This window comes from Orycteropus afer, unplaced genomic scaffold (genome assembly GCF_000298275.1).
Source record: "Orycteropus afer afer isolate SDZICR_OR568_19922 unplaced genomic scaffold, OryAfe1.0 scaffold00015, whole genome shotgun sequence".
Taxonomy (NCBI): domain Eukaryota; kingdom Metazoa; phylum Chordata; class Mammalia; order Tubulidentata; family Orycteropodidae; genus Orycteropus; species Orycteropus afer.
In genome coordinates this window covers 17,147,788-17,219,876 of record NW_006921602.1, presented here as the reverse complement: position 1 = coordinate 17,219,876, position 72,089 = coordinate 17,147,788, and the positions used below count along the sequence as shown (strand labels likewise).

Genomic DNA, 72,089 nt, shown 5'->3' with positions numbered 1-72,089 from the left:
GTCAAGTACTATTTTAATGATCTTTGTAACCTCTTGTGACTTTTGCATCTCTATAGGCTGGCTCAATAAATGTGCCACAAATTGATTAAAGCAGCATATGTATTAGCTACATCTCTGCAAGACCAACATATTACTTAACTGGGTGCTCCATCTGCAAAGTTCTCATACGCTCCTAAAATAAGGTCTATGCATTTGCATTAACACTTGGTACATATGCCAATATAACAAAAGGGGCTTGTTTTTCTAAAAGGGTTGTTGTTGTTGTTATTTGCCGTCGAGTCGGCCCCGACTCATAGCGACCCCTCCTTGGGTTTCCGAGGCAGTTATCACTAGAAAGTAGGATTGCCCAACCTTCCTTCTGAGGAGTGGCTGGTGGGTTTGAACCGCCAGCCTCCTGGTTAGCAGTCAAGTGCCTTAGGCACTATGCTACCAGAGCTCCCTAAAAGGGTACTTTCATTATTTATATGGAAATGGGCAAGTTTCTCGGATACAAGAAAATTCCAACATCTCTCCTTCACTAAAAGACTAACAATATATGCATGATGGAATAAGATCAAATAATGTGAGTCCTGAGTTGTTACTTTAGGAGTGGAAGTGCAGTCAGCTATGTTTCAAAGGTGCTCAATACGTGAAGATAAGAATAGGGTAAATTCTGGGGTCCTGAACTGCTTTGTTTCCTCCAAATCTCTCCAGGCCAAAATCCCTGCTTTGTTACTCTATTTGACCCACTTCAATCCTCTTTAGGGAGTTAACAAACATGCAACTCACCAGTTCAGCCTCGGTTCACCCATGGCCACCTTAGAGCTCAAAGTCCCAGGTTTCTGCTGCACTCTTTATGACAACTCTGCTGCCTGGCAGCGCAGGCTCCAATGGAGGCAGAGTCTCTCCACAATCTATACTCAACTGTGGAAAAATAAAAGGTCAAGATCAAAAGCAGGTGATTGGCATGGGCAGGTGATGTTAATTCAAATGCAGAACCACCTCTACTCAACCTGTACCCTCCACTGACTTGGGCACCTAACACAAAATACAGAACGTTCCCAGGGTTCTTTGTAGAAGAGCAAAAGCGATGATGTAGGATGAGTCCTTTTCCATAGCCAGGAACGTTACTCTTAGGACACTCACAGAGGAAGAGCTGAAACCCAACTGTGTTCTCATTCCTTATACTTTACGGCATGAAACTGTGTCTGAATTCGGCTGTATCTTAGCGAAAATAAATCGCACCGCCGTTTTCTTAATTTTTAAGTTAGGGGGTCAATTCTGGCAGACAACGCAGGTCAAAATCTCCCTGGATATCAAGAATTTTTGACCTAGAAAGGTCTCACGAAGAGAACTTCACAGTTCAAGACACTTAAGTCCTTGCAACTTAATCTGCATTTTACAGGATCATTTTAAGGAATAAGGCGTTCTCCCTGTTCGGTGCTTCGGTCACCCAGTGCAGACTGATAAAGTGGTATGTGAAAAACTAACAGTTAAATTTAGGAGTGGATCTCCCACTTAATTACACTTCGATCTAGTGTGGGGCAGGAGAGGTTAATGAAGGCAAAAACAAAAAACAGCTGAGGGTAAGGTGACGAAAAGATAAGAGAAACAAGGTTCTAGGAAGGGAGGTTAAAACGGGCGAGCAAAGCGAGGCAGGAGGTCGTGCCAGCGCGGGGAGTGGAGGGTCCTGGCCGGTCAAAACAGCCGCCATGTTCTTTCTTCCCGCCCCTCGCGAGCAAGCCCGCCTGAAGGGCAGCGCCCTTCCTTCCCGGTCTCTGCAGCAAGGCAGCTTTTCAGCCCACCTCGTGGTCCGCAGCGGCTCGGGCCTGAGCCGAGGCCCCGAATACTCCAACCCACTTCTCACATTGAAACGCGTGCGTGCGCGCGCCGAGAAAAACCTTATATAAAGGACGTGACTGTGCCGCCTCGACCCTGCGTGATGACATCACCAGCAACGAAGTGGGCGGTGCCTGTGCGACTGGAAAGTATAAGCGTCGCCCTGAGTTTTCTGCACCTGGTTCAGTCAGTTAAGGGCTACGTGCGGCTTGTTGTGTGGAAAGGGTTGAGGGCTGCGTGTTGTTATCATAGAAAGTTCTTGACCTTGGAGGAAAGTGCTATCAATTTCCAGTGATAGATTAGAAAGAGGACAAGCAATAAGAAAAGTACTGAAAAGACGCTAAGCCTGAATCCTCATTTGTAAAATAGAGATGATATTATTAGCACACACTTTGTGGGGATTTTTTTGGAAAGGACTGAATGAAATAAGGGATGAAGCTGTGCTCAGCACAATACCTGCATTTAGTACCCAATGCAGTCAAGTAGATTTCAATTCCTAGCACTTTCCCTCCACTCTCCCCATCCCATTTTACATGCCAGTTTCCAGAAGTAACCACTCTGGTTCTCACACTAGTTTTATTCACTCATTAAGGAAAGATTTATTGAGCAGCTATCATAAATTGTGCTTGGTAATGGATACACATAAAACTAAGACTGAGCACTGGTTTTCTAAAACTTATGATCTGTGGGAATCTAAGACGTTTACATTAAACAATCATAAAAGAAAATAGAAGATGCTAAGCTGCTCAAGAGAGGTATCTAAAAAGGGTTATGTGGGTTCAGAGAGTGCCATAGAGCATCTTTGAATAGCTAGAGATTTATTGAGTACTTATTTATTGAGTCCCCGTGTGAGGCAACTGGGAAGAAAGGCCTGATGATTTACTTCCAATGATCAGCCATTGTAAACCTTATGGGGCACAATTCTATTCTGAAATACTAGGAGTAGCCATGAGTTGGAATAGACTCTATGGCAACTGGTTTTTAGTAAAGGTCAGTTACCACAGTGGGCACTTGGCATTGTTAGCTCATTCTGGTTTGTGTGCTATCAGGAAAGCATGTTCTAAATTTTAGAATGATTTATGATTTTGTTAAAATTACATTAACATTAAAAACTATGTTTATGTTTTTAGAAAAACCTTCCTTGAATATACCAAAAAACAAACCAAACTCACTGCTGGCAAGTCAGTTCTGACTCATAGTTGGAACTCCTTGGGTTTCTGAGGTGGTATCTCTAGAAGTAGATTGCCCAGTCTTCTTTCCAAGGAGGGGCTGTGTTTGAACCACCACCCTTCTGGTTAGCAATCAAACACCTTAGGTACTACACCACCAGAGCTAAAGTAGTTCATTTTGGCTGGAATGCAAGGTGTGTCAAAGGTGCTGTTGTTAGGTGCCATCAAGTCAATTTCAACTCATAATGACCCCATATGACAGAACGGTAACATAGGGTTTTCTAGGCTGTAATCCTTGTGGGAGCAGATGGCCAGGTCTTTGTCCTGAGGAGGCACTGTGTGGGTTCAAACCATCAACCTTTTGGTTTGTAGCTGAATGCTTTACTGTTATGCCACCAGGGCTCCTATATGAAAGGTAGTAGAAAAAAAAGGTCTGGAAAAATAGGATGACTGGGGTAAGATCACAGAGAACTTTATAAGCCAAACTAAGGAATGTTTACTTTATTTTACGGGAAGTGAAATGCTGCTTAACCAACTGTGGTAGTTAAGGTTATGTGTTAACTTGGTCTGGTTGAGTGGCTGGAAGCTGGTGGTAGTTACTCCCCATGATAAGACTGGCAATCAACTCCATGGTAGAATCTGCTGCAAGCAACTGAATGGTTGCTTTAGCCATGTAGTTAGCTTCTAGTATATAATGAGAAGCTTTGGGCGTGGTCTGCAGCTTTTGGCATACTTAAATCCTGCATGTAGCTGGGTCATCATTCAGCAGCCCGCTGTGTTGTCTGCCAATCTTGGGATTTTTAGTGGATTTGAATCAGTAGCCTGCTGTGTGGTTTGGTAATATTGGGACTATGTCTTTTTACTTGTTGACCTTGGGTTTGCCAGCCTCAGCAGCCAGCAGTTGCCTGAGTGGGAAAAAAAAAAAAAGCCTCCAGCTTCAGTGGGACAGGAGCAAGAGGCAGAGCTGAAGCCCAAGGTTGAGGGACTCTCACCCATCCCCTGGAGCCTGGCACTTTGAACTCGGACTTCTCGCTTCCAGAACTGTAAGAGAATGAATTCCCTGTTGTTAAAGCCACCCCTTTGTGGTATTTTCTGTTACAGTGGCACAGATAACCAAAACAATGTGGTACTGAGAGAGTGGGGTGGTGCTCTGACATATCTAAAACGTGGAAATAGGAGTGGAATGTGTCTTTGACAAGAGACACTGGCAGAGAGATGGAAGCAGCAGAGCCGAGAGAACAGCATCAGACAGCAACAGGCTTACCAGCGTGGAGGAGAAAGCTGGATTCCATCTGCTAGGTGGCTTCCTGGCAGAGTGGGTTGCCTTCAGGCATTAATTGGTAGAACATACTGACATGTAGGGAGCTCTGTGACACAGTGCCTAAGGCATTTGACTGCTAACCGGAAGGCTGGCGGTTCAAACCCACCAGCCACTCCTCAGAAGGAAGACTGGGCAATCTACTTCCATAGAGTTACTACCGCGGAAACCCAAGGAGGGGTCACTATGAGTCGGATCCGACTGGAAGGCAGTGAGTGAGAGTGACTGACCCGTATGTAATGGAGTGGCAGGTTGGTTGGCCCACGGAGCAAGAAAGCTGAATGCTTTTTGAGCAGGAAGAATTTCCAGCCGAGTGGGTTGCCTTCGGGTATTGATTGGTAGAAACTGAGAGACCAAAGAGATGGGAAGCAGAGCTGCCTAAGCCTCAAAGTGTCAGACCTTCACCAACTTGGTTCTGGAGTATGGGGCTGCTCGTTTATGTGGGCCAATGGGATGGGGCTATAGGTGCTGTCCAAGAGTGAGGGGACAGGGCTGCCGTGCCCAGGAGGTAGAGGAATATGGCCTGCCAGGCTAAGAGGGTGAGGTTGCCACTCAGATGGTCTAGGACATTTGGGCCACCCAATGAAGGAGATCTGTAGAGATGCCAAGTTGACAAGGGTTGGAATTGTGGTTGTTCAGGTTGTGTGTCAACTTGGCTGGGCCTGGTTTTGAGTGGTTGGGCAGCTGGTGGTAGTTATTCCCCATGATGAGACTGGCAATCACCTCCATGGTGGAATCTGCTGGGAGCAGCTGAGTAGCTGGTTTAGGGATGTGGTCTGCTTTAAATATATAAGAAGCAGCTTTGGGAGTGGTCAGCTGTTTTTGGTAAGCTTGAATCCTGCATGGAGCCGATGCTCTTAGGTAGACATCTAGGAGTGGAATTGCTGGGTTATATGGTAAATTTATGTTTACCTTTTTAAGAAACTTCCAAACTATTTTTCTAAGTGACTATACTATTTTATACTGTGAACTTTTAAGGAGAAGAGGGATTTAGTTCTCCATTTCTAGTAAACTGAAAAACAAACGCAGCTGGAAGTTGCATAAAGAGGCAGTTGATTTTGAAAAAATTAACTTGTTCTGACCTTATGAAATGTATCATCAAATGAAACTTTCGAAAAGAATTCTTAAAACAGCAAGCTTCTAAGTAAAGATAGTTGACAGTTGCTACTAGATGTGTATTTTTTCTTGTGGGCCAAATTAAGACAGAGAAATGTACAATAATAAGGAAGGTTGGGCAGTCTACTTCCATAGTGATAACCTGGGAAACCCAAGGAGGGGTTGCTATGAGTTGGATCGGACTCGATGGCAGTGCCTTGCGTTGTTGCGTTATTTACCTTTTATCAGTACTAAATCATTTCCCATCCCTCAGCTAACAAGTTTCTTTTGCTTGATTTGTGGTGAACGTGGCATTTGTGTATTTATAGTGTGGTAACTACTTCACTCTGGCAATTTCTTCATGAATTCACTATCATCCATACAGTGCTTTCAAAAATGAGAATCCAGAGATAGGCCTCTAGCAAAGAGGTTTCAATCTAGTAATTGATCAGAAACTATTGGGAAATATTGTTGCTAATAACAGTTTGCTCAAATCAGGCTTTTCAGCAATAAATAGTATTTCAAGGGGGAGGGAATCATCATCAATCCTGAAGACCAGCAAGATATTCTGGCCCAGAATATGCTCTGTCAGAACAGAATGGCTAAAATGTTCAAATTTCTTTCCTCAGAAGATAACATTTTCTAAATTAGATTTTGTTGTGTCCTATATTACATTGCCCTTAAGCTGAAAAAAAGTCTGAAATAACAGTTCATTTGCATGCTGGTCTTTTATAGGCAGTACCTAAGGAGTCCATAGGAACTCTAGTGGCATAATGCCTAAGGTACTTGACTGTTAACCAGAAGGCTGGTGGTTCAAACCCACCAGCCACTCCTCGGAAGGAAGGTTGGGCAATCTACTTCTGTAGTGATACCACCTCAGAAACCCAAGGAGGGGTTGCTATGAGTGGGATCCGACTCGATGGCAGTGAGTTTGTTTTTTTTTGGTTCAAGGATTCCATAGGTGGTGCGAAGGGCTAACACTCAGCTGCTAACCAGAAGGTTGGCAATTTGAGTCCACCCAGAGGGGCTGCAGAAGAAGAAAGGCCGAGCTGTCTGCTTCCTAAAAACCAACCACAGACAACTGTGTTTGGCTCAGTTTTACCCTGGCACATGAGGTTGCTACAAATTGGAATTGACGGCAATTTCTTTTGTTTGTTTAAGTATATTACAGGGAGAGGTTAGATAATTCCAAGTAAAATAATTTAGAAAATATTTGTATTCATTTTTAAAATGTATTATGTATATCATTATAGGGGTAGAGTGAGAATGGTAGAAGGCGAGAACGTGGGGCTTGGTAAGGGAGCATTATCATGATTAATTTTGTGTGAAGCTAATATTAAAATGATTTTTTATCCTCTAAGTACAGAATTAAAGGAGCTCTGGTAGCACAGTGCCTAAGGCATCTGACTGCTAGGTTCAAACCCACCAGCCACTCTGCGGAAGCAAGACTGAGCAATCTACTTCCATAAGATTTATCATCTTGGGAACTCAGTGTGGGTAGCTATGAGTTGGAATTGACTTGATAGCAGTGGGCTTGGCTTTTTTTTTAAGTACAGAATTAATGAGCTCTGGAGGCGCAGTGACTGCTAACCAGAAGGTTGGTGGTTCAAGCTTACCAGCCACTCTGCAGAAGGAAGATGGGGTAATCTGGAATTGACTCAATGGCAGTGTTTTTTATAAAGTACAGAACTAAGGAGCTCTGGTGGTGGAGTGGTTAAGGCATTTGGCTACTAACCAAAAGGTCAGTGGTTTGAAACCACCAGCTGCTCTGCCAAAGAGAGATGGAGCAGTCTGCTTTGGTAAAGATTTACAGCCTTGAGAACCCAAAGGGGGTGGCTATGAACTTTGAGTTTAAGCACAAAACTATTGATAGATGAAGCAGCCTCCTTCTGCCCAAAGGGGAAGTCATCCTGGAATTAAAAATATTGTTTGAGAAGTTCATCAAGTGAAGCCAATAATTCTCCTCCAAAGAAAAAAATCCAGAACCAAATCCAATACACACAGACTAGTTTGCTATCTTTCTGCTCCAACATCAGAGCCAAATGACATGAGGAGAAAAGCAGGCTTTTTCTTCAGCTCACAACTGGTGGCACACTGAAAGGATAGTTTTTGTTGTTGTTATATGCCTTCGAGTCGGACCCGACTCATAGCAACCCCTCCTTGGGTTTCCGAGGCAGTAGCGCTATGAAAGTAGATTGCCCAACCTTCCTTCTGAGGAGTGGCTGGTGGGTTTGAACCACAGTCTTCTGGTTAGCAGTCAAGTGCCTTAGGCACTATGCTACCAGAGCTCCCCTGGAAGGATTGAGGGACTGCTAATCTCCTAGAGAGGCTTCTGCCACAGCTGGAAGTAGATTGCCAGGCCTTTCTTCCATGGCACTTCTTGGTGGATTCAAACTGCCAGTCTTTAGGTTTGCAGCCAATTGCAAACTACTTGTGCTACCCTGGGACCTTACTGTGAGTCTAAACAAGTCTTAAAAAAAAAAAAGCTGGAGGGGGGAGTGAGAGAGGGGGCAGTGGAATGTGGGGGTAACTATTCAATGTTATTCTGAGATTGAGAGGGTTCTCCTGACAAAAATTCCCTATCTTGCCCCATGTTCCTAAAGTCCCTTGAGGGTGGAGATGTCTTTTTATTTTTCCTGTCTCTGGTGAGTAATGTAACATCAGTGGCCTCCTTTGGACCATGGCTTTGAACACTACCAGGCCCCATCTTCAGTTTCTTACTCCAAATGGGAAGCCTAGGTGTAGGCTGCACCTCAGCAGCTCTCCTCCTCTTTCCAGCCCCCTGAACTCAGCTCAATCTTTTCACAGACCTGCCATGAGAAGCAGAGGCCTGCTCCACACTGCTTCATTTATTCCAAATGCTAATTAGAAGTGGAAGTCTAATCTTGAGGGGCTGCACTGCTTGATCTTGCCTCATAAAACAAAGTTCAGTAGTAATAGCAACTAAGACATTCTTGTGGTTGGATCTCACTATCCAGTCTGTGGTTATTACTGTTGCTGCCTTCCCTAGTATTTCTAGTTCATTAATAACCCAGTGCTTGTTTTCCTTTCCCATGAGATCATTATAACCAGAACTCCAACAAAAACCTCTTCAACTCACCACATCTTTGATGAAAGATATGAAACTCATATGAAACTGTTCACTTCAGATTAGTTAGTAAGCACAAGTAAGCCCGTGATTCCGTTGCTTACAGGTACTCTGACCCTTTCAGGGATTGTAAATTTGAAAAGAGGCTGTGATTCTGTAGGAAGGTGCTCTGGAGTTGACAGAGAGACAAGTACCAGCCATACCTAGAAGCAGAATCTTTAATGTAGTGAAAAAGTATGAAATTGTCCACTACAGATTAGAAAGTAAGCACAAGTAAGCCTGTGCTTAACTTTCTTATTAGGTAACCTGACACTAATTATTTCCATTGACTCTCAATTTCCAGAGACACTGAAAAGTAGTGAATATTTATAATTATATGGACTTTGATAGTCTACCAAAATTTTACAGGCATAATCTCATCCTTCTTCTCTGGGGTAGTTGGAAATAAAAGCAGGATTAGGACTGTTTGCTACATGAAGCAACTTTTAGAATCAACTCAAATAATTAATGAATGCTTACTGCATGCAAGAGACACTTAGTGTAGTATGTGTGTAGAGGAAAATGTCAATCAGTGGTCTTGAGATTATCTTAAAATAATTTAACATGAGATTTTTGCATCATTAAAATAGTGTGATACTTGGTCTTGTTGTTAGTTGCTTTGGAGTCAGTTCCTACTCACGGTGACCCCATGTGTGTAGAATAGGACTGTACTGTAGAGTTTTCAAAGAAGCTGTGGTGGCATAGTAGATAAGGCATCTGGCTGCTAACCAGAAGGTCAGCAGTTCAAACCCACCAGCCGTGGGAAGCAGGAAGACGGAACAACGTACTTCCATAAAAACCCAATGGGGGTCACTATGAGTCAGAATCAACTCAATGGCAGTGTTTTTTTTTTTTTTTTTGATATAGAGTTTTCAAGGCTGTGATCTTTTAGATATAGATCGCCAGGCCTATCTTGTGAGGTGCCTCTGGTTGGGTTCAGAATGCCAACCTTATGGTTAGTAGTTGAGCACTTAATAGTTTGTCCTATCCAGGGACTCTGTGTGATACTTAGCTGATAGGAAATTTTTGATTCACTCATACATATTCTACTCAAAAAAAGGAGTGGGGTAGAGATGGGGCGCTGACAGCCCTGCAAAGTCATGTTTGTTTGTTTATTTTTCGCTGGTATCATTTCTGACATTCCATTTTAATGGGAATTTGACTCCTAACCAGAAGGCTGGTGGTTCAAACCCATCAGCCACTTCTTGGAAGGAAGACATGGCAATCTACTTCCATAGAGGTACTGCCTCGAAAACCCAAGGAGGGGTCACAATGAGTTGGAACCGACTCACCAGCATTTTTTTTTTTTTTTTCCAAATTAAAAGGCAGGAGCTCTGGTGGTACAATGGTTAAAGCATATGGATACTAACCAAAAGGTCGGCAGTTCAAACCCACCAGCTGCTCCACCACAAAAAGATGAAGCCGTTTGCTTCTGTAAAGATTTACACCCTTGGAAATCCTAGGGTGAGTTCTACACTGTGCTATTATGTCACTATGAGTCGGCGTTGACTTGCTGGCAGTGGGTTTGGCATTTTTGGTTTACAGCAAAGACAGATGTACAGTGTGTACTCAGGATTTCTCCCTTCCCACACCCAGAGCAGAGCCCTGGGGGCACAACAGTTAACTGCTAACTGAAAGGTTAGGGTTCAAACCCACCAAGTGGCTCTGCAGGAAAAAGACCTGGTGATCTGCTTCTGTAAAGATGACATCCAAGAAAACCCAATGCAGCAGTTCTACTCTGTCAGATGGGGCCATTATGAGCTGAAAATTGACTCCACGGTACCCAACAACAACAACGAGTGCAGACATCACTAATTTGTAGTGGAACCATTTTCCTTTGAGACAGGAAACTGTATCAGAATTCTCAATTCTGCATTTCAGGCAGATACTGCCAATAAATGGACTTTATTTCACAAGGTAAAACTTATTTTCTTGCCATCTCTGATCTAAAAGGTAGCTTGACCCACGTACCCACCTTCCCTCTCCTGCAAAGTGGAGGTTGCTTCTCAAACATTAACATGCACACCAATCACCTAGGGGCGTTACAAACATGCAGATTTTGAGTCAGCAGGTCTGAGGTAGGGCTTGGGATTCTGCATTTCTAACAAGGTTCCAGGTGATGCTGATGCTGCTGGACCATGGAACACACTAAGTAGCAAGGGTCCACTGGGCTTTTCACTGGAGATAAGGTGTAAAATTGAAAAAGTGCTGGAAAACGATATACAATGCAATCCAATAACCAAGAAAAAAGAAGGGAAACAAGTCAAGTCTTCCATTAGAAGCTGAAGGTTTATTATAGGATAATAGTACATAAAGCACATCTAAAATTGATGTGTTCAATGCACTTTTAATAAAGGTAATGTAATATTAAAGGTACAGTTTCTAAGTACAATATAACAACATTCATATTAGAATGAAAATTGGAGTATTTAAAAGACAACATTAAATCTCTCTTTTTTTACAGCTTGTATTTACAAAATGAATCAAAATATTTTTTTTTTTTAAATTCAAGACTCAATAAAATAACAAACAGCTGGAAATAAGCAAACTACTGTAAGAGTGAATTGAAAAGAAAACCCAATGTAAGTGAAAAGTTGGATGATCCTCTAATAAATAAAGATCATTAGCAAAGTTTTAGTACAATACTATTTTTAGGAATCCCATAAATGGCTTGCATTTTCAGTGTGGCAGAAAAGGTTTTTACATACTGTACACAAAACAGACAGCATATATTTATAGGTACAGTATTACTGTTTCCAAACTTGCATGTATATTTACAGAAGGCTGAGTTTGTTACTCACAGAGTTTTGTGAAATTTGTGTGCTTAATCCTTAAGACCTGCACACAATTAAAATCAGCATTTCATGTGGTCTTTTTATATGTGGCTTGACTACTTGGTTGCAGAAGAAATTGTTTACCATAAGGCTTGGCATACTTGATAAATTTACCAAAACAACCCAGGAAGAAGGTTTTAATGGGGGCACACTTATTGTCAATAAACACTTCTGCAAATGCTGACTGTGCTGGCCATTGTGCAGACTCAAAGAGATAACAATATCTACCCTCAGGAGCCTTAGGAGATATGTGATGTCTTCTTAAAAAAAAAAAAAAGATTTCAACCTCATTCTAGCAAAGCCACACAGAATGACGGATTTGTATTTGGAGATTTCTCCCTAAGCTTAGCCAATTCACTTAAAAAGGGTTAACTGTTAGCATTAGCTCTTATGAACCACACATGATTGCATTTATCATTAAGGTAATAGCAAATCTTCCATAAAAATGGAAAATGTCTAGAATCATGGGTAAATACGAAGGGCATGGAAGCCAACAATCATGGCTTGAGAATTTATCACCTTCAATTATAAAAAGTGCAGTAAACAGAAACATTTGCTCTAAATTTATAAATTGCTCAAAAATCTTTGCTAAAGATCTTACAAATTCAGTAATATTACAGAACAATTCTAATCAATATTTAATAAGGTTAACTACATCCTTAGTTAGATATTTGATATACCTTGATTTTTAAGAATGCCAATAGGTCTTGGGAGAATAGATGAAAGAGTTAAATTAAGGTCATTATTAAAGGACTTTAAAAATGAAAGTTCTTCGCTCAGTTCATGGAACTGGTTGAAGTTATATTAAAACAGGACATCCCTTGTTGAATTTGTTTGATAGTCATGTTCTGCCAATGGATATCTCCATAATTATAATGAGTCAGGTGGGAAGCTAAAGGTTTACTCTGCCATCAAGCCACCAAAGATATTTTATACAAACGTCTTTTATCCATAATAGGAGCTAATCCCACAACTCAGTCAGGTGCCAATAACATAATTCCTCAGTAAGAAAAAAAAAAAAATGTATTATTCTACTCAACTAGAGTGTTTCTTTAGGATCTTGAAGGCCTGGCCAATATTTTTCAGCTCAGGAGATACAAAGCCAAGCTGCGAACATAAAGCAACTGATAATAAGTTTTCATATACCCATATTTATAAACAAATTCACCCTATATATGTCAAATATCAATACTAAGGAAGTAATTTTATCCTAATTAAATACACTCTAGAATAATTTATATAATGATATTATGTATTTAAAGAGAAAAGCATGTCCCAAATCTAGCACTCTGATACAGCTGCCAGTTGGGCACAGGTAGGTATATATATATATATATATATATTTATATATATATATTTATATGTATATATATATACAAATATATAGTTATACTCAGTGAAATTAACAAGACCCAAAGGTGGTATTGTCTAGGAATAAAAGGGGTTTTTGTTGTTGTTGTTCACAAAAGTAACTTATCTAGCACCACACATCAGAAAAACACAAAAATAGCACACTCTAGTTCTAAACAGCTATGTCTAAAATAGATTATATAGTAAAACCGGTATTATACAGCATATCGTGGTATTTGATAAACAGATAAATATTTGCACTGAGTAGGCTGTTTATAATATAACATTTTCTTATCTATACAGAATGAAAGCCAAAAAGTTAACTGTATAGAGATGTGCAGAACATTAAATATTATGACTCAAAAGCAGGGACAAAGGTAAATTTGAAAGAAGAGTAAGAGAGAAAATGTTTACAGGCCATTACAAGTTCTTAAGTTAATAGTAAATAAGGAATCAATTGCTCAAGTTGAAGAAAGCAGTAAACAAGAGGTTGCATTTACATGCAGATGTCTAAAATTTGTATTTTTTTTTAAATCTATGCACAAAAGTCATTTGTTTTATTGCTTGACATTCAGTTATGGCTAGATTATTTAACCTATTTTTTTTTTTTTTTTGTACTTTGGAAACAAGAATATTGTTAAAGGTGCCATAAAAATGGACAACATTGAAAACAGTTTGCAAATAAACCACCTAACACTGCAGTTCTTTATACATATTAAAAGCCTTGTCTGGGGTTTGTCATATGTTAAATATATTTAAACTGGGAAAATATGTTGTAGCTTGAAGCCTCCCATTGGCCCAAACATCCAATACAAAAACACGTCTCCACAAAAGGAGCAGGCAGACAATACAGGTACATTTAAAGAAGCAGCCAGCTAATGTCCTAATGTTTAAAAATGTACCACTGTTTTATGAGATTTGAAACCATTTGGACAAGAAGAGAATTTTGGATTCAGGAAGATGTGTACAGTACATACGAATTTTTTGTGAACTCATATTCACTATATTGCTCAAGAACTATCTGCATTTACATTTGCAATCTGTTCAATGATAATCAAGTTCCAGGAATAGTTTTCATCCACATTGGAGTAATAATGAGTGAGAAAGGAATCACACACACTGAAGAGAATTTAGTTGTTCTTCAAGAACAACGTAATGGCATGTGCAGTATGTCAAAGTGAATGGCAAGCTATCTTCCATTAGTTCTTAGAAGGACAAGAGGAAAGGAAATGGGTACTGCTAATGTGGCAAAGCACACTAAATGTAAACAGCAAATACAGACTCTCTAGGCATCTATTTAAAATATTCATTCATTTTCTCAATACAAGACTCCATGTTATGTTGCATCACTGAAGAAAGGTTGTTTCTATTTGAACTGAATATTCGGTCACTCGTTTATGAATAAATGACTGAATGTATTTATTGCTCTAAGTTCTAAGGGTCTCGTTGAATATGGAGATCCCTCCATCTGTGATGGTCATTTGGGATGAAGCCAGGCTTCTGGGTTACTTTCCAAATTATTCTGAGAGCCTGACAAAACCGATCTCATCTAAACAAATGACCAACTAACAAAAGAACATACAGACCCAGAAGTAAGACCAGTTGCTTTGGAGAGACACTGCTAGTCAGTCAGCCTTTTCACCTCTTGAAACAAGACAACGATAGGAAAGTGTCTTTCTTCAAATCTAGTGGAACCTCTTTATAAGTACTCATGTTTGGGGTTAGAATGAAAACCGCTATCAGGGACTATTAGGAGCTGATTTACTGTTGCAGGTACATTTCTGGGCACATTTGATCTATAATATAAAGTTGTTTTATGGGTTTCTGTTATATTTAAAAGTAAGAAGTAACACTCAAATGTTGTAAAATGTAAAAATCACAACATATATATATACAGATATATAGATATCTATATAATATATATATCTCCCATTTTCCATGTTTTTTTATTATAAAAAAATAAGGTGAAGGTATCTTTTTGATCTGTAAGACATGGAAAGTTTTCCCAAACTATGCTCCTCTTACAGTAAGCAGTAAGAAAATATGTCACACTTCTTCTGAACATGTATTTCAGATGTGGAAGAATCAAAGCCAACAATTACATTGAGGTTGACTGACATTATGGAAAATACTGTATGTGAAGATGAGACCAGACATCTCAAGATGTAAATTGTGACCCTAAAAGCTGGTTCAAGCTGTTGTTACACAGGCAGGTTTTGTTTTATTTTTCAACACTAGATCTTGTATTAGTTTAACAGATAAAAGTTACAAATGTGAAAGTAGAAGTGTCATACAAACTCTGGCTTATTTCTAGAAGAGGACACAGTGAAAACATCAGTATTTGCTGGTATTTAAAAAAATGTGTTTCTATCTCATTGCACTAATAGGCAGGTCTCTCATCTGATCATTGGTTTTTAAAGAACTTTTTATCGACCATCGGTAGAATGTGAAAGAGTTTTTGATATATAATACTACAAATATACTCAAGATGAATATTTTAATTATTAGAGGTGGTAAATGGAGTGTGCAGGGTTGCACTATGAATAATGTTCTTGGTTGGTATATTATATATTAATTGATCTTTTGAACATACTGGCATAACTTTATACTGCTTTGGAAGTTATTCAGTGTTTTTAAAGCACATGAGACCAAACGATACATTAAATTTTGAACTCACACAAAAAAAGAGAGACAACAGTGAAGAGTTTACACACACAAACACACACACATACACACAGGCACACATGCAGTTCTATACAGTTCACTTGTGCCTTGGAGGGATAGTATTACTATCATTATTATGAAGAAGAAAAAAACACAATTTGTCCCAGTAGTACTGGCCACCCTGTTTTAAGAGTTTTAGAAGATCCCTGAGCACATTGTTTCTGACTCTTAACCCCAACTCCAAAATGATAGGGCTTCTATTGTTGATATATCAAGATGGATTGTCATTCACAGTAAGTCAATCATAAGGTGCTTATTTACCCTTTTTTTTAATTTTCCCACCAATCAGCACAAAGAACTGTCAGAAAATAACTTTTTATTATTATTATTATCTGAAAATAATAGCACTGGAAGGACACATGATTGAAACAATCAATGTTGGAAACAGTGGCTTTAGGATTATTATCTGGCTGCCCCTCAACAATAACAAATGATTTCAGTCGACATTCCTTAGCCAAAAACAAAAAAGGCAAAAAACAAAACAAAAACAAAAACTGTACAAATATGTATTTTTTTTTCCCTGAGGGATCAAGGTACACCCGCAAGTGCTCTATGTACATATTGCACTAGAGAGGAATGAAAGAACATGTGCAAAAAAGCAACAATGAGAGAAGCTTACGTACTACTTCAACCTTTTCATTAAAGATTCTACTAAGTTGTTTTGCATTTTGGAATGTCGGAACACAAACATCTATTCCTTAGTCTAAAACTAAAAACACATATTTCTACTATGGCACATTCAATGAAATAAAAAGTTTTCCAAAGACAGATAGACAAATTCCATCAAGAAAATAATACAAAGTTTGTTTGTTTCTATTTTTTTTTTTAGAAAATTACATTACTTTCTTTCATTGTTTCACATTACAAAATCTTTTTTTTTTTTCTTTACACAAATCACATTTTATTGCAGGAATATTTCAAGTGCCATCAAATATTTATAGAAGGGTTAAAAAAATAGAAGTCTCTCTAAAGTGGTCCAGACAAGGCTTTGTATAGAATAAATCTTTTTTTTTTCCATCTTCTAGTTTTGATTTAAGTATTTTGAATACATTTTCTTTTCCATTGACACTTAGTAGCCTAGAAGCAGTCTGACACACGCACATCATATGTACGCACACGTGTGTGCGCACACACACACATACACACACATGCTCACTCCTTACCTGACCCCACCACCCCACCCCATACGCTCACAGAGTTCTGGGTATCCACACTATAAAGAACAACCAAACTTAGAAGCAGTGTCATAAGTCACGTTTCCCTTAAATTAGGAAGGGTGAACTAGAACGCCGAAGACTAAAAAATCCATAGCTTGAACATAAATTAGGATGCTGAACACTTAAAAAAAAATCCATAGCTTTAATGCAATTTACAAACTGTCCAAAAAGCACTTTCATCTGCACTTTTGTTTTCATTGTGACCAAGACTAGTTTTTTCACAATGTAGGATAACCATTTGGACACCACTGTAACAGAAGGTATTCAGGCATTCTACTCAAGCCTTATTTACCCTATGTAAAAAAAAAAAAAAAAAAATTGTACAAAATGCATTATAGCAGCCAAGATGACAATTCCATGGTTCCAATCCTTAAAAAAACTGTTAGACATTTAAGTTTAGGAAACTTCAGTTGTAAGAACAACTACGAATAACTGTCCTGGTACCACCAAGTAGTTTGTGTCATCAAGCAGGTGTTTCTTTGATAAGGAAGAAAAAATGTGGTTTTTCACATCCTTTTTTGGACTCCATATTTTTTGTCAACTGAATTATTGTTTCACTTCAGATCTCAACTTAGATCCACATAATAGTTGTTCCCTCATTTTACCAAGCATGTCTCTATTTCTGTTCCTACACAGTGATGTACCTTGCTCTTAGATTCTATCTCCTGCTCTTCTCTCAGAAAGACCTAATTGGAGTTTCATGTTACTGGATCTTAGTTAACCATAAAAACAATGTCATAGGAGGTGACTGCTACTGAGATTAGAGCACTACTATCATCATTTTGCATTAGGTACATGCAATCTGGAAAAGGGATTTCTTTTAAGTTCAACATAAAGTTCTCTCTCACCCTTAGAGAAATTCAATTAGCTCTTACTGTCTCACAATGAACACTGAAATTAGGTTTAGTTGCTCTTTAATGCGCTAGCACCTGAGGCTGGTCATATTCAGAAAGCTTTGGTTAAAAAGAAGTTAACGTACTTTAATAGAACCATCCACAAATTTAGTGAATTGGAATGACAAAAAAAAAACAAACAAAAACTTCCCCTAAACCAAATACTGTTTTCCCCCAAGGATTAAAAAAAAAAGGACAAATAAATAACTGAACTAAACTTGGTACTCTTTTTAGAGTATAAATACTATTAATCTTTACAGGAACTATGTTTATGTAAATTTAAAAAATGTAACCGAATCTTCTTGCCCAAATATAAATATATGCTTAACCTTTCTATATAAACACATGAAGTTTTATATGACTGTAGAAATGTAAGTAAATATTACTCTCATCTATTTATGGTTAAACTCTGTCTATATATATATATATATATATATATATATATATATATATATATTTATATTTAAGTCTTTTAGATGTTATTTAGGCTTCATACATACTTCTGTGTAAATAATCCTTCCCCCTTTTCCAACACAGTAAAGGGCTTTGGGAAACCCAGGCTGGTGACTCAGCATGACATCAGAAGCGGACTTCCTGGGGAAGGATCAGAGTGGCAGAGGAGACGCTTTCGGGGCTGTAAAGGGCTGTTCAGAAACTCCCACCTTTACGCCATGGGGTGATGTTTCCTTTCTGTACAAACATGTTCAGATGTGGCCATGGATGTCAGACCAGAAGTTGGATTCCCAACCTGGTATGACTAACATCATATTCTAAATGCCTAGCTTCCCAAAAGGTAACCCTGTTTCTAAAAACATGCACACTTGTTCCCCACCCTCCCTCCCAACTTGGAATTATTCAAAACTAAACAAAACTAAAGTAAAACAAATCAGTATGTCTCACCTGAACACCAAAGCCAAACAATCTTCTAAATATTTAATAAAATAAATTACAGTCCACAGTTTTCTAGTGATGATAAATACAAGAGTAAATGTTTGCAGCTAGCATCAACTTCACTTTAAAGGCTTAACACATTTACTATTTAAATAGGAGAAAATGGTTCAATATTGTATGCCTCCTTCACCCTCCTTGCCATTGTCTAGATAATATGGAGAGCAATATTCGAGCACTGTAACATCGAGAGGCAGCTAGTCGAGAATCAGTTCACTCTGGGATAAACTCTTAAGGTTCCCTAAGAACATAAACACTCACCAAGTATGTGCTTCATGTCCTCGTAAGTGGAGTGTGTGTTTGTTCCAGATAGAATCTTTGAGTCCTTCTTAAAATAAAAGCTGGATTTTAATAATATTCTTGTTATTGAGTCTCAAATCGTAAGGATTCCAAATTGAGACTGAATCCATTTAAGTACTAATTGTGTAAAATGAGCCTTTCCTCCTCTGCCACCATGAGGTGGCATGACAGAATAAATTCACAGCACCCATTGAACATTCAACTTTGTATGAAGCATAAACACATCTACCCAGAAACTTACCAAAAAGCAAAGTATCATTTAGGGAGAGTTCCATTTCTAATCCCAAATTCACATATTTAAAAAAAACAAAAAAACAAAACACTCAACATCATGATTTCTAGATATGACCAGCCAGTCTTTTAAAAGTAATTTTGTAAACAGCAGCATAAATACCTCCTGATGTACCTTCCAAGCCTTCTCAGTTAAACTTGGGCACATGCTACATGACAGTGAACACGCTAGTATTTAATTTAAAGAAAAAGGTGCAAAATGAAAGTGCCTTATCAATTCAACAGGAAAAGCTACACCAGTAACTACATTTTATATTAATTAAAACAATATATAAACAATATCTCTTTTAGCTATATATAGTCTTCATGCCCATTTACCCTGTAATATATTATAATGCTATTGTTGCTAGTGCTATGGACCCTTTTCATGCCGTCCTGCCGACTGGCAATAATCGGTGGAAAAAAAAAAACAAAAAACAAAAAAACTTCCTTCATGAAACAAAGAGCAAGTTGTGCAAAGTAATGCCGCAACCTCCGCTATGCACACCAGCCACCGATTATTGCCGGACTCTCTGTTGTTACTGACAGATTGGTGATGCTGTAGAAAGTCTGTGGGCAGTGAGCTACAAGAAAAGGAAATCCTCCGACTTTAGTACCCTCCTTCTGTGTAAACAGAGGTCAACGATCAAGAAGTCGAAACAGAAAAAGGGTCCATATCTGTAGGCATAATGGAAATCATATGCATGAGAAAAACAAGTTCAACTTTTATTTGTTTTCATTGTTTCCCCTCCTTTGCCTGACCCCGATCACCAAAAGATGTGCAGTGTGTTGGCGCTCCAGGTCTGTGCAGGGCCATATAAAGTGTCTTGATTAAATTTTTTTTTTTTCATGTTTGTACTTCAGACATTCTAGAAGTGCTTAGGTGATACATTTACCCATCAATTTGCATCGCTGGCTCAAATTCTGAAGTGAACAACTCCTTGTATAATGGAGGAAAGTGAAGTCGTACAATGTCTGGGTATATTGCTTTAAATGCCATCAGCTTTTCTGTATGTCGTCCACATAAGGCTCTTAATGTAGAAACCTTGCATATTAACTGTAAGTGGAAGAGAAGACAGGTTGTCAGGAGAGAACAGGTATGAAAATCAAGAACCAGGGCATCTGGAGGGTCTTCACAGCATGTTTATCATGGTGAAACACTTGGAGCCAACTTAAATGTCTAATAATAGAGGATTAGTAAACATAAATGATGATGTAGTCTTATCATAGAGCACCAGATATATATCAATATGATTTGAAGAAGAAGAATTTCATAACATAGAAGGATGTTCATAAGCAAAAGCTGACATAGCCTGTTAGTGGCAGAATGGAAAAGAGAACCCAAGTTTCCTGGCCTCTCTTCCTTTTCCAGCATGCTTCCTGCTCTACCATTCTTTCCTTCCTGCCTTCTACCACTTTGGGAAAAGAAGAGATTTGGTAAGAGAGAAGAGGGAGAGGCAATAGTCATATAGGTGAGGGCATGAGACTACATAAGGATGAATGCACCATTAAACATTTCATACAGAACAAATACTAGTCAACTCCAGTGCAATGTGATTCTTCTCAATGAAGAGTTTTGCCCATAACAAAGCAATTCTGGGTTTGACCAAAAGGCTCTGAGTGAAAAAAAAAAAGAATGAATAGTCAGAAGGCCTGGACTGACTCCCAGCACTGACCACTTAACAGCTGAGATAATAATAGGACTTGCAAAAATGTTTTGTAAATTTTAAAACACAATACAAGTGCAAAACACTTATTATCTCAACCCAAAACAATCCTCTTCAGTGATTATTTTCATCAAATCTTGTCCATGGTTAAGGACTCTCTTAAAAAAAAAAAAAAGAAGAAGAAGAACCACCACTTAATGGTACACTTAAGGAGCTCTGAGTGCTTAAGGCATTTGGCTGCTAACCAAAAGGTCAGTGGTCAAAACCACCAGCCACTCTGTGGAAGAAAGATGAGGCAATTTGCTTCTATAAAGATTTACAGCCTTGGACACAGGGGTGGTTATAAATCAGAATAGACTCAATGGCAGTGAGTTTGGTTTTTTTTTTTTTTTTTTTTAATGTTATACTCAAGGAGCCCTGGAGGTACAGTGGTTAAGCACTCAGCTATAAAACTTAAGGTTGGTGGCTTTAACCCACCAGCCTACCTTGCAAGCAGGAAGAAAGATCTGTTCCTGTAAGGATTATAGGCTCAAAAGCCCTATGGGGCAGTTCTGCTCTGTCCTCTAGGGTCTCTGAGCCACAGACACGAATGCACAAGACAATAGTACACTTGCACTGGGGCAAGGAGCAGAGGAGAGTGAAGCTCTAAACAGTTCCTTTCCTTTTCATTGCTCATTTTTCCCCCAATTTCTCATTTAACAAAATAAGAAACAAAACAGTAATTAACAGCTAATTTCTCCTTTCTGTTCTTCAATATCCTAATCTAGCTATCAGAAGAAAACAAAATAAACCAAAACTGAAAACCCTTCAAATCATTCTCTTGAGCAATCAAACACATAAAATAACCTGAGAAAGAATAGAGCTGGTTTTTCTAAGACCAACACGTATTATTAGCACTACCCCTGAAAAGATACAAGCATATTTTAAATTGACATCCTAATTATATTTTTATTGTGAAAGACGGTAATAGCAAAAGTGAAACCTTAGGCTTTGAATATAGAATAATGAGGAGAAGTTGAAGAAGAAAGTACAAAAGCCATTTACTGTTGATTACTAACACCTTTAATTTTTTTTCTTTCAACTTTTCCTGTCTTGTTATATAAGTGAGGTCAATACAATAATTTTTCCTTTTGTGATTGGCTTATTTCACTCAGCATAATGTCTTCCAGCTCCCTCCAAATTGCAGCACGTATCAAGACTTCATTTCTCTTACTGACTGAGTAGTACTCTGTTATATGTATGTACTGCATTCTATTTATCTGTTCATCTGTTGATGTGCATTAGTTGGTTTCCACCTTTTGGCTTTTGTGAATAGCGCTGCAGTGAACATTGATAGACAAGTCTCTTTTTGAGTCTCTGCTTTCAAGTCTTTTGTGTATGTATTTAGGAGTGGTGTTGCTAGGTCATGTGGTAGTTCTATTTTCAGTTTTTTGACGAACTGCCACATTGTTTTCCACAATGGCTGTACCATTTTGCATTCTTGCCAGCAATGGTTAAGTGTTCCAGTTTCCTCACGTCCTTGCTAACATTTGTTATTTTCTGTTTTCTTTATGTTAGCTATCCTAGTGAGGGTGAAGTAGTATCTCATAGTGGTTTTGAGGTTTTGATTTGTATCTCTCTGATGGTTAATGACACTAAACGTATTTTCATGTTTTCGGTGGCCATTTAAATATCCTCTTTGGTGAAATGCCATTCAAGTCCTTTGCCTATTTTATAATGGAATTATTTGTTTTTTTGTTATTAAGTTGTCAACATTTAATATGTATTTTGGTTATTAGATCCTTGCCAGATATATGTTTCTGAAGCTATTCTCCCAGTTAATAGCTTATCCTTTCACTTTTTTGGTTCTTTTGATGAACAAAAGTTTTTAGTTTTTATGAGGTCCCATTTATTTTGTCCTTTGTTGTTTGTGCTTTTGTTATTACATTAGAGAAACCATTGTTAAAAGCTAGGCCTGACAGCATCACCTCTACTTGTTCTTCTAAGAATTTTATGGTTTTGACGTGCACATTGGTAGTATAGTGCCTAAGGCACTTGACTGCCAACCAGAAGGCTGATGGTTCAAACCCACCAGCCACTCTTTGGAAGAAAGGTTGGGCAATCTACTTCTGTAGTGATACTGCCTCGGAAACCCAAGGAGGAGTTGCTATGAATCAGGTCCGACTTGACGGCACATAACAACAATAACAACGTGTACTTTTAGGTCCCTAATCTATTTTGAGTTTGGTTTTGTATATGATGTAAGGCCTGGATCCTGTTTCATTTTTCTGCATGTGGAAATCCATTTCCCCAACACCATTTATTGAAGAGACTCTTCTTTCACAACTGAATGGATTTAGCACCCTTGTCAAAAATCAGTTGACCATAGATAGTCAGTTTATCATCTGGACTCTCAATTCCATTCCATTGGTCTATGCATCCATTGTTATTCCAGTACCAGGCTGTTTTGATTCTACTGTAGCCGTTCTAAAATCAGGAAGTGTTAGTCCTCCTATTTTGTTCTTCTCTTTCAACATTGTTTTAGCTATTTGGGGCCTCTTGCCATTGCATATACAGTTGAGAATTGGTTTATGTATTTCTGTAAAGTTGTTGTTGTTGTTATGTCCCGTCGACTCAGCCCCAACTCATAGCGACCCCTCCTTGGGTTTCCGAGGCAGTATCACTACGGAAGTAGGATTGCCCAACAAGTAGGTGGTTGGAATTTTGATCAGAATTGCATTGAATCTATAGATCCGTTGGGTAGTGTTGACATTTTAACAATATTAAGTCTTCCAATTCATGAACATGGAACGTTTTTCCATGTGTTTAAGTCTTTTTTAATCTCTTTCAGCAGTGTTTTATAGTTTTCATTGTATAAGTCTTTCATGTCCCTGGTTAGATTTATTCTTAAGTATTTTATTCTCTTAGATGCTATTTGGGAGCTGTGGTGGCATAGTGCCTAAGGCATTTGACTGCTAACCAGAAGGCTGGAGGTTCAAACCCATCAGCCACTCCTCGGAAGGAAGGTTGGGCAATCTACTTCTGTAGTGATACTGCCTCGGAAACCCAAGGAGGGGTCTCTATGAGTCAGATCTGACTCGACGTCAGTGAGTAGATGCTATTTGGAATTGTTTCTGTAAATTCACTTTCATATTTCTCATTGTTGGTGTATAGAAACCCAACTGAGTTTTGTTTGTTGACCTTGTACCCTGTAACTTTGCTAAATTCCTCTATTAGCTCTAGAAGTTTACTTGTGGACTCTGAGATTTTCTATAAATAGGATCATATCTTCTGCAAACAGAGATAATTTTACTTTTTTTTCCCAACCTTGATAGCTTAAATTTCTTTTTCTTGTCTTACTCCTCTAGATATGACTTCTAGTGCAATATTGAATAGAAGTGTTGAGAGCAGGCACCCTTGTCTTGTTCCCAATTCAAGGTGAAAGCTCTCAATCATTCTCCATTAAGTACAGTGTTAGCTTTTGGCTTTTCATAAATGCCCTGAATCATATTGAAGAATTTCCCTTCTATTCTAATCTTGTTTATGGTTTTCATCAAGAAAAGAGGTTGGATTTTATGAAATACTTTTTTGCATCCCTAGAGATGATCATGTGGTTCTTTCTTTTGTTTTATTGATGTGGTGTATTACATTGATTGATTTTCTAATGTTGAACCACCCTTGCAATTCCTGGAATAAATCCCACTTGGTCATGGTGTATGAGTCTTTTAATATGCTGTTGGCTTCTGTTCACTAGTATTTTGTTGAGGATTTTTGTATCTCTATTCATAAGAGATATTGGCCTGTAGTTTTCTTTTCTTATGGTATCTTTGGTTTTGGCACCAGGCTTATATTTGCTTCCTAGAATGAATTAGGGAGTATTACTTCCTTCCATATCTTTTAGAAGAGTTTAAATAGTATTGGTGTCAATTCTTCTCTAAATACTTGGTGGAATTACCCAGTGAAGCCATCAGGTCCAGGGTTTGTTGTTGTTGGGAGGTTTAGGATCACTGATTTGATCTCTTCGCTTGCTATAAGTCTGTTGAGACTTTCTGTTTCCTCTTTTTGGATAGGTTATGCTTCTAAGAATTTGTCCATTTCATGTAGCTTTTCCAGTTTGTTGCCATACAGTTGTTCATACCATCCTGTCATAATCCTCTTTATTTCTATCAGGTTGTTGTCATCTCCCTTTCATTCTTAATTTAGGTTATTTATATCTTTTCTCTTCTTTGTCTGTTTAGTCAATGATCTTTTTATTGATCTTTTCAAAGAATCAGCATCTGATTTTATTGATTCTCTGTCATTTTTCTGTTTTTGATTTTTTTAATTTCTGCTTTGATCTTTGTTACCTTTTTCTTGTAGGTCTAGTTAGTTTGGTCTTCTTTTTCTAGATCCTGGAGTTATTGTTGAGTTAGGCTATTAATTTAAGACCTTTCTTCATTTTTTTATGTAGGTATTTATTGCCATATATTTATTTCCTTCACTACATCCCACAAGTTTTAGTAGGGAGTGTTTTCATTTTCATTTGACTATAAGAAATTTGTGATTTCTCTCTTGGCCCATTGGTAGTTTAATAGTGTGTTGTTTAATTTGATTACTAATGACTTTAATGGAAATAGAACTAATTAATATTAAAGTTTATCCAACCCAACCCACAGCCATCAAGTTGATTCTGACTCACAGAGACCCTACAGAATGGAGTAGAACCACCCCATAGGGTTTCCAAGGCTGTAAATCTTTACAGAAGCAGATGGTCTCATCTTTCTCCCATGATTAACCTACTGGTTAGCAGCTGAATGCCTTAATCACTGCACCACCAGAACTCTTTATATTAAAGTATATAGTTGGTTAAATTTTTAGCCCTTTATATCTTCTTCCTTCTAAATTCAAAGATTCCTTCTCTATCAATACAGAATATCAACTCTACTTTATCCCCAAGTTTGATGGACTAGGAGGAGGATTTCCAGAATGTAATAATAATTAATTGTTATTATTATTTTTTTAACTATTGCCCTGTTATTGCAGTATACTTTGTAAGACCTGATAATGAATAGAATTTAACCTGAACAACGAGTTTAATCTGAACAACAGAAGTTTTCTAAATGGAGGTACTTCTTTCTTTTTCAGTAGCCTGTTTCTTAGTGATACTTTTGAAGGCTAGTCAGGGAAACCACCTCTTCATCTCACAAGGGCAGGTGGGCAGCAGCATCTGTGCTGTGGAATAATTCAGGCCGTGCCATTGGAAACCCTTTGTCTCTTACCTTTGTTAATATTCCATCCTCTCGGTGATTCTTCTGTAGGACGTGTTGAAGAGCCAGCTGAATTTTCTGTTGCAGCTTTTCAATTTTTACCTTTTCCTGCAGCCATGAGCGATCTAGACATGAAAAATGATATTTCTTAGCACTCTTCCAATGTGGTATTGGAACACTTCATTCTTTTTGACTCTTAGACATAGATTATGATACTATAATGCCTATTTAGAGACTATCGGGCCAGTTCCATTCTTTCAAAATTTGTTCCTACAGGAGTTGAAAACTGATCTATGACAGTTATAAAACAGGATGTTAAACCTTTCCATTTTACTGATGCTTAAAGGAAGGAAGGCTCTTCCTCTTTCAAAAGGATAACCAATTAAATTTAAGGTCATACCTATATGTGTGCAAAGAAACCACCATGGCCCCTCAAGTCTTCCTAATAATTACATTTCTGAATGAAATACTCATATTAATACTGCTAACTTTTCTGGTAAATATGAAAATTGCTTTATAATCCAAGGCAATTAAAAATGCTATAGGATTTCAAATGACTTAAGGATAAAAACTTTAGGATAAATTTTTTATTTGTAAGAATCCCAAATAGAAGATAGTAAATTTGCGAAACTGATTATCCTCAAGAGACACTGCTGGTTGAAAACAGATTAAATTCAGATAACATTCAAATGGATTTTAAGAAAAAAGCAAGATATCTTAAAATCACATCTTATCACGGCAACTGGTGTTATGAAAGGTAAGCTTACCCTGCCACAAACAGCAGAAGGTTTATTCCAGACTAAAAAACAAAAACAAAAATCCAAAAAAACAGGAGCTCTGGTGGCACAGTGCCTAAGGCATTTGACTGCAAACAGCAGAAGGTTAATTCTAGACTAGGTTTTATTCAATTCTAATTTCTTAAAATTTCATCCAAAAGAAATGAGATTTTTTCAAAGGGTGTATGTGTATATGCACATGTGTGCTGGATAGATGTTACTTGAAAACTTAAAATTAGATTTAATAAGGGAGCAGTCCTTCTCATAGCCTCCCAAATATCCTATAGTCATTAGAAGTCATGCACCTTGTAAGAAAAATTCTTTACCTGGACAATTTTGAAACCATTTTATTATTTTTATTTGGTTATCTCACCTGCTGACATCAGTACAAATGCAGAAAATAATGCAATTTCATCTTCAGTCAGGTGCATAGAACATAAACTCTTCCCAAATTCAAACACAAAGCTAATAAAGTCTTCACAACCTGCCAAAATGAAAGTAGAGGCAATTTAGGATTTTGGTTATTATCCTGGGAAAAACTGTAAAAGAAACTAAAGAGGGTTGTAGTAAAAGTGTTTGCAGATCTGATGGGATGATAACAGCACCTGTATGGTTTAATAACTTTGAAATCTTAAAAGAAAATTCTGTTTAGCCAATAGCACCACCATCATCATCATTCATAATAATGAGAATGAATATTTATTACATGATATACTATGTGAGGTATTGCTGTTACTTCTTTGGGTTGCCTCCTATTTCACCCTATGAGGGAGGTATTATTATTATATTATCCCCGCTGTAGAGATGAAAAAGCTGAGTTTCAGAAATAATTCATCCAACACCACCCAAATAGGAAGCAACAGGCTGAGATTCAAACCTAGACTGCCTGACTTCAGAGCACACACTTTTAACCAGTAGAGTTTAACAGCTACCATTTAACTAAAATGATAAATTCACTCAATTTTCTTTTCTACTGTGTTGTATGTAATACACCCTTTAAAACATTAACAAGTGACACAGTCTGGTGATAAAACTATTAGGACCATTACAGAAGTGAAAGCATAGAATGTGAAAGTTCTCTACAATAATAACCCCATCCCCCGAAAACTAGTTAGGTTTCACGTCTATTCTTTCAAATTTGCATGAAATACATACTGATGTGAGGTACTGGAGAGTCAGTTCTGACTCACAGCAACTCTATAACAGAATGAAACACTGCTTGGTCCCATCTCATCCTCACAATCACTGCAATGTTTGAGTCCATTGTTATAACCACTGTGTCAGTCCATCTCATTGAGGGTCTTTTTCATTTTCATTGACACTCTATGTTACCAAGCATGATGTCCTTCTCTAAGGACTGGTCCTTCCTGATAATGTATCCAAAATACATAAGATGAAGTCTTGCCATCCTCACTTCTAAGGAGCATTCTGGTGTACTTCCTCCAGGACACGTTTGTTTGTTCTGGCAGTCCATGGTGTATTCAATATTCTTCACCAACACTAATTCAGGTGCATCAATTCTTCCTTGGTCTTCCTCATTCATTGTCCAGCTTTCACATACACTGAGGTGATTGAAAAGACCATGCATCTTAGTCCTCAAAGTGACATCTTTTCTTTCTTTCTTTTTAAAAACACTTTAAAGAGGTCTTTTGTACCAGATTTTGCTAATCATCATTTCATGTCCTGACTGTTGCTTCCATGGGTGTTGATTGTGGATCCAAGTAATGAAATCCTTGACAATTTCAAAGTTTTCTCTCTTTATCACAGTATTGCTTATTGGTCCAGTTTAAGGATTTTTGTTTTCTTTATTTTGAGGTTTAATTCATACTGGAGGGTGTAGTCTTTGATCTTTATCGTAAGTACTTCAAGTCTTCTTCACTTTCAGCAAGCAAGGTGTGTTATCTGTAATCACGGGTTGTTAATGAGTCTTCTTTCAACCCAAATGCTGTGTTCTTCTTCATATAGTCCATCTTGTCGATTATTTGCTCAGGATACACAATGAATAAGTATGTTGAAAAAATATAACCCTGATGTACACCTTTACTGATTTCAAACCATGTACTATCCCCTTATTCTATTTGAATGACTGCTTCTTGGTCTATGTATAAGTTCTGCATGAGCACAAGGAAGTGTTCTGAAATTCCCATTCTTCACAATATTATCCATAATTGTTATGATCCACACAGTCAAATGCCTTGCCATAGTTAATAAAACAGGTAAACATCTTTCTGGTATTCTCTGCTTTCAGCCAAGATCCATCTGAAATCAGCAATGATATCCTTCATTCCACATCCTCTTCTGAATCCTGCTTGAATTTCTGGCAGTACCCTATGTATTGCTGCAACCACTTTTGGATTACTTTTTTAGCAAAACTTTACTTGCGTGTAGTATTATTTATAACTGTTTGATAATTTCTGCATTCTGTTGGATCACCTTCCTTTAGAATGGGGACAAATATGGATCTCCTACAGTCAGTTGGCTAGGTAACCATCTTCCAAATTTCCTGGCATTGATTAATGCTCCCAGCATTTAATCTGTTTGTTGAAACATCTTAATTATTACTCTGTCATACCAACTGTATATACATTATGGCTCCAGTTCTGAAGTGTACAACTCCTTGTATAATGGAGGAAAATGAAGTCACACAATGTCTGAGTATATTGCTTTAAATGCCTTTAGCTTTTCTGCATGTCATCCACATAAGGCTCTTAATGTAGACACATTGCCCATTAACATCTATTTAAATGGCAATGGGCAACTCTATACTTATTTATACATGCCTTCTGTCACGTAATTTTTAAAAAATATCAATGTATCTTGGGTATCTTCCATTCTTCTTCTTCTCTTTCTTGCTTTCTTTGGCTTTAATAAATAAAAACTTATTCTCTCACAGTTTGTTGTTATGTGCCTTCGAGTCAAACAGAGCACTGGCTACAGGGTAAGCTTTCTCTGTCAGCTCTGCAGGAAAGTGTCGTCAATCTTTCCCTGGGTCTTGAAGTTTCTCAGCACAGGGACCCCAGGTCCAAAGGATGCACTCCACTCCTGGCTCTATTTTCTTGGCAGTAGAAGACGCTTCTTCCTTCCATTCTTCTTAATGACCACATTCCACTTTATTTAAATTAGAAAAATCTATAAATACTTTATTCATGAATGTATATGTCACAGTTTCACTTAGCTATATTTTCTTTCTCTGATATCTGTATCTAATTTTCATTAATGACTGTTTAGGAGGGTAGGTTTTTGGCTCTTTGCTTGATTTTATTTGTCAAATCATGTCTTGTAAGTTATTTGAGTTAAATAACCCCTGTAAATCTGGTTTCTAAAAATCTAGAAGAAAATTGGAAGGACACATAAATCTCTTTGATTACCAACTAGATAAAAGGAAACTCTAGAGCCTTTACATGTAATATTCTGAAAAAGCTTTTAAGCAGTATAAATCTTTTACAGGGATTAAATATAAAGTAAAATAATATTTTATACTTACGACACACACACAATATATACAGTAAAATCCTTTATTTTTTGTTTCCCCATAACTAGCTTCCAATTTTGTTCAGTGAGAGCGCTCACCCCATCCACATCTTTGCCTACAGTCTTGATTTAAAGATCAAGCACCTTGCAAGTTCCTCACCTAAGGATTTGAAGACATCTGGGCTAGCATACTTTCCATCAAAGTACACGGTGTTGTTCTGAGAGTCAAAGGCACGGCACATTCTGATGAACACCACCTCTAGAGAACCTGAGCGAGGACAGACACGATTTGGATTAGTACATTTCAAGGAGTTATTTCCATGGTGCTAAATGCAGAGCCCTTGTTTGGACACAGGATGGTGGGAGTTGTGTGTGGTTTAGCTAGTGGGCTCTCGGTCACATTAACCATCTATTCCAGAAGGGGTAAGGTTCACTACTGTACTTAAAAATGATTGTGCTGAAGTTAAGCACTGTTTTGCAAAAGGATTGATTTACGCAAATTACTTCTTTGGCACCAGTCTGCCTTCTGATGTAGAATCTCAAAGTCGCTAGGAAAACATTTATTCGTAATTAAATTTACAAAAATCCACCAAACAACAAGAAACAGGGATGTGTCTCTGAGTTCTACTAACAGCCTTCTTCTTAACAACTGATTGTAACTTCCAGTGCATGTGCAGTGTAGAAGCAAAACTCAGGTAATGGTAAAATTTGGGATTGCAGGTGTTGTTCAAATGAATTTCTTCACCCAGAGGAGAAGCAAAATGGAGGGGATGTTTCCTGAAAATAGCTCAAGAACCTTTAAAAAATACTGTTTCTTCTAAGAGAAACGTGAGCAATTATCATCAGAATAAAACTATTCCCGACACCTTCCTTACCAAGCATTTCTTTAATAAGTTGGTGAAGCAGGTTAGGCAGAGATTGCAAAATTTACCTGCAAAGCACATACCTGCTTTTAGAAGCACAATTTGATCGTTTTGACATAGTTCCATAAATCCATCGATGCGTTTGGCGAACTCCACCACGTACTGGATAGCTTCTGTAATTTTGATGGCACACAGCTGCCACATCACCTCCCGCTGCTGTTAAAGGGGGCGACATCAACATCACGTTCATCCTCAGTCTTGGCACAACTGGTTTAACTTTCTATTTTGTAAAATCCTTCTTTAGAAATGGATTTAGAAAAGCTAGAGGATTAGGAAAAAAAAAAAAAAAACCAAAACACAAGAGCCAGGAAAAGTAACGTGAGCCATCATGTTAGCCCTGGTCCACGGAGAGTGCCCAAGTAGAATCTTCTTCTGAGATGTTGCTTTGCTTTGGGGACGTATAATACTATTGTATTGGGGGAAGGGAAGGAATAGAGAGTTGATTAAATATATTGTGCATCTACTATGAGCTGAATGCTTTACGACCTTCTTGTCTTATTTCATTTTTACAAGATTACTTTTCTATTTTATAGGAGTGGGGACTGATGCCCAGAGAATTTCACAGCTAGGAGGCAGAGGTGCTAGGACTGAGATCCAAGTATGTCTTCCTCTGAAATGCCCTTTCAGATGTCCTGCTGCTGCATAGTGTTTATTTGTTTCCCTCTGTATCTCTGCCTGCTGGTGTCATCTGTTCTCTCGTAGGCAAATAAAGTGATGTGTGCTATTCCCTAACCTATCTTGTTTAATTCCTTTTACATACTCATTCTCCAATTTAGTTACAGGGTGATCTGTGTCTGTTGCATTTCTCTTAGTGGTTTCTCTGATCCTAATTGAAGGCTGTTTCCACCAATATGATTTGGTGAATTAAGAGCCAGCAGTCATAGCCCTGGTAGCAAAAGCATTAAGCACGCGACTGCTAGCTGAAAGGTCGGTGGCTTGAACCCACCCAGTGGCTCCATGGAAGAAAGACCTCATATGATCTGCTTCTGCAAAGATTACAGCTTAGGAAACCTTATGGGGCAGTTCTACTCTGTCACACAGGGTCGTTATGAGTTGAGATTGACTCGATGGCATCCAACAACAGCCATGGATTCTAGTTTTTGATGTTTTCACTCTCCAGCCATATGCCAAGGGACATATGTGTTCTCATATATAAAATGAGGAAACTCATTTAGCCCTCCTGGGACTGTACTTGCCACATATGTAAAACGAAGGAGAAGGTTAGTCTACATAATCTCTACAAGCCTTTCCAACCTTGACTTTCTATGATTATCAGGAAAAACAGCAGCATTTTCTTTTCACCAAAGACAGAATGGACTTAGTTCCTCATCTCCAGTCTTGCCCTCTCCTTAGCTCTGCCATTTTAGTAGCTTATTGATCTAGAAGGTGGCAGGTAGCAGCATTTTTTTCAGCCTCCATTGCTAGGGTCAGATTGGAGTTATAGGCATAGCTGTCAAAGCTTTTTTTTTTTTTTTTTTTAAATGCACTCTATTTAAACTCCCTCTTCTTAACTTCCGGAAACATGAAGCTGAAATTATTTTACTCTAGTTTCCTAACCTTAAAATCTGCCACCGTGATATTGAGACAAATCCCAGTTCATTCAGCCTTTTGGAAGCTGCTCAATCTAGTCCCCTGTTGACAGGCTGAAGGAGATACGTGCATACTTAGACACACAATAGAATTTATTCATGAGTACTGCAGTTTCGCAAGCTGGCATGTCACTAAGATGGCAAGGCTCGAAGTACATCACTGGCTCTGGAGAAAGATTTTTACACTGAAAACTGATATCTGATGAAAGACATTCTTTCTTCAGTTTATAGTGTTCTCTCAGCCAACTCTCCTGCACCAGCACACCCTTCCTGATGGTGCCTCAATCCTAGGTAAAAGCCCTTCGACTATACCTTGTTCTGATAGTTTTCAATCTCCTCTTGCAGAAAGGTCTGCCACGTTATCTGCTGGAGCTCTTCTCTCAAGTATTGGCAAGTCTCCAGGTGTGACTTAGATATATTCTGTGCAAGGTGTTCTAAGGAGAAAACAGATTACAAACATGAAAAGCCAGGCTATTCCTTGGATCATCAGTGTTTTCTCTACTTCATATTGAGTTTTAAAATGCCAAGTATAAAGCAAAGTGCTTGGACCAGTTTTGTGGACCCTTACACATTTAAATGAGCAATGTATTGATTACTAACTATTCTGTATTTTGGAATGTGAAGAGGGAAGACAGGGACTGTGGAAAGCCAACATTTTACAACAAGGTTTGGCGACTTCAGACTTTCCTGACCTTGACCTTGTTCTGTGCTACTACATAAATGTCTGGGAAAGAACAAATATTGACCTAGATAGGTGTGGGAAATGACTGGCACAACTTCTTAGCATTTTTATGAAGACATACATTGTGCTGGGAAGAATTACTCTGAAAAATTATGAAATGACATACTTTCATGATGACCACTATGTATTTCTTTTGTTTTTCCTGCAAACAGGAGAACAAGCATTACTGAGGACCTACCACATGGGGTTGCCATGACTCAGAATTGACTCAGTGGCAACTAACAACAACGATGTGACTATGTACAGCATAGTGCTTAAGAGATGAACTCTGGAGCATAACTGTCTGAATATGAAATTCGGTTCTGCTACTTACCAGCTGTGTAATATTGGGTAAGTTACTTAACCTCTCTGTGGTCTGTATTTCTTATTCATAAAATGAGGGAAACTGTACTAGTGTCATTGTGCAGTTGTTGGATTTAAATGAACTGAGCACTGAGAACAGGGAGGGTTATAAAATGTGTGCTATATAAATATTAGTTAATTATTATTCTTGAGTGTAAGGGGTTTGAAGATATTAAGACACAGATGCCTTAAAAGTTTCTATAGGAATTTATAATCTAGTGAATGTGAATGGATAGTTCAAGAAACTAGACAGTAAAGTTCAAAGTTGAATTAGATCAGAAGAGAAAGAAAAATTAATAGATGCTGTCAGGAAAGGGAGAGGTCAATGTTGGCTTAGTGGGATTAGGGGATGCTTTTTGGCAAGATAAGGAGTTCTGGTGGTATAGTGGATAAGGCATTTGGCTGCTAACCTGAAGGTCAGCAGTTCAAACCCACCAGCTGCTCTGTGGAAGGAAGATGGGGCAATCTACTTCAGTGAAGATTTACAGCCTCAGAAACCCAATGGGGGTTGCTATGAGTTGGGATTGACTCAATGGCAGTGAGTTTGTTTTTTTTTTTTGGCAAGAGAAGCACTGGAGTTGGACCCTGAAGGGTGGGTAGGATTTGGTTGGCAGAGGTCACTGGTGTGGAAAGAAAGGCCATTTCCACGTAGGAGGGATGGCAGGTGAAAGAACAAGTATGGCATTTACAGACGATGGGGCAGATTTGTTAAAGTGTTAGGGTCAAAACACAAATCTGGGTAGGTAACAGTCTAAATCACAAAGGATCTTGAATGTCAGGTCAGAGTTTGGACTTGTGATAATAATAATAAAAAATCAGCAGGATTCTCCATGGGGGGGCTATGTGTTAGAAATTATATCTGAGGAAATAGGACAGGCAGTTTTGTGCTTGGTGGATCTGAGCGGGGAGAGGCTGGGGGCAGGGGCACCATCAGATGGCGGTTGGAACCTAGATGTGAGGGACAAAGAGCCAGGACAGGTTGGTAATAACTGTTATGGAAGAGAAGAACAAATTAAGTATTTTAAAAGAAGAACTAGCAAGACTCTGTGAATATAAAACAGTACAAAGTAAATGACCCCATTCCTATGGTCTTGAATACATTATAGAGAAGTCATTTAAAAGAATGGCGCTGAATGCAAACTTGGCAACAGTAGTTAAGAATGCCTATTTATTTGGAAATCTGTTACTTCTTTAGTCAAACAGAACCAGACTTGTTTGTGGGAAAACAGAGCAGGCTCACCTAGATAGAGCTTGAAACTAGAATCTCCTTAGAGACACTGAAACATAATAAAACTTAATGGCTCTACTTGGCAACACAGACATTAAAACAATATAAATAAATAAGTAACATAAGAAAATAAAACACAAACAAAGGAAAAAAAGAGGAAAGAAAGAGACAGGGAGAGTAAGAGGGAGAAGCTGGGAAATTGTGTGCCTGAGAATTAATGACATTTGGCAAGAAAAGAGAGGACTAAAGACAAAAATAATGGGGAGTGGGAAACACAAAAATAAATGTGTAAAAAAAGGTTGTGAACTATCTCCCATAACAAGACCTCTCTCTGTATACAACAGGGAGCTCTGGTAGTGTAGTGCCTAAGGTACTTGGCTGCTAACCAGAAGGTTGGCAGTTCAAATCCACCAGCCACTCCTCGGAAGGAAGGTTGAGCAATCTACTTCTGTAGTGATACCGCCTTGGAAACCCAAGAAGGGGTCGCTATGAGTCGGGTCCAACTCAACGGCACATAACAACAACAACTTTATAAGACAGTTTCTAGAATGTAAACTTTTTTGCAGATATGAAAAAATGATGGAGATGAGTGCCTTCACAGGAAACAAGTGTCTAGAGGGGGCTATGGTAGGTAGGATGGGAGAAAGCTCATAGAATTTTCTTCTAGATTATGCTTCTTTTCCAGTTATTATAGTCAGCATCTTATTGTTTCATTTCATCCTAAAAAGTGGTCCCATTTACTCCCACTATTGAGTTCAGCTTTTAAACTCGTTGCTGTCAAGTTGATTCCAACTCATAGTGACCCTATAGAACAGAGTGGAACTTCCCCATAGGGTTTCCAAGGCTGTAAATCTTTACAGAAGCCGACTGTCTCATCTTTCTGCCAAGGAGCAGCCGGTGGGTTCCAACACAGACCTTCTGTAAGCAGCCAGGCTTAGTTCAGCTTTTGTTGTTGTTATTGTTGTTATGTGCCGTTGAGTCAGCCCTGACTCATGGCGACCCCTTCTTAGGTTTCCGAGGTGGTATCACTATGGAAGTAGATTGCCCAACCTTTCTTCTGAGGAGTAGGGTGGGCTTGAACTGCTGGCCTTCTGGTTAGCAGTCAAGTGCCTTAAGCACTACGCTACTGGAGCTCCTAGTCCAGCTTTTAAGGAGAGCCAATTAGAACTGAGACAAGGAATAATGTAATGTGCATGACAAACCACCAGAGGGCAGTGGCTCCATTCTCACAATAGCTACAAAGCATTTGATTCCGACTCACAGTTGATTTGGCTAGTACAAGATTTTAGACACTTTGCTATTTTTAAATCTCTATTTCAGCAAAGAAGAATATGGCCAGTCTGAATAAAAGATAAGAAGTTAGTGCAGTTTCTCAGAAAGACAGACTGGAATAGTAAAATACCTTGAACCACGAGTTAGGAGACCAGGTTTCTGGTTTAAGCTGGGTTGATTCCTCACTTTGTGATGGTTAGTTACTTCACCTCCTCAGTCACGATTACTTCATCACTAAAACTAAGGACTAGATACTTCAGCTATAAAATCCTGGCTTCTGACTTAGTCAAGATTTCCATAGTGAGAAGGAATTTAGACATCTGGTCCAAACACTCCTTATTTTACAGATAATAATTAGGATAGTAACGAACACTAATGGAACATTTACTACGTGTCAGGCTGATAAAATGCACGTGCACATGTGCGCACACACACACACACACACACATATATATACATGTATAAAAACCAAACTCACTGCCATCAAGTCGATTCCGACTCATAGTGACCCCTTTTGGGTTTCTGAGGTGGTAAATCTTTACGGATGTAGATTGCCCAGTCTTCCTTCCATGGAATGGCTGGTGGGTTTGAACTGCCAGCCTTTTTGTTAGCAGCTGGGTAGTTTAACCACTGCACCACCAGAGCTTATATATATATATATATAAGACACACATATATATATATTTACACACACACATATAAATGGGTATACACACATGAGTTTCAAGGTTGTAAATCTTTATGGAAGCAGACTTTTTCATATTTCTTCCACAGGGAAGCTGGTGGGTTCAAACCACCAACATTACGGTTAGCAGCCAAATGCCTTAACTAATACACCACCAGAGCGCTTTCACATATACTTATATATAGTATAAAAAATATATACCTTATTGTTGTTGTTGTTGTTGTTATGTGCCGTCGAGTCAGCCCTGACTCATAGCGACCCCTCCTTGGGTTTCCGAGGCAGTATCACTACGGAAGTAGGATTGCCCAACCTTCCTTCCGAGGAGTGGCTGGTGGGTTTGAACCGCCAGCCTTCTGGTTAGCAGTCAAGTGCCTTAGCCACTATGCTACCAGTACACCTAATATACATCATTTATCCTTCTAATGACCCTTGAAAGGAGGTAACTATCATTTATCCTTCTAATGACCCTTGAAAGGAGGTAACTAATATTAGCTCCATTTTATAGGTAAGGAAACTGAGGCACAGTGAAGTTAAGAGTCTTTTCCAAGGTGTCACAGCTGGCAATTGGCAGAGTCAGGATTGAAACCCAGATAGTTTGGCTCTAGACTTTGCTCTTAAGCATTATATTCTATGGACAGGGAAACTTCAGCGTGTGGAGATTACATGGGTTATATAACTTATACGTAGCAAAGCTAGGACCACAATCCATAGAAGCTGACTTCTTGTCTCACACTTGGCCCAAGATAACAGTTGTCTCTTCTGCATAGAGCTTTCGTTATCAATTATAGTAACAAGTACAGTTAGCTTTTTGTTTTAAATGATCCTAGGTTGTTTTTTGGAATGTATAATTCACATACTAATTATACTCTAAGGCCTAAAATTCCTGGCCAGGGATGCAGATGAATTTCCATTAAAAGTTAACTTGTTATAGATGCTGTTACAGAAAGATAGAATTGAGCTTTAAAATATGTTAACTTACAATTTATTTTCTGATTGTACAACTCGTTTCATTTGTTTAAAAGCCAATGACAAAATTTAGCCAAAAATGTAGTCTCTCTCAGTTACAGAGAGAGCAGGACTTGAGCCCCACAGGAAATACCAGGGAACTTTAGGTAGCTTTGAAGTAGGGGCAGCAGAGTCTTTGGTCACTTTAATGCTACTCTCAGCTCCCTAAACAATTCTGCACGTGTAAATGGGTTAGAGAATTAGAGCCTAATAATATCCTTTTCAGGTAAATTCTAGTTTAATTTTGGGGTGGAGACCAATCCTAGGGATGAGCTAATTTTACTTATCTGGGAAGATGCCACGATAGGTGTGAAATCCTTAATTTAGAAGAACAAATTGAAAATCCAGGGCTCTTGGATTGTACGAGGAGGGAACAACTGGAAGAGGAAACTGCTTTGTGTGGGGGGGTGGCGCTCAGAAGCATCAGCTTCAGCCATTGCCGGCCCCACTCTGGTATCAATATACTTTTAGCCCAAAGTGCCATGTTCAAGGACAACACTCTGTCTAAATCTATGGATTTACTTCATGGTTGGACATTTGACAAGTGAACAGGATGTGTTCACTAGTATTTGTGATAAGATGGGGGCAAGCCTAGACTGAGGCAGGTCATTTTTCCATGGTATCATGTCAGCTTTCAATCACATCCTTATTCATTTCAGAAAATTTTACTTTCATTACAGTTCTGCTCAAGGCTCAGCCAACCAAGATTTCATGACAAAAACGGAAAGTTTTTGTTCTAGTTCAAGGAAAAAAAAGAATCAAACCTACCTCTGCTCAGCTTGGCTTCCAGTTCAGAGGTTTCTCTGTTAATCAAAAGAGCTGCGATACACCTTTAATGCTGTTCAGTGGTTAAAGACCAGGCTTAAAATGTCCTCGCTCTTGAGGATTTAAATTTAGACCCATAAAGAGCTGCTTGTGTAGAAACCGTAAAGAACATTCAATTTGTTCTATTTGGAGAAAGATTTTACTGGAAATATGAATTTTCACTTTTAAAAAAAATGTTTTATGGGCTACCCACCTACTGCCATCGAGTCAATTTCGATTCATAGTGACCCAATAGGACAGAGTAGAAACTGTCTCATAGGGTTTCCAAGGCTGTAAACCTTTACAGAAGCAGATGGCCAGATCTTTCTCTCATGGAACAGCTGGTGGGTTTGAACCACCGACCACTCAGTTAGCAGCTGATGGTGCAGTGGTCCTTTAGAGGGTACAGAAATAGTGAAACTATCTAAAGAACACAACCGTTATTTCTGTGAACTAAGCATTTCTGTACTTAAGTCAGAACCTGCTGGTTCTTTTCCATGGAAGTCTTTGTTCTCCCCTTGTCTTAGCTTAGTCATCTGCACAGCAAATGTCCCAAAGGACTGCAACCTTGAGGGGCAGATCCAATTCTAAAACTGCAAAGGTTCTTATCAAAGTTTCTCTAATAATAGTGTTGTACTCAGAAATCCATTAAATACAGCAAAGAATGTTAATACAACTTCCTTGAAATGGAAAGTTTTCCACTCTCTATGCTATCAGCATTTCTAGGTCACATCTCCAAAGCAGCAGCAATGTGACAGCAATGAAGAAATGGTGAGCTTTTTTTGGTTGTTGCTTATTTGTTTTGGCTTGGTGAGCCTTCTATGAAAGTCATCAACTTTGTCACCAGTATCCATCACCAAAACATGATGGCAATTACAAAAGTGCCTTTTTAACATTTATAGTCTGTTTCAGGGTTGAACACCTCTGATGCCTTCAGGAGCAGTTGATGTAAATGAGAGAAGTGGGCTGGGCCCACTGAAAGGCCCACCAGCCACTAATTAGATATCAAGGGCTGAGTTCCCTAGCCAGGGATGTTGGCATTTACAAAAGCTGGTTCTGTGTAACTTGATGACTATATAATTTTTTTCTCCCAAAAGCAGCTGAAAATCTGGGTTTTTCTGTGCAATTGTCCAGTTTTTAAATTTTAGCAACTGATTAAAAAATTATGTAACTGGGCATAGGTCAAAAAAAAAATCTATCTATGGACCAGATTCCGTTTGTGGGCTGTCATTTTGTGATCCTGGGTGTAAGCAACATTTGGAAAATAACTAAAGTGAGTAACTAATGAAATTCATGTAGGCATTCCCTGAGCTGAAAACTTTCTCTAAAATGTGAAGACTGCTAAAATTCACCACCACCACCACCACTCCAATCTCTCATAGTGAGAGGTCAACCCATGTATTAGATGTACCACAGGGAACAGCAGACAGTCAAAGGAAAGGCAGGATGGAATTGTGGGGTGGCCCTAATGGTAAAGATGAATTTCCCTTCTAGTTACATTATTTTAATAATTCTTTAGCAGAAAGTCAAATGTGTCACCTTTACTTCAAAGGACAATGAGAAGAGCATCCCAGTAGAAGCAGCTATGCCATTACCTAGTTCTGCCATGGACACAGTTGGGGAAGTCTCTCCATTGGTGAAAGAACAGTAGGGAAAGAAGCCTGATGCTGGTGTGTAGTCACATATTGGTTCTGGTTTGATTCCATTGATATCAAGACCTGACTGGTCTGGGGAAGGCTGTATGTCCAGGTAGAAGCTGCTGACCGCAGAGTCTGCCTTGCTCCCCTCGGGGGTGTGCCCGTCGATATAATTGCTGAGGTCATCATGAAGTTCCGTCAGCCCATTGGCTGAAATGTTGTAGGTGGGCGTCAGCGGCTCGGCCTCCCCGGGCTGCTGTTGGTGGTCACGCTGCTGTTGCTGCATCCGGTGTTTCTGCACTTCTGCGTACAAGCTGTCTCTTTGCTTTTTCGACATTCGGCCAAACTTTACAGCTGGAAGAGAAAAGCCGAACCACACCGTATACAAAGTGTTTTCCTTCATTATCTTTTCTGGCATGCTTTAGGGTTTCCTTTGAAGTCCCATACAGTCTCAACCAAAAACCACAACCAAAAAGTATGGATTGAATCCAAAGGTGAAAAGAGTCCCACCCCACGCAGTGTTGCTCCACCCCCAGTAGCCAACACAAGTCCCAGAGGAACTGACGGTTCACACACAGACCCAGGACAGGGTACCAAAGGCCCCAGAGCAATGTCTCCCCAAGTCATATACTCCTAGGCTCCTGGGTGCCACTGATACGAAGCTGACAGGGCTTGTTCGCTATTTCTCCTTGCAGCTGGCCTAGACCGTCTCTTTCTCTTTCCAGGGTTCAGACAACAGCTCAGAAAGGCATAGATTTACAGAGGTATATCAAGATAAAACCACTTAAATCCCAACTTTCATTCAGTTCACTATTCTATACACTCGAATGAGTTTCTTCCCAATGAAATGGCTGATACTGGGGCTTTATTGAGAGGCTCAAATAGACTGAGCTAGGCCTTTGTTAAGTCCCTGAATTACAAGCCTGAATCTACCTGATTTAAGAAGACCTTCCCCAACTCATGGTCATGGTTGTTGTTGTTGTTATGTGCCGTCAAGTCAAACCCGACTCATAGCGACCCCTCCTTGGATTTCCGAGGCAGTATCACTACGGAAGTAGGATTGCCCAACCTTCCTTCCGAGGAGTGGCTGGTGGATTTGAACTGCCAGCCGTCTGGTTAGCAGGCAAGTGTCTTAGCCACTATGCTACCAGAGCTCCCTGGGTCATGGTAGTCTCTCTGAAACTCTTGGGTCTCTCTTTAAATGTCACTTTCTGTTGCCCTCATTTAGCCTCAAGAAAAAAAAAAAGAGCGTCAGGATTTTGGAAAGGTGAAGCCTCGTTTAAGATCTCTGTTGGGTGAACATTTGGCTATGGATACACCCCCATATTAAACACAGAGCAACGACTGTAGTAACTTCCAGCTTACTCAGGATCCCAAATGATTTCTCCTGAAACACTCAATTCAGTGAGAAACAACTATGCTTTCCTGGCCCGATTCTCCCACTAATTCATTGCATTTCTCCATCAGATTTTGTAAACACAGGTAATGCCTCAGCTGGAGGAACTTAATTCTTTTACTGCATTGTGGTTAAACTGATAACCTGCAGGGGTGGATGACTTCATAAATTTGACCATCATCATAGTTATATGAGTCTAGGGGCAGGAGAGGAGCTCTGGTAGCATAGTACCTAAAGCACTTGACTGCTAACCAGAAGGCTGGCAGTTCAAATCCACCAGCCACTCCTCAGAAGGTTGGGCAATCTACTTCCGTAGTGATAACTGTCTCAGAAACCCAAGGAGGGGTCGCTATGAGTCGGGTCCTACTTGATGGCACATAATAACAACAGGGGCAGGAGGCAGGATGGATGGAAATGAACTTGGGACCAAGGCACTGGCCAGCTGGTGGGTTCTTTTTATGCCGAGGATGTGCTGTCCTGCTACATGGGAACAATGGGCTGGAAGACTGATAAATTTTCAAGTTCCACGGGTCAGGTAACAGAGATACCCTTAGGTGGGGCTGGCTATCAGCAACCAGGCTGATGTGGACTCTGAATTTCAGGCCCATAATTTTGTAAGTCCCCAAACTCACTCTTAGCCTACAACAACCTGTACTGTTTATCGTATGCAATATCTCCAGACAGCATGAGGAAGACACTTTATTTTTTAAAAGAATACTCTAGGACACCTGAGGTGATTAATGCCCACAGGTGAAACTCATTATATGGTGACTGTGCAATTGCATTTGAACTCTGACCTTGTTTCAAATATTAACAGGAATCATACCATCACATAAATAAAAACATCATCTCTTGAGAAAGTGCACATGCAACTTGGGATTTTAGTGTACAAATTCATAAAAGATATAGAGACTTCATTTTGTCAGTTGAGTGCCATCAAAGATGAAACCTGTGCATATAACAGGAATATCTAAGAATATTGTGTAAGTTCTGTGACTTGCATCTTTCGGTGCTAAAAATTTCCCTTCTGTTCCTTACGTGTTCTCAGAGGCCAGGCTGTGTACTGCTACTTGAACATGTCATAATTGGCACCTGGGAAGGTCCACAGGCCCTACGAACATCTGATTATGGGGAAGACTGACTTTCTGAAAGCCTGCCCAGTGTTCAGAAGTGTTTTTCCATGGGCTGGTGTTTCAGAAGGAAGTCCACTGGAAGAGACATTCCCTTCAAAGGAATGTCTTACAAGAGCCAGCTGATATTTTAGAAAAAGTCCTTGAAATGTACCCACTGTACTTTCTGCGCAGTTTCCATGTATAAGAATAACTGTCTTGAAATCTGGTACTGATTATTCAAAGCATTTAAGATAGTTTTCCAGGAAGATCTTGGAACGTTTTGTGATTGCATGGAAGACGATCTCTTTTTCTTAAAACAGCTTCATTTAATGAAAAGAACATTTGTCGCCGAGCCAAGCTCTGCACTGTTTTGACATATTCTGTATGTACAAATATTTGACTTTGGCACGTGATTCCAAATATCCAGTTAGCATAAAAGCTAATTCATCCCAACTGCTAATAAGCTTAGTGGTGTAAAACAAGTAATGATAAGCAAAGGTTTGTGGGAGGTACATCAGACTAGGGGACAATGCCTATAGGAAGGCCCTACAGTTGACACTTAAACCAAACCCAAGCCACCGCCATCAAGTCGGTTCTGACTCATAGCAATCCTGTAGGACAGAGCAGAAATGCCCCCACAGAGTTTACAAGGCTATAAATCTTTACAGAAGCAGATTTCCTCATCCTTCTCCTGTGTAGTGGTTGGTAGGTTCAAAAGCTGACCTTTTGGTGAGCAGCCAAATGGTTTAACCACTGTGCCACCAGAGCTCCCTAGTTGACACTTACCTTCAATCAATTCATGCATCTGTAGTGCCTTAACTCTCAAAAAAGCTGATGTTGTTCTGAGCACACATACACTTCTTCCTCCACCACCTTTCAGCCACCACTTAGCTGACTGCCATGGACAGTGGAGGAAGCAACTGTGGTGAAATCCCAATGTGGCCCAAGGAGGCTTTGGGAGGGTGGAAAGGAGCAGATTTTGGCAGACCTGGATCCACGTTTCAGAGGTGCATTTGCAACTCTGATTCTAAAAACAAGGTGATCCCACACTACTGTATAATGCAAGCTGTGAGCGCTCACCATCTCGAGACATCCCAACGGCAAGGCATTTCTGTAATCGACAGTGCTGGCAGCGGTTTCTACTAGTCCGATCAATCAAACAGTTCTTCTGACGAGGACAGGAGTAGGTGGCATTGCTTTGCTGACTCCTCCTGAAAAAGCCCTGTGATTTGTTTTAAAATATAAAACAGGTTAGTGTCAGTTTGAACTGTATGATACTAATGACAGTGTACTAAGCTCTGAGCAACATTAATATTTAATGGAGAATTAAACTTGTAGCAGAATCATCCAGGAGACCATTAATGGAATTAAAGTCACTTCTTTTTCCTTCAGTAAAACTGGTCCCCAGAGCCCAATCCTCTGTCCCTTACACATGCAAAACTTTTTTTAACTTCGATAGTGGCCTCTGTAAAAGGCACAGGGTCAGGCCCCTGTGGCTTCTGATGATCAAAAGCAATGTGCTTCATGGAAAAATAGGGACTTATCTTTCACTTTTATGTCCAAAATATTTTTAGTAAAATAAACACAAAATATGTCTTTGAGATATTCAGAGGTAGTCAACCCAGGGCAGCCTCAATCCTGACACACTATGGAATCTCTACCAGCCCACGGAAATCCACCACCCTTTGATTGTCTCATGGAGTCCTGGTGGCGCAGTGGTTAAAGTGTTCGGCTGCTAATCAAAAGGTTGGCAGTTTGAATCCACCATCCGCTCCACGGGAGAAAGATGTGGTACTCTGTGTTCATAAAGATTTATAGCCTTGGAAACCCTATGGAGCATTTCTACTGTGTCCTACTGGATCACTGGACTGAATCAAGTAGATGGCAATGAGTTTGGTGTTTTTTTTGGGAGGGGGGCTTTGGGTTGTCTTATATGCTTCAACTCAAAAATCTACTGCCCAATGCAGTTAGAGGACAACTCAATGGATTATCTTGGTGGATCAGTCAGACTAGGGATACTCTTCAGTCCTTGACAGTTTGGAAATACCATGTGTTCAGAACGGTGGACTTTAAAATTTAAACAATCCTTACAGTGATGGAAAACTTGGCAACAGGCACTGGTGATGGTTGTGTAACATGGTTGATGTAATTAGTGTCACTAAATTGTACAAATAAAAAATTTATTTGCCAATTCAACATTTTGGTGGTGCAGTGGTTAAGCGCTTGGCTGCTAACCAAAATGTAAGGTCAGTGGTTTGAACCCAGCCATGGGAGAAAGATAGGGCAGTCTGCATCCATAAAGATTTGCAGCCTTGGAAACCCTATGGGGCAGTTCTTCTCTGTCCTATGGGATTGCTATGAGTTGGAATTGACTCAATGGCAATGACTGTGTTTATGTGTATGTAATGACAACAATAATAATTTAAAAAAATGTAAGCAATGAAATTCAATGTTCATCCAGTTTCTCTTTATGTGCTGAGCACTGTTTTGGAAATGAGAACATGTACAAAACGTATAAGAATGAGCTACTAACCTCAAGGATTTCATTTCATTGTTTGGCTAACTTCTTGAGCTGGGTTCTGAAGCACTCCTTAATTTTCAGCGTTCATTCTTTCATTAAAGCTGTAAGTTCTCCTTTTAGTTACGTCTTAGGAGCAACCCACAAGTTTTACTATGTAATATTTCCTGTGTCATTCAGTTGAAAGTATATTCCTATTTTCAATATGATTTCTTCTTTAACCTCTATGTTATTTAGAAGCGTATTTTATAATTTCCCAACACTTAGGGGTATCTAAGGAGCTCTGGTAGTGGACTGCCTAAGGCATTTGACTGCTAAGCAGGAGGCTTGGTGGTAGTTCAAACCCACCAGGTGCTCTGCACAAGGAAGATCGATCAATCTACTTCCAGAAAGATTTGCTGCCTCGGAAGCCCAATGGGGGTTGCTATGAGTTGGGATCGACTCAGTGGCAATGAGTTTAGGATTTTAGAGGGTTTCTAGTTATATTTTAGGCACCCTGGTGGCATAGTGTCTAAGGCATTTGACTGCTAGCAGAAGGCTGGCGGTTCAAACCCACCAGCCACTCCTCGGAAGGAAGGTTGGGCAATCTACTTCCGTAGTGATACTGCCTCGGAAACCCCAAGGAGGGGTCGCTATGAATCGGGTCCGACTCCATGGCAGTGAGTTTTGAGTTAGTTATCTTTTTATTGTTGACTTCTCTCTCAGGAGTTTTGCAAGCTAGGGATATGCGCAGAGGAGAATAATGCATTTGGTTTCTGTTCTCTGAACTTCAGCCATGAAGGGAACAAATGAGCATTACCATCTTCAAATACTTAAGGACAAAGATAAATGATCCTAACAAAGAGAGATAAGGATGGAGAAGGGAGAGGTAAATCTTGAAGAACTGAGAGAGTGGTGGGGAAATGGAAGAGGATACTCTCCACCCCAAAGTTTTCTGGAGGCCAAATTTGGCAGTTATATCAAAATCCTTAAAAATAGGTTGAGTCATTGAACCAGCAATTATTCTTTAAGGAATACATCTTAAAGAAATATCAGGAATGGTACAAAGACTTAACTAGTCTTAATCTTCCACTACAAAGATGCTCATTACAACATTATCTGTAATATTAAAACATTTAGAAGGATTCTGGATGTCTAATAGTAGTGAACTAGTAGAGTAATAGCACATATAGAATATTAGGCAACCATCAAAAATTGTATTTCAGAAATACAATTATGTAGAAAGGTGATAAAAACACACAGCTGAGTAAGAAAAGCATGCTAAAAACTAAATACAATCCAATTCTTGGAAAGAAAATATATTTAACATAGAAGAAAGTGTGGAAGTTAGACTCCAAAATGGCTCTGGCTGGTTTCACCATAGGTATTTTTAGTGCTCCTTCTGTTTATCTGTGCTTTCTGATTTTGCTATGGTACAAAGCAAAGCTGAAAGGTATGTGAATTACAAGGGAAGGTCAATGCAGAGTATCAGCTCTCTCTTGTGATGGGTGGGTGCTTTTGTGGACCAAGGTGATGTATATGACTTAGGTCTTAGTTCTTTATTTTTGAAATCCAACCTGGGATAGGAAGGGAGAGGGCACTAGTCTCTCTCTCCACCAAGCTGCTCGCCACCCTCCCCACTGGCTAGAAGGCTGGGGCAGGGTCTCAGGCTGGCCCCACTGCACTTTAAATCTACTCAACATCAAGTCTGGCCTCCTCTTGCTTCCCAAAATATCTAAAGCAGTCTTTCTTGATTGTTTATTTATTTGTTTTCTCTTCCTTTGAAAAGGAAATGACAAGAAGTGGAGCTTTCTTTGGGACTCAGTGGTGAGAAGTCAGGAAAAGATAAATAGATGGTAACAGACACAGCTAATCCTGAGAGACAACAAGCAGTCACCTGTTTAGTACTTATTTTAGTCTAAGACATATAATCTCTGTTAAAGCCAAAAAGTATTAATCTCTTTCTTGAGAAGCTACCATCGCTTTTACCCTCTGTGCTTACTATCATTGCCTGTGTATAGAGGTGCCTCCAAAACCAAACCAAACTCACTGCTGTTGAGTTGGACCCGACTCATAGTGACCCCTCCTTGAGTTTCCGAGGTGACATCTCTACGGAAGTAGATCACCCGACCTTCCTTCCAAGGCGTGGCTGGTGGGTTTGAACCACCAGCCTTCTGGTTAGCACTATGCCACCAGATTGCCCATAGAGGTGCCTAAGATCAGGAATTTATTTGCTTTTCCTTTAACTGACCTTGAATTTCCCTTGCCCCACACTAGGCCAATTCTATTCTGTTCCAGGGTTAACGAATATGGGAAATATCTGAGCACTCTCTTTCTTGAACTGGAAATACGTACAGTATTTGAGACCTCAGAGCCTAAGGCATCTGATTGCTAACCAGAAGGCTTGCGGTTCAAACCCAGCAGCCACTCCGCAGAAGGAAGATGGGGTAATCTACTTCCGTAAAATCCAAAGGGGGATGTTAATGAGTCGGAATCAACTCAATGGCAGTGAGTTTTTTCGTTTTTGTTTTCTTAAGCCATCTCTCAGATCTCTCTACTGCAGATCAAATCACAGATCCTATCAGCCTTCTTTCTGGATTATCGTTTACCTCTAGTATTTCTTCTTAGGACTGTGTCTTGAGAAGATGATTTTTCTTTTTTAAAAATTTGAAATCAAGAATTAGACACAGCTCTTGAAAGATGGTTGGGTCATTAATGAAAAGGATGCAGATTTTTAGTTTCTACATAGTAAACTCAGTCTAGCATCAAACCACCACCTAGAAAGTTCCAAAATGTTAGCACAGAGGCCATACGTAACCACCAGTTTGGGTTTGCTCTGCCATAAGAGGACCCTGAGAGGGCATAATGGTAATGATGATGATGATGATACATAAATTTAATGGCATTTGACTGCTATCCAGAAGGCTGGCATTTCAAACCCCCTGGCTACTCCTTGGAAGGAAGATTGAGCAATCTACTTCTGTAGGGATGCGGCCTTGGAAACCCAAGGAGGGGTTGCTATGAGTCAAATCGACTTGACGGCAGTGAGTTTTTATAGTTTGTTTTTGCTATGTGCTAGGCACCATGGGCTTTATGTAGGGTACCTCATTTAATTGTGTCAACAGCAGTGTGAGGGAGGCCTATCATTGCTCTCCTTTATAAGTTGAGGCACTAAGGCCTGGACAGGCTTGCTCAGAGTCCCATGCCCAGCATGGGGTGAAGCCAGGCTATGAATTCACAGAGCTGAACTCCACATCCCACATACTTACCCTTTTGGGTTTTTAATTTCCCTGCATGTCCAAAGGATTCTGCTTTGGTTGTTTTCACAGTGAGAAAGCAACTTTCCCGTTAGGCAGTGAAAAGAAACAAGGTTTATATAGGAAAGCAACAAAATGGATCTACCCTGAAGTAAGTGTTTTTCTTCCTATTAGCACTTCTAGCTAAGCCACATTGCCACTGCCCAGACATTTTATCCAGTTCTCTTCTACACCTGCCTCCTGAACCAGGTTAGGAAGCACATGACAAAACCAGTCTCATGAATTCAAGATTTCCCCTCATTTCTGACCAGAAATATTATGGCCACTTTGCTTCACCATACTTATTTTGAAATGACTTTGGCTCCTTTACCTAAACAAACAAACAAATGTATTTTTTTTTAAAACTTCAAGGACACAGAGTCACTCATATTAAAGATATCTGAGTAATGGTACCATGAATTATAAAGGCAAATCCACAAGAGGTGCTTGTATTCCAAGCCATGACACTGTGGCTGGAGCTAATGCCTGGCTAACAAGCTACTAACTTTGAAGAGGACTTAAATTAGTGAAGATAAGGAGTGTTCAGCTGCTAACTGAAAGGTTGGGGGTTCAAACTCATCAGCTACTCTGAGGGAGGAAGATGTGGTAGTCTGATCTGGTAAAGTTTACAGCCTTGGGAACTCTCTGGGGCAGTTCTACTCAGTCCTATAGAGTCACTATGAGTCAGAATCAACTTGACAGCAATGGGTTTGGTTATAGGTACATTAATTCAGATGTCTAAGCTTTCAAGGGTCGGAGGAAAGCAAGCCAGCAGGCACTCCTTACTCTCACATCATTTATTTCTCTGTTGAGTCAACTGAGCAAAACCCTGCTAAGAAGTTCTGGGAGTGGCAAAGCTAAGAACGTGAGAAGTGCTCCTTCTTTCTCTCTTGAACTAAGTCAACAGAGTCATGCACACAAGGAGAGCTTTCAAACACTAGATGGGAGGGGTCAAGTGGGATTCTAAGGTGAGGGCTGCAGTAGGAGAGAGGGCTAGGCCTCTGTGACTCACAAACACTGAACTTTGCAGTTTTAACAGGATGAGGGCTTGGTCTTCCTCCCCGGCCCCCCTCAAAACTCTTCTTTTTGCATTCCTTGTGACTTCTCAAAGGTTTAAGCATTTGAGAGTCCAAAATATTCAAAGCTAAAGAACACATGTGAGAGAGGAATTAGAAGAGAAAGAAGGGAAGGGAAGAAAGGTAGAAATTTGGAGGGAAACATAATGAGTGTAGGTGCAGAATCTTGACTGACTGGAGCAATCTGGGAGAATGTCCCATTGAGAAGTGAACTGAGAGACAAGCTCTCAGGGTCTGGGAAGTCCAAGGCCACACTGAGAACAAGGACAGCACAATTCAGTGCACGGAGTCTTGGGTGGAATGGAGGAAGCGTGTACAAAGAAGAGACAAAGTATTGAGCATGTGAGTTAGCTGGGAAAGATAGTAAGTATGTAATTTTGGTATTTTATTATTTCTAAAAGAAGAGCTAATGAATTACTTTTTGGTTTTGTGAAATTCACTTGTTGTTATATCAAAATATAAAGAAATACATAATTATAATCCTTGTGGGCTTAAGCCTAGAGCCATCATGATGAATTTTAGGTAGGATGGTATAGTGCCTAAGGTATTTAACTGCTAACCAGAAGGCTGGCAGTTCAAACCCACCAGGCACTCCTCGGAAGGAAGGTTGGGCAATCTACTTCCGTAGAGATACTGCTTCAGAAACCCAAGGAGGGGTCGCTATGAGTCAGAAATGACTCAATAGTAATGAGTTTGTTTGGTTTGTACACTAAATGTAAGTTGTTCTGGTGGTGCAGTGCCTTAGGCATTTGATTGCTAATCAGAATGTTGGTGTTTCAAACCTTCCAGCCACTCCACAGAAGGAAGATGCGGCAGTCTACTTCTGTAAAGTAGTACACAAACCCAATGGGAGTCACTGAGTCAAAATTGACTGGATGGCAGTGGGTTTGGTTTCTCTGGTTATACTTAGTGTGACCATAGGAAACTCTGGTGGCATAGTGCCTAAGGCATTTGACTGCTAACTAGGAGGTTGATGGTTCAAACCCACCAGCCACTCTGCAGAAAGACGACTGGGCAATCTACTTCTGTAAATATATCACCTTGGAAACCCAAGGACGGGTCACAATGTGTACTATGAGTCAAAATCCACTCCATGGCAGTCAGGTTTTTTTTGGTTTAGTGTGACCATGGCACACTACCACCACCTAGTGGCAGTATGCTAACATGCAGTTATTGCAAATAAAAACCCACCAAACTCACTGCCACGGAGTTGGATCCAGCTCATAGTGACCCCTCCTTGGGTTTCTGAGGCAGAATCACTACGGAAGTAGACTGCCCAGTCTTCCTTCTGAGGAGTGGCTTGTAGGTTTGAACTGCCAGCCTTTGGTTAGCAGTCAATTAGAATAATATAAACACAGACCATCAGAGTTTAAAGAAGGTAAAAGATTAGCAGGTCTTCTCTGGTGGCCTAATGGCTAAGGCATTTGACTGCTAACCAGAAGGCTGGCAGTTCAAACCTACCAGCTACTTGGAAGGAAGATGGGGCAATCTACTTCCATAGAGATACTGCCTCAAAAACCCAAGGAGGGATCACTATGAGTTGGAATCAACTCGATGACAGTGAGTTTTGTTTTTTACGGTTAGTTCTCAAACAAATAACCCATGGAGTTTTAAAGAATTAAAAAAAAAAAAAAAAGCCAAAACTAAACATCTTGGAATTACTGACCTGGAACCTTTGGGGATATGGCCTAGGCAAATATTACTTTGAACAATAAGAAACTGCCATTTTTGTGGGTCGAAAGAGAGAAAAAAAAAAACACCTTAATTTATATGTTTAATATTTTAACAGCACTCCCTGAAGACTCTGATGGCTTCCTCTGGTTGATTTACTCTAGTTTTCTAATTTTGCAGACAACAAAAATGAAGCTCTGAATGTTACTTGTTCAAAGTTCCATGGCTGGTATGAGTCAGTGCTGGGACTCAAACTCCAGTGCCCTCATTCTGAGTCCAGTGCTCTGTCACTTAAGTAGCTCTTCTTAAGTGTTGAACTAACAAAAACGGATGTAACGTGGTTTTGATTTCCTGACACACAGATTCCCTGCACATCAAACTTCTGCCTCACATCCCCACTGTGTCTAGAGTCTCCTCACTTATTTCACCTGGCCTGTCAAAGCGACGTTCTTTGAGTTTTATTTCAGATCTGTGCCTTCCTTTTTCTGGAAAATTCTATTGCCTAATACTTTTTTTGTTGTTGTTGTTTAAATCCCAAATGACTGTAACACTGTGAAATAGCTCATCAACGCCATTAGATTGGAGCTGACCAGGACTGAGGCAATGGCGTGCAGGAGAGGGCTTGTACGAGCTTGTAATAACTGATTGCTAAAAATTTCAGGAATTTCAAGGGCTGATTGTTAAGCATAATCATTACAAGCAGTCTCCCAGTTACAAATGTCCTTCCCACTTATGGAGGATGCCTACTTGCCCTTTAGTATGCTACGCAAATTTCCCCTCACTTTAAAATGACTGAACCAACTCCCACTCACAACAAATTCTTCATCACGATCACCTTTACTTGCTGCACATGCAACTTTCAAATCATTGAAAAGGCTTGGGCCTTTTTTTGCATTGAAGTAAGGCTAAATAAGAACTGCATGCACCTGTTTTGACTCTCCTACAAATTTCACTTAAAGACCTAAAGACACAGTTATGAATGGCTCCAGTTAGGAACAGAACTCATTTCTAACCTGGGGAGTGCCTGTATTGAAAATTAACTTGCATAAATTTAACCAAAAACCCACTGCCATCAGATTGATTCTGACCTATAATGACCCTGTAAGGACAGAGTAGAACTGTCCCATATGGTCTCCAACGCTATAAATCTTTATGGAAGTAGGCTCCCCCATCTTTCCCTTGTGCAGCGGCTGGTGGATTGGATTGCTGACCTTTTGGTTAGCAGCCCAATGCTTTAGCTGTAACACCACCAGGGCTCCTTGCATTAACTTAAAATTAAATAAATTATATTAAAAAGCAAAGATAATAAATATTTACCACTCATCACTCCCTAGTTATTTTACTGGAGCAAATTATTGCATAATTATTTTTATTATTTTACCACTATCTACATTCTTGAGGTTGTTTACCTCAAGATTATATCTTGATTATATCTGAATGAAGGAGCTCTGGTAGCTTAGTGCCTAAGGCACTTGACTGCTAACCAGAAGGCTGGCGGTTCAAACCCACCAGCTACTCCTTGGAAGGAAGATGGGGCAATCTACTTCCGTAGTGATACTGACTCAGAAACCCCAAGGAGGGGTCGCTATGAGTCGGGTGCGACTCGATGGCACATAGCAACAACAACAACATACCTGAATGATGGAAATACTATTGAATGGTGATCTACTGTACATCTCTTCCCAACCTTGTGTTCAGTGAGATGTGTCATGTTAGGTAGCTTGAAACTGTCCATGTGGTGGAAAAATTTACATATATTACAAACCAGAGCTGGCTTTATTGTTTTGTTTATTGTCTACACTTTTGGGAACCTTCTCTGACCATGCCCCTTCCAAGGTTGGTTAAGGAGCCCCTCCCATGTATACCTTTAACTAACTAGTTGCCATAGAATTGACTTTGACTCATGGCGACCCCAGGTGTGTCAGGGCAGATCTGTGCTCCATAAGGTATCCAGTGGCTGAAGTTTTGTAAGGAGATTGCCAGACCTTTCTTTTGAGGTACCTCTAGGTGGACTCACACTGCCAACCTTTGGGTTAGCAGCTGAGTGCATTAACCAGCGCCTGCTATAAACTTTCCCTTTACCCAGCCTTAACCTTACTGTATTAAGATTGCCAATCTCTATTTGTTATTATTATTTTCTTTATCACTTTGATTCCGTCTTTGATACCTTTGTTGGTGTCTTTGTACTCAGAGAAGTCAACAAATACTTGTTGAATGAATGTCCAGGGGCGGGGGTGGAAATGATGGTAGTGAAAAAACCTCTGGGTCCACTTATGTGCTGAGCACCTGCTCTACATCAGGCACTGTGTGGGACACTTGGCAAACATTATTTATTTGAAATTCACAACCATCCTGCAGAGTAGATATTTTAATATCTCTTTCACAAATGAGAAAACTAAAGTGCAGTGAGGTTAAGCCAGGTGTCCAAAGCCACACAGCAGGTAAGCGGATGAGTCAGGATTTGAATTCCCAAATCCTTAGTATTCTAAAAGGAGCCCAGGTGGTGCAATGGTTAAGTGCTCAGCAGCTAACTGAAAGGTTGGCTTTTCAAATCCACCACTCGCTCCATGGAAGAAAGACCCAACAATCTGCTGCTGTAAAGATTATAGCCTAGGAAACCCTATGAGGCAGCTCTAATCTTGTCCTATAGGTTTACTATGAGTCAGAATTGATGTAAAAGCACACAACAACAGGTCTTCCTAAAGCACTCCCACAAACGTTTTCAGACAACCATGTAGGGTGAACCAACCAAACAGATAAACAAAATACATACACAAGAGAAAACAAGCAAGAGAACACTTGGTAGTTCTGTAGTCAAAGTTCCATATAATGGCTGACACATGGTGAGGGAGGTGGCATTTTATACTGTACCGAATACCAGGTTTCCATATAGGTAGGAAACCACTTTCATTTGCTAGGTCTACTTCATAAAAAGCTTTGAAATATACCTGGCATGTCCTATTGGGGTTATTAATAGTTTGCCCAGGAGTGTGGGCTGGCTGGCTGCTGAGCAAGAGATGTAGGGGAAGACGCTTGGGGGGTCGTGCTCCATGAGGGCTCCCTCCTGCTTGGGGCTCCTTCTTAGTGAAGCACAGGCTGAAATGCTGATCTGATGTTTGGTCTTTTGACAATTTTCACTTAATGAATTGATTCCTACAGTTCATTAACATACCCACTTCCACTTCTGTATACACATATGTCTTAATTAGCTGCTCATTGGCTGTTTAATTACAAGAAAACAGCTGACAGCTGCCTTGCTGAATTCTAATGGCAGACTCTTTGGAGCGGCTACACATTTGCTTTTGACAACCAAGATTTATTCATAACTCTATGATTTATTGTGAATGCTCACATGCCTGTCCAAATGAGTGTATTTTCTAATACAACTGAAAGGAGCTCTGGTAGCATAGTGCACTTGAGTGCTAACCAGAAGGCTGGCGGTTCAAACCCACCAGCCACTCCTCGGAAGGAAAGTTGGGCAATCTACTTCCATAGTGATACTGCCTCAGAAACCCAAGGAGGGGTCGCTATGAGTCAGGTCTGACTCGAGGGCACACAACAACAACAACAACAATACAACTGAAAATGCAGGATGTTGGAGTGGGGGATGTCTCCCTGGCATTCCATTTCTGAGGCTGAGAAGAGCAGGGCATCCTCTATGTAAAAGGATGCCCCATGATGCAATTTTATTTATCTTGGGAACTTTCTGTTGAGAATGTTCAGAAACATAGGGGTAGAGAAGAAGAGACTATCTTTGGAAAACTGTGGACAGAAACTTAAGACTGGATAAAGGGAGAAAAAAGAGTATAATGGTCAGCATAATTTTATTGAGGGGTTAAAGAGAATGCATTAAATTAGGGAGAGGAAGAGGCAGAGGAAATGGTAAAATGAAAAGGGGTGGGGGCAGGAATAGCTGTTCCCAAGGAAGGAAATGAGGAAGCACATTTGTTCTTGAGAAAAGAACACGCAGCCTCATTGGCCAGAGTCAGAAAGTGCAGCCCCACACTCATACATCTGGCCACAGTAAATCACAGAAAGGCAGATTCTTTGAACTCCTTCTTGTTCAATAATGACTGGCCTCCCTGTAGAACTGCCTGTGTGAATGGTCTCTGATTAAAGCTGACCTCATGTGTCATATTTGGTAAGTGTAGATGTCTGCTTTTGACTGTAATTTGCCATTCTCTGATCCAATCTGAGTGAACACATTCAGTAACAGGCACTGTTAAATAAGCAGGAGGGAACCTTCCGTGGGCCAGGCACTGTACTAGAGCCAGGCCAGAGCCCCAGAGCCCTGTCTGGGACACAGGCAGCAGTCCAATGTCTTCTGTGAGCCCAGGAAGGTCAGCAGTTACTGACACATGATTGAGAACAAAACCAACAAACCAAAACTATAAAAAAACCAAAAAAAATCCAAGTTATCTTGACAACATGCGTGGGTGTTTAACATGTCTCTAGCCAGGTGTGCAAGGAACTCTGGTGGTGCAGTGATTAAGACATTCAGCTACTAATCAAACGTTCAGTGGTTCAAACCCACCAGCTGCTCCATGGGTGAAGGATGAGGCAGTCTGTTTCCATAAAGATTTATAGCCTTGGAAACCCCAGGGGGCAGTTCTACTCTGTCCTATAAGATTGCTATGAAATGGAATGGACTCACTGGCACTGGGTTTTGGTTTTTTAAACCAGTTGTGCATTTTATCTCCAGACTAGAACATTTAACTAAACAAAAATTTTTGCTTCTCATCTGTCCATAACAGAACTGAAGCTTTGATGTCACAAAGATACAGTGAAAGCTTGACCTGTCCCAAGTCTAATTTTCATTTTAAATGGCTAGCTCTAATACTGGGGCCAGGTATTATAAAGTGTTAAAAGAAAACGGTTGAACATGAATGTATCAATGTGAAAAGTGGACACAATTAGTCCAGGGCAAGTGACATTTCACAACTGAAATAAAAATATCAGAATCCTCTAAAAGACCATTTGGACCTGAAAGGAACATTTATGGGAAATTTATTTTCATACAAATAAATAAAAAGCTCCAGAAACTTCTTTACCTATTTCCTTTTGGGGAAGGGGAGAAGTACCAATTATATACTGTAGGTATCTTTCAAAATAGTTCCTATTGTTAATTTAAAAGAATATATTTGCTACTGCACGGAAATTACTCCAAATTCTCCTTTTACTAGGTGGAAGAGGATGCTTTGCATAGACTATCATCTTAAATATAATAGGTGCTAAGTCAATATTTGACAACCGAATGCTACTGTATTCCTTATTAAGAGCAACTGGTCCTAATGTAATCCAAAACCAACTCACTAACCCCAATATGTGACTGTACATTTTCATTTTTAAAAGTAGTAGCTGAAATAGCAGAGCCACAAGGTATAAAAGTATATGGATAAAATAGTTTTTTTTTTTTCCCCTCCTGAGATAAATTTTTCATCATCTTTGCAGCCACTATATCTTACAATGAAGCTAGAAACTAAAACTGAATGAGAAATTGGACCATTTTTAAAAGACCACCCAACCAATGATCACTTTTTTTAAATGCTTATTTTTATTTTTATTTTTTTTTTACTGTATTTTGATGACTGAACCTTAACCCTAACATCTACAGCCTCGAGTTTTATTTCTGGCTTTTTCCTCAACTCACATGTTCCAAGACCTGCCCTTCCTTCCTGTACGCCTGGCTAGCTTACCTTCCACCACCTCATAGTTCTCACCCAGGGCTGGACCCAAATTCTATGCCAAGGGCTCATAAACATCCCTACAGACAGAACTAAACCCTTGCAGGCCTAGATTTTAACATAAGCACCTCTGAAACGCAGTACTGAGGGCTTGAGCAGTCTTAGTAAACCATTTCTTCATTCTTTCAAAAGAACAAGTAAAATAGCTTTATAATAAAAAACCTTCACATAACCTTAAAAGAACCTGGGGTGACATACTTATCTACCTTTATCTTCCATTAGCCACGGACAATGATCATTTGTTCCAGTCAAACTGGGTCACTGCCCCATAGAGCTTCCAAGGCTGTCATCTTTATGGAAGCAGACTGCCAAATCTTTCTTCCGTGGAGTGGCTGGTGGGTTCAAACTGTCAACCTCTTGGTTAGCAGCAAGCACTTAACCACTGAGCCACCAGTGACTCCTCCTTGGTTATATAAACTAAAAATAACAAACAAAAAAACAAACTTGCTTTTGAGTCAACTATGACTCGTAGAGACCCTACAGGACAGAGCAGAACCCCAGGGTTTCCAAGGCTGTAATCTTTACAGGAGCAGGCTGCCAACATCTTTCTCCTACAGAGTAGCTGTTTTGTTCAAACTGTCTACCTTTCAGTTAGCAGCGCAGTGCTTAATCACTGCACTAGTAGGGCTCCTTTCTGAGTTATATACTGTCCCCCAAATATAACCACAACCACCCATCTGTCAGTCTGTTGTATTGTGGTGCCTTGTGTGTTGCTGTGATGCTGGAAGTTATGCTTCTGGTATTTCACATACAAGCAGGGTCATGACAGTAGACAAGTTTTACCAGTTTCTAGACTGACACAGATTAAGAAGAAAGACCTGGCAATCGAATTCAAAAATTTGCCAATGAAAACTTTACAGATCACAGCAGAACCTAATTTGACTTGCTAGCTCTGAACACCTCATCAGGAGGGATCAATGGTTGTAGCTGACATCACGTTTGGTGAAGTAGAGGGCCAATGAGGGCAAGAGAGAACTCAATGAGATGGACTGGCACAGTAGCCACAATGATGGGCTCGATATGTCTGTCAGCTAGTGTGAGGATGAGTTAGGGCAAAGAAATGTTTCACTCTGTTGTGCATAATGTTGCCATGAGCTGGTATCTATCGCCTGCAGGGCAGCTATCTATCTAAGGAGGTCTGGTGGTTTTGTGGTTAAGGCAGTCAGCTGCTAACCAGTAGGTTGGTGGTTCAAACCCACCAGCTGCTCCACAGGAGAAAGATGAGGCAATCTGCTTCTGGAAAGATTTACAGCCTTGGAAACCCAATGATGGTTGCTATGAATCCAAATTGACTCAAAGGCAGTGAGTTCGTTTTTTTCTTAGAAGGTTTCTCCCATTCCTGCACTTTTGCCTCTGCCATTCCCTACTCCTTCAACTCCCCAGCCCAGAATTTCCTCCCAACTCTCCTGCTTTGTCCAAACCCTTCTGTCTCCCAGCTCACTGTTGGTTCCTCCTCTGTGAAACCTTGCTAGGCTACTGGAGGACAGAGCCACCGTTTTTCTCTAAGTCACTGCTTTTGCTGCCTAATGGGTATATACTTCCTGTGTCATATCATAGCTTGTGGTCTTGTCCTATAGTTTACTTCCTGCATTGCTATTTAGTTTTTCCTATGTATGTCTCATCTCTATAACTAGGCCATAAACTGCATGAGGGCAAAATTAGGTCTTCTAGGTCTTTGGGTCCTTAATAATGCTTACACAGTACCTGACCCCAATGGTTCTCATATTTTTGTTTTGATTGGTTGATACTGCATAGTATATTCAAAATGATCACAAAAAATCAAGACTAGGCCCAACAATGTCCTGGAAATGATATCTGACTATACAGAGCAGCATTACCAAGACACTAAGGGATCTGGCTAGTAATGATAATGGTAACAATAAACCAAAACACCAAAATCACTGCTATTGAGTTGATCCCAACTCATAGTGACCCCTCCTTGGGTTTCTGAGGTGGTATCACTACAGAAGTAGATTACCCAATCTTCCTTTGGAGTAGTGGCTGCTGGGTTTGAACCACCAGCTTCTGGTTAGCAGTCAAATGCCTTAGTCACTGTGCCACCAGAACAATAGCCAACATTTATTGAATGCTTGTTCTATGCTAAACCATCTTACAAGTGCTTTACTTGAACACATATGATGACTCTATGAAATAGCTACAATTACTACTCTCATTTTTACAGATAGGGGAACTGAAGCACAAAGATTTTTTTTTGGGGGGGGGGTATACTAGTAAGTAGCAGAGCTGGGATTTAAACCCATGCAGTCTGGCTCCAGAGATGAAGCTTAAGCCTGATAACAATAAACTGCCTCTCTCCAAAAACCAAACCAAACTTACTACCCTCGAGTTGGTTCCGATTCATAGCGACCCCTCCTTGGGTTTCTGAGGCAGTATCTCTACAAAAGTAGATTGCCCCGTCTCCCTTCTGAGGAGTGGCTGGTGGGTTTGAACCGCCAGCCTTCTGGTTAGCAGTCAAATGCCTTAGCCACTACACCACCGGAACTGCCCCTCTACAGGAAGCAAAAGGAGTCCCTGGGAAGCATAAAAGGTTAAGCCATGACTATTAGCCGGGAGCTCTGGTAGCACAGTGGCTAAGACACTTGCCTGCTAACCAGACGGCTGGCGGTTCAAACCCACCAGCCACTCCTCGGAAGGCAGGTTGGGCAATCCTATTTCCGTAGTGATACTGCCTCGGAAACCCAAGGAGGGGTCGCTATGAGTCGGGGCTGACTCGACGGCACATAACAACAACAACAACAACTAGCCAAAAGGTTCGTGGTTGTAACCCAACAAGAGGCACCTGAGAAAAAAAAGCCCAGGCAATCTACTCCGAGAACCAGTCATTGAAAGCCCCATGGAGCACAGTCCTATCCTGATTCATATCATATCGCTATGAGTCCAAATCCACTCAGCAGCAAGTGCTTTGGTTTTGGTTTCCAGGGAGCAAGGGAGAACAGGAGAGGATGAGCTGGGAACACCCAGGAACAAGAAAAGGAGCTAATGAACATCCACCATTTTTGCTGTTTGTGCACAATCTTACCTGAAGAGATATGAAGGGATCATTGTTTCAGCAATTAAACTGGTTTCCCTAGTTTCTCAAGGTTTCAGGTCATTGACTTTAAAATGCAATTTGAAATATGATTACAAATGATTGGTTCAAAAATGACTGGGCATATTCTTCCCTCTCATTAAATATCAATATAATATATCTAATTAGAAAATGTCCATATATCTAATTGTTCTATCACAGAGATAAATTATTTATAATTGGTCATGGTAGAACCACTTTCACCTGGTTAGAACAAGATAAATAATTAACATCAATGGCAAAACACAGAAGATTTTGACTTCACCATAACTAGGAATAAAAATATTAGATAAAACAGAGAGAAATTATAATGCATAACAAATCCTTTATGCATTACATATAAACACATAGCACTGTATAAGTCCCTGGAAGGGCATAAGCCCAATATGCTAATAAAACTAAGTTTTAATTATTTGTTTTTGTGGCTTTCATTGTTTGAAGTCAATAGAACAGAGGCATAGGACCATGGATGACTGACAACTACTTTGGCATTGAGGCTGTGAATGAATAAAATCTGGAAGGAAATCTAGAAATATGGCAGCTATGGAATAATAGCTTTTTCTTTTCTCATTGCTTTTATTCTTGTCATAAATAAACACTAGAGGGAGGGACACACATTATCTGTGCCTGTGTAGACACAGTGGCACTCAGCCAGTCAATTCGGCTTTTACTGAATAGCATGTCCTTAATTAATCTTCTGGATTGGTTAGTTCTTCACAGGAAATAGCCTCCACCCAGAAGTTCTGGTGGCACAATGGTTAAGCACTCACCAACTAACCAAAAAATTGGTGGTTTGAATCCGCCAGCTGCTCCACGGGAGAAAAGACTTGGTGATTTGCTCATGTAAAGGTTACATCCTAGGAAACCCTATGGGGCAGTTCTACTCTGTCACGTGGTGTTGAAATGAGTGGGAGTCCACTCCAGGGCACCTAACAACAAGTCCCCACCCTTACTCTGGTCCTGCCCTCAACTCGATTCCTAGATATTGCAGTATGCCCCACAAAACTACACATGAAAGGCTCAGAGAAAGGGCAGAATGCAGGAACATGAAGTGAACTGGCACCCTGTGCATGTAAGAAAACACTGAGGGGCTATACACTGCATAGTGTGCTTGGCATTCCTAGTAGGGGGCACTGCTGTCTAGATGCCTTTCCTGGAGGAAGGCCATGGTCATCCTCTACCAGGCGCCCAGCTTTGGGAGATGGTTAACACAAAGTGATGAGGATGAAGGGCCATACCTATCTGCCCAGCCATATCAGCCAAATCAGTTCTAAAAAAATCAATGCACAAACAGTTGTCTCTTCCTTACATCCTGGGATGGCATAGGCCAGACAGCTTACTTTATTTATTTTGAGGGAGGGCAGATTGAGGAAGTAAAAGGGTGGAACTACTTTTTTTTTTTCTTTTTACATCTGGTAATCCAGAACTGTGAGGCCTGGAGGGATTACCATAGAAATGAATAATTCAAAATCCCTTTTTAGTAGCAAGCTCCTTACTTCTAAAAGGCAGGTAATGATTTCTTTTTTTTTTTTTTTTTAATTAAGTGTGTTAGTTGGTGGGTGTGCAAAAATCTCAATAGTAGAGCTTCACTACAATGAGATCAACATTAATAATTTGTACATGTACAAAGAAGCAAATGTTACAATGATTAACAGTAAAATGAAGAATTAGGGAAATTACACAATTTCCCTGAAGTTTGTGAGTAGTTATTTGTATATGTAGATGATTTTATATTTTATGACATTGTTTTTTACATAATTTTACTCAAGGAAAGCTAACCAAATTTATGGATTTTATTTTTCGCTTTAGCCTTAGAAAGCTTTAGGGCTAATTCAGACCTGGCTGTACCAATCAGCTGTCTCAGAGGCTTCCTGCATGTTTAGATAGCTTCTCTCCTGTTTATTTTTCACTGCTTTATCCTCTAAGCTGTCTCAAGGCCCTTCCAGTATAAGTAGGAGGATTTAAAACGTAATAAACTGAAATTTGAATAACAGAGGCACTCTGGGTTTTGGGGGGGGGGTCTTCTTGAATCATTAGGTTAAACATCTCTATTTCTCATTTCCTCATGACACTTGTGCTGTATATACTCCTCCAAGATCAAGGTGAACAGTAATAAAAATGATAAAAACAGCAATAATATTGATACTTAGATTTAAATAGCACTTTCCAGTTTATTAGGACTTTAGTCTGTAGTTTTTCATTGATTCTTGAAATAGTTTTAAAAGGTTGGCAGAACAGGTGTTATGCCCATTTTTTTAGAAGAGGAAACTGAGTCATGAAAGGATTAAGACTTGCCCCAAACAATATGGACAAGTGGTGGAAGCAGGATCAGAGCTCAGTTCTTCCCAACAGCCTTCCCATACTTTGGTCAGATGTGTCAGTATCTGTGTGTCAACAGTAAGACTTCCAATTACATTCCAATTACATTGATTGGAAAGGCCTTCCTATAAAGTATAACAGAGCTACCACAGAAGTGTTTTTTTTTTTTTAAAAAAAAGACCACCAAAAAGATTGCTCTTCAGTTCCATCAATTCTGGGATTGAAGTGAAAATCAAATCCTCCTGTTATTTTGGAGGTGATATATATATATTTATATATATATAGGAGCTCTGGTAGTGTAGTACCTAACCAGAAGGCTGGCGGCTCAAACCCACCCTCGGAAGAAAGGTTGGGCAATCTACTTCCCTAGTGTTACTACCTCGGAAACCCAAGGAGGGGTCGCTATGAGTCGGGTCTGACTTGACGGCACATAACAACAACAACAAATATTACATACATATATATACGTATACATACATACATACATACATACACATATACACACATACACTTATATGTGTGTGTGTATATGCCTTAATTATAATTTAAAAACATAATATTTACTATGTTGTGTCGTTTCTCATCAATCAAAATTCCAAGGTGTGGAATTTTTAGAAATAGTAGAAGTGAAAAATAAAACTCACAAAGCTACCTTCTAACATTAATAGAAACGACAACAACAACAACAATTTAAAAGGCTTACCTTGCAGCCTTCACATGTAATGACACCATAATGGATTCCTGATGATTTGTCTCCACAGATCTTGCATGGAATAATTTCAATTTGAGCTGCAACAGAAGCACGCAACCAGTTAATTACATTTTCTTTTAAACACCTTATAAAAGCGTTCCCTGATCAGCATTTGTATAGTGAAAACTAATAACCTGCTAAACATTATACTGCATTAACTATTCATTGCTGAACTGTGAGGGTCCCCCTAGAGCCCTGGACTAAATTATGGCTGCTCGTTATATAATAGCTTTCGGGTTATTAAAATGGGTCATTTGAGAAGGTGTTTAAGAACCCACAAGAAGGCTGGAATCAGCATTTCAAAGCCTTCAAGAACTGGAGAGTTCGCAGTTTAGGCCTCAGAGCAAAGCAGATACTAAAATGTTTCCTCCTATCTCATTTTCCATCATTATTTTTAAAAGGTCATAAATCTGTCTTGGCTGAGCGTTGTGGCTCAACGGGTGGAGAAAAATATACTCTAAAAAGCCAGTTCTACTCAGGAAAATAATTCAATTCAAAATGTTAATAAGATACATATGATTTTTAAGTTAAGAATTCCTTACTCATCTATTTTTCAAAAATTAATGTCATTGCCATGTGCTAAAAATTAGCCCACTTGTATACAATCAAAACCTTCCGGCCATAAATATAATATCCTATCTGAATTTAACAATGATGAATCCTAACAAATTGGATATGTAGCTGCTGAGTTATTTATGTTGGAAACTGATTTCCTGGTACAGTGTGCACGTGTTTCTGCCCACTGATTACTTAAAGATGCCTCATGCTGGAAGATTAACCAAATAATTAATATATGTTACGCTAAAGTTCTCAAATATGATAAAGCACATTTCTAAGCAAATGTATCACATCTTGAGCAGCATTGGAAATAGTATAATTAAAGATTAAAAAAAAAAAAAAAACCGAAGGAGTAGAGTTAGGCAAAACAAAGTGCTTGGACCATCAATTAAGGAGAATTTATATGTGAAATAAAGCAGTTCGACGCTGAGTTGCACAGACAGGAAGACAATATTTACCAGTTCACCTGGAATGTTCCATTATGCTAAATTTATTAGTCTATGATTTTTACCACTAGGCACCGTGTCAGATCATCTAAATTACACACACAAACACAAATGCAAGTGTCCAAATCTGTTTCATTTTTATATACCCCTTACCTAGCCCCAGGCCTTGCACAGAGAAATGACTCTATCCAAAGAATATATCTCATGATAGAAGAAACATATATATGCACACAGCCCACTCTTCTCCCATTGTAATTCCATATCCTAGGGTAATTTCCATAACTACTTAGTTTGGCTTTGACATGATGTTGAATTCAACACAGGCATACTTAGAGTATTGCAAGTTCGGTTCTAGACCACTGCAGCAAAGTGACTACCACAATAAAGTGAGCCACACAAACTTTTTGGTTTCCCAGTGCATATAAAAGTTATGTTTACACTATTACTGTAGTCTATTAAGTGTGTGAAAGCATTAAGAAAAAGTGTGACATACTGTGAGAATTACCAAAATGTGACACAGAGACACAAAGTGAGCATATGCTGTTGAAAAATGGCGCCAATAGATTTGCTCGATGCAGGATTGCCCCAAACTTTCTATTTGTAAAAAACACAGTATCTGCCAAGTGCAATAAAACGAGGTATGCCTGTACTTGGGAGCACTAGTGGTGCAGTGCCTAAGGCATTTTGACTGCAAACCAGAAGGCTGGTGGTTCAAACCCACCAGCCACTCCTCAGAAGGAAGATTGGGCGATCTACTTCCGTAGTGATATTGCCTCAAAAACCCAAGGAGGGGTCGCTGCGAGTGAGATCCAACTGTACAGCAGTGAGAGTTTGGCCTGTACTTATAAAGGACATGCATGAAACTACTGGATTTAACCACATTATAAACCATGTATGCCTGGTAACTTCCTTTCAAGAGGACTAGTAAAAGCACCACAGTGACTTTTAAGGAGTGCAAGCAATTCTAGAAGGGGGTTCCTTTTCATACCAATCACTTTTTCAATCAATTTTAATGCTGACGTGAGTTTCTTTGCTTGTCCTGATTTAGAGATCGCTCAAAATCTCACATCCAGTATATTTTCTGTAATTCTGAAGCTTTCTAGTGTCTCAATTACAGAATCTTTGTATACTGTTTAAAATGTATATTCTGAGTTATGCAACTTACTGTATTTAAGGTTGCACATAACAAAACTGCCACTTGCAAGTCTACCTCCCCATGTTAGTGCCTACTTGATTTCTTAAGGGAAAATTCTTCATGAAACCTAAAATTAAAAAAAAAAAAACCAAAAAACTATCAAACTCACTGCTATTGAGTTGATTTGACTCATAGCAACCCCTCCTTGGGTTTTTGAGGCAGTATCTTTACGGAAGTAGATTGCCCAGTCTTCTTTCTGAGGAGTGGCTGGTGGATTTGAACCTCCAGACTTTTGATTAGCAGTCAGATGCCGTAGGCACCATGCCACCAGACCTCAATTATGGTACTCTCAATATTTTTAATATAGTCTAGGCAAAGTTTTGTGCCACAGATTGTCTATAAATCTGGAGGGTGACAGTTATGCCCAACTTTTTTCAGAGACTCTCAGAAGCCACATGGTACTGGAAAAATTCTCAAGGGTAGAATCAGCTGAGTCCTATTGCCTGGATTTTGTGACATGAATTAACTTGTCTATAGTGAGAAGGCTCTGGTGGCATAGTGCCTAAGGCATTTTTGACTGCTAACCAGAAGGCTGGTTCAAACCCACCAGCCACTCCTTGGAATGAAGACTGGGCAATCTACTTCCGTAGAGATAACCCAAGGAGGGGATGGTATAAGTCGAATTGACTTGATGGCAGTGAGTTTGTCTTTTTTTTTTTTTTTTTTTTAATATAGGGAGAAGGAAGGAGCTCTGGTGGTATAGTGGTTAAGGCATTTGGTTGCTAACCAAAAGGTCGGTGGTTCAAAGCTACCAGCTGATCTGCGAAAGAACGATGAGGCAGTCTACTACTGTAAAGATTTACAGCTTTGGAAACCCAATGGGAGTCACTTAGAATCAGAATTGACTCGATGACAGTGTTTCATTTTTTTGTTTTTGGTATAGTGAGAATCATCGTCCCCCATCCTGATCCCAAACCAAAACCAAACCAAACTCACCGCCATTAAATTGATTCCAACTTGTGGCGACCCTAAAGGGCAGAGCAGAACTGCCCCAGAGGGTTTCCAGGGCTATAAATCTTTCTGGAAGCAGACTGCCTCATCTTTCCCCCACACAGAGGCTGGTAGGTTTGAACCACCAAACTTTTTTTGGTTAGCAGCTGAATGCCTTAACCATTGTGCCACCAGAGTTCCTTCTGACCCCTAAGGAGTAGAATAATTAGGGAAAACAAAGTGTTTGGTCTTCCTATGAAACAGAATTTATATGTGAAATGAGTAAGACCCACACTGAGCTGCTTCTGTTTATGTCTCACCTCAAAGTATAATCATAGAAATTTGAAATGGACCAACATTGTTAGGTCCAGTAGTTTAAATCAGCATCAAAACTATCTGAGGCCAAAGGGGAGGAGAAAAAGAATTCTCAAAAGAAAAAAAAAAAAACCTACCTGAGGCCATTAACACAACACTAACAGTAAGCTTTCACCTTTCAAGGGTTATCTTACTTTCTGTCTTAGCAACAGGAAGATCAAGCATATCTACTTAGTCCTTTGTAAAAATGTGGTGGCACTGGGTAAATTATATTGGAAATGCTGAGTAAAACTGAATCTGGGCCAAATCAAAAATGATTTATTGCTTATCAATCTGACTGGTTTCTCAGTGGATCACCCATGAGAACGGAAGTGATGATGTTAAAGGCTTTGACCAAAATGCCTACTAATAGTGTCTCTAAACCCTGCAAATTATAATATGAAGATCTGGTGTAGAAAAGTCTGTTCAGGATGGAGTGACCTTGGGAACTCCATCCTGGCCCCAGCACATTCTTCCCTTGGCATGGCTCATGGCTGTGGATAGTGGTAGCACAGACCCAGAGTCTCGTACCACTATGAGTCAGGCCCCCAAACCTTTGTACCCAATTCCAGGAAGGTATCCAAGCTAAAACACTTACAAGTGCAGTACAGGTGGGTTCACTGTGGACTGACCTGCATTTCCAAGCAGGAGGCCATTCACCTAGACCTTTGCCTCCACTGTGTTTGTGCTTAGTTTCAGTAAACAATGCTGGTCAAAGAATCAGAATTAATTAGCACAAGTTTCATTAGGAGTCTCTTGGTAAGATGATGGAAGTTTCTCCAAAGCAAGGTTTAGGGATTCTGACTGGTCAGATTAAACTACTCTACTGGCTGGGTGGCTCTCTTATCTCAGAAGGTAATTTCAGTTGCAAGCATTCTTTAGGATATGACTAAAATCCACCTGCTCCAAAGAGCAAGCTGGCTGAATGCGATCTAATCACACATGTTGATATTGGCAGAAAACAAACATTTGCAGATTGGTGCAGGGCACTTATTCAGCCCTCCCTTTAACCAAACAATGCACAAAGCTCCCCTTCCCCCACTTTAAAAAAAATCAATTCACAGAATTCAAATAAATCAATGAGAGAAAAAAGAAATGTAGTCAATGTCTTATAAAGTTTTCAAAAGGAAGGCAGCATAGTTCTACAGACTTTATTTTTCACTCTAACAAGGGAAGAAAACACAAAAATCTCTTTGCCCTTTGCCTTCCTCCCTTAGACGTCTCCATTGTTTAACAGGTAGTGTTGTGTCTTCTCAAAATAATTTTCTTTGAACACAAATTATGAGTTTTGGCCCATCTATATGCTGCACATATTAACTCAGCCAGCATTTCTAAGGATGAGTTCTGTCAGACACCACTACTGTCAACGTTCACAAGTATATTGATTAAATTAGCCCACATTCATATTCATTGCAGCAAAGAGGTTCATTGTGCAGTAGGATAGCTGAAGCAAGATGCGTACATATAATCATGAATTGGCTGAACAATGAACAATCTTGCTATGAAAAATGCTAATTTGCCCACATTTTCAGCTCTATTGCCCAAATAATTTGCTCTTTTATGTGTCCTAAGTAATTCAAGCAGGCTCTCCACACCTGCAAAGGCAAATTTCTGCAATTTCAAGGAGCTGACAACAAGTGGCAGTGGGGTGGCAGGAAATCCTGGAAAGCAAGTGAACTCATTAATGAAATGGTCCTTGGGCTGGGCTGTCACTGAGCGGTGTACTTTTCATAAAAAGTTTTTTTTTAGTTTGCAGTTATAAAAGGAACAAGTACATGGGCATAATAAGTAAACACTTTATTTATTCTTCCAGACCTATCCCAGGGGCTCTCTTGGCCCAGAGAACAACACCCATGCTCCCAAAGAGTTAGAAAATAAAACTGTACGAGAAACACACCCATCACTTCATTCTGTGACCTCTCAATAATAATGTCATAGATTTATAATGATAATAATATCTAACATGGATTTCTGCTTAATGTTCCTGGCATGATCTCATTCACTCTTTTAGCAAGTCTGTGAGGTAGACATTGTTATAATGATGAGAAAAGCGAAGTGCAGAGAAACTAAACAAAGTTGTCCAAAGTCAGAAAGCTTGGAAGCGGCAAGCTGGCAATTGGACATATTTCGTCTCTTTGCCTAACTCAAAACTGTAGCTCTTGTCCCCCCAGCATACTGTGCTGCCAAGCTAAATTGCCCCACTAACGAACATCAGAAGTATCTCGCCCTGTGTGCAACAATTAACAGAGGATCAAAAGATACTATATAAGTGATTTGGCCAAATGTATCCACTACTCAGAAACTGATGTCAAGATCCCTGTCGAGATCTTTAATTTTTGACTAGAAGTAATCCTCAAAGCCTTCTAGCCCTTTCATCTCAATTTTATAAAAATTTCCCGTAGAGTTTTTGACTTTTAAATGGCCAATACCAAGATCCAACAATTCTGAAGGCTGGGCAAATTACTTAACCTCTCTGAGGCTCACTTTCATATCTGAAGATCAAATAATATAACCATATGTTGTATGTATGATTATTTGATATGGGTATTCTATATATAAAGCACATCACACAGGCCTTGGAAATAGTTAGCACTCAATAAATGGTAGTTATTATTATTGTTGTTGTTGATAAGAAATCCTGCCTCATAGCCAAATGAAATTCTATTCTCTAGACTTTAAGCTCTTTCCAAAGTGGGGATAGCGAAAAGCTGCTTATCCTCTAAATAACATGACAGGCAGTTCATACCAGCAACCACAGCAATCCTTTACAATGTTGGTGCTCTGCTACTTGCTGCAACAGTGGTATGTTGCGATCAGTTGTGGGATGTGCCCTAAGGAACTTCTTGCAATGATAGAAAATTTTTAAGTTTTTTATTCATTCATATGAAAATAAACTAATATGGATATATAGTCCCCTCAATAATAATAATAATGAGTATTTTCTCTAGCTCACTTTCTTAGTTGGACTGACTACGGCAGAGTTAGCACTGGCTTGCCAGGAAATGACCAAACCCTGGGTACACCCATGAGGATATGTCCCACATATGAATACTAACCAGTTTTGTGTGTCTTGCAGAAACTGTCAAGAATTATTGCTTTTTTAAAAATGTATCTTTCATGCAAATATGTTGGTAGGTTTTTTTTTTTTTCCCCCTAGAGGGCTGAAACTATGGAAGACTTTTTACTTGCTATGTTACATATTTTTCTAATGTTTGAATTTTTTTACAACCAGCATGTATTACTTCTGTAAGCAGAAAAACTAATAAAGATTAAAAAGAAAAACCCTAAGGCATTTGATTTTATTTGCAGTAAAATGGCTTGAGTCCTTTATGGATTAGTCATTTTATTTTATCCCCCGTTTGAAACTGCTGGGTATTAAAGGCTTCTGCAGCTGCCTGAATGGTGGCCTGGCCTGCGCTGAAGGCCGCCTGGCTGGGAGCAGCAGAGTCTGCTCCCTGCTCTCTGGAGGGGCTCTGGGATTTCTTAGCTTCTAGCGTTTCGTGAGTCTGGTCACCTCCTTGTTCCAGGGCCTCCGATGACAGTTGTGGAAGTTGTGCCCTGCCCCCTGGAGCCTAGTTAAGGGGTCCAAAGTCAGGGCTGAAATGTGCCTGGCTGTGGGCCCTGCTTCGGAGTTGCTGCAATAGCCTAGAGGGAGGAAACCTTTATGTAATTTGTCTGTCCAGGGGTTTCCTTTTTGCAAACCATTTTCCAGAAGTGGCATCTAGTCTTTATTATGCAAAAATGTTATGTGTGCTAAACAAACAAACAAACAAACAAACAAACTCATTACTGTCAAGTAGATTTTGACTCATGGTGACCTCGTGTGTTACAGAGTAGAACTGCACCATAGGGTTTTCTAGGCTGTAATTTTTACAGGGGAAGGAGCCTTGGTGGTTCTGATTACCTAGTGCTGCTTTGACAGGAATATACCACAAATGGGATGGCTTTAACAAACAGGAGTTTATTCTTACAATTTGGAGGCTTTAAGTCCAAGTTCAAAGTGCCAGGCTCTAGGGGCTGGGTGAAAGCCCCTCAACCTTGGGGTCCAGTTCTGCCTCCTGCTCTTGGCCCACTGGAGCTAGAGGCGTTTCTTCACTCAGACAGCTGCTGGCTGCTGAGGCTGAGAAGCCCCAAGGTTGACAAGTAAAAAGACACAGTCCCAATGTTACCAAGCCACACAGCAGGCCATTAACTTAAGTCTATTGTAAGTCCCAAGGTCGGCAGAGCATAGCAGGAACAATGACATGGCTACATGCAAGGTCCAAGCGTGTCATATACCAGAGACCATTCCTAAGGGTCCTCCTTATATACAGGAAGCAGACCACATCCCAAAGGCAGCTACTCAGCTGCTTGTGGTAGATACCACCATGAAGTTGATTGCCAGTCTCATCATGGGGAATAACTACCACCAGCTGCTTAGCTACTCAACCGGGCCCAGCCAAGTTGACACACAAACGTAACTACCACACTGGTGATGCAACGGTTAACCACTTGGCTGCTAACCAAAAACTAGCTCTGCTGTAGAAAGACCTGGCAATCTACTCCTGTAAAGATTACAGCCTAGAAAACCTTATGGGGCAGTTCTCCTCTGTCACATGGGGTTGCTATGAGTTGAAAATCAACTACATCACATCTCAAAACACAATCGTTATAGAAACAGATCTCCAGGCCTTTCTTCTGCAGTGCTGCTGGCTGGGTTCAAACTGCCAACCTTTAGGTTGGGAGTCATGTGGAGGCCCTGGGCCACCATAAGGGTATGCAGAAAGCTCTTATTTTATCTCCATGGTGGTGGAAGACCCATGAGAGGAGCAAACTATAGACTTCAAACAGTTCTGCACATTCTGTTGTCCTAGACATTCTGTTGTGGTGTGGAATACAGGTATGTTCCACAGCCTGGGCATGTTCAATGCTCCTCTGGGATAAGGAGGGCCCTATATCAGTTGCAAACTGTGCAAACAAATAATGAACTTGTTTTGCCATTTTGCCTGTTAAATATATACTCAATATAATACTGATATGTTTCTCTAATACAATCTTTTCTTCCACTGTACTTGGATTCTTTCATGGCAATACTTAATCCTTGCTGTGCATCTAATTGTCTCACACAATTAGACTCCAATTAGATAACTCCCACCCCCTTCTGTAAACTCTCTTATTAGTCATTTTTGGCAAAAATAATAATGCCGGATATTTTCAGAGTTCTATACAGTTTTAAAAGGAGCTCTGG

At 39.8% G+C, this 72,089-nt stretch overlaps 2 protein-coding genes across 2 annotated transcripts in view; both read right to left on the bottom strand.

Moving 5' to 3' along the window:
• Nucleotides 1-803, bottom strand: part of ICE2 (interactor of little elongation complex ELL subunit 2) — a 90,346-nt gene extending 89,543 nt beyond the window's left edge. Inside the window, exon 1 of the mRNA XM_007958287.2 lies at nt 769-803. Within this exon, the coding sequence (XP_007956478.1) occupies nt 769-791 (23 nt within the window). The 5' untranslated portion in view covers nt 792-803. The remainder of the gene's footprint in view (nt 1-768) is intronic.
• A 19,152-nt stretch (nt 804-19,955) lies between these two features.
• On the bottom strand, nt 19,956-63,442 carry RORA (RAR related orphan receptor A). Its single transcript, XM_007958277.2, has 9 exons — nt 63,332-63,442; nt 44,018-44,159; nt 40,388-40,783; nt 33,027-33,148; nt 31,149-31,281; nt 30,363-30,470; nt 27,105-27,215; nt 25,968-26,080; nt 19,956-20,120 (listed from the first exon to the last, which is right to left on the bottom strand). The coding sequence occupies exons 2-9, from the start codon at nt 44,028-44,030 to the stop codon at nt 19,956-19,958; spliced, it is 1,161 nt and encodes a 386-aa protein (XP_007956468.2). The 5' UTR covers nt 44,031-44,159; nt 63,332-63,442.
• Nucleotides 63,443-72,089: the final 8,647 nt, after the last annotated feature.

Excerpts from the sequence above, each read along its gene's own strand:
- RORA (XM_007958277.2), bottom strand. Across the intron at positions 33,149-40,387 it reads TGTGTCCATGGCAGAACTAG|AACACCTTGCACAGAATATA; the intron begins GTAATGGCATAG and ends TTTTCTCCTTAG. Across the intron at positions 31,282-33,026 it reads TTGAAAACTATCAGAACAAG|CAGCGGGAGGTGATGTGGCA; the intron begins GTATAGTCGAAG and ends CCCCTTTAACAG.